The 72,089-nt window shown below is 43.7% G+C and overlaps 1 protein-coding gene across 1 annotated transcript; it reads right to left on the bottom strand.

Moving 5' to 3' along the window:
* Positions 1 to 44,614: 44,614 nt before the first annotated feature.
* Positions 44,615 to 51,831, bottom strand: LOC135564911 (NLR family CARD domain-containing protein 3-like). The gene is made up of 9 exons (XM_065010998.1): positions 51,812 to 51,831; positions 51,489 to 51,605; positions 51,149 to 51,233; positions 50,791 to 51,019; positions 47,577 to 49,368; positions 47,119 to 47,292; positions 45,818 to 45,991; positions 45,563 to 45,609; positions 44,615 to 45,185 (listed from the first exon to the last, which is right to left on the bottom strand). The coding sequence occupies exons 1-9, from the start codon at positions 51,829 to 51,831 to the stop codon at positions 44,653 to 44,655; spliced, it is 3,171 nt and encodes a 1,056-aa protein (XP_064867070.1). The 3' UTR covers positions 44,615 to 44,652.
* Between the last annotated feature and the right edge of the window lie 20,258 nt (positions 51,832 to 72,089).

Genomic DNA, 72,089 nt, shown 5'->3' with positions numbered 1-72,089 from the left:
CAGTACATTGTTTTCATTGAGGAAATGTACGAGTCTGCTGTTAATGATAATGCAGAGGATTTTCCCAAGGTTACTGTTGACGCATATTCCACGGTAGTTATTGGGGTCAAATTTGTCTCCACTTTTGTGGATTGGGGTGATCAGTCCTTGGTTCCAAATATTGGGGAAGATGCCAGAGCTAAGGATGATGTTATTAAAGAGTTTTAGTATAGCCAATTGGAATTTGTTGTCTGTATATTTGATCATTTCATTGAGGATACCATCGACACCACAGGCCTTTTTGGGTTGGAGGGTTTTTATTTTGTCCTGTAACTCATTCAATGTAATTGGAGAATCCAGTGGGTTCTGGTAGTCTTTAATAGTTGATTCTAAGATCTGTATTTGATCATGTATATGTTTTTGCTCTTTGTTCTTTGTTGTAGAGCCAAAAAGATTGGAGAAGTGGTTTACCCATACATCTCCATTTTGGATAGATAATTCTTCGTGTGGTTGTTTGTTTAGTGTTTTCCAATTTTCCCAGAAGTGGTTAGAGTCTATGGATTCTTCAATTGCATTGAGCTGATTTCTGACGTGCTGTTCCTTCTTTTTCCGTAGTGTATTTCTGTATTGTTTTAGTGATTCACCATAGTGAAGGCGTAGACTCAGGTTTTCCGGGTCTCTATGTTTTTGGTTGGACAGGTTTCTCAATTTCTTTCTTAGATTTTTGCATTCTTCATCAAACCATTTGTCATTGTTGTTAATTTTCTTCGGTTTTCTATTTGAGATTTTTAGGTTTGATAGGGAAGCTGAGAGGTCAAATATACTGTTAAGATTTTCTACTGCCAAGTTTACACCTTCACTATTACAGTGGAACATTTTACCCAGGAAATTGTCTAGAAGGGATTGAATTTGTTGTTGCCTAATTGTTTTTTGGTAGGTTTCCAAACTGCATTCCTTCCATCTATAGCATTTCTTAATGTTACTCAGTTCCTTTGGCTTTGATGCCTCATGATTGAGTATTGCTCTGTATAAGTAGACTGTGATTTTGCTGTGGTCTGATAGGGGTGTCAGTACTGACTGGGAATGCTCTGAGAGACTCTGGGTTGAGGTCAGTGATAAAGTAGTCTACAGTACTGTTGCCAAGAGATGAGCTATATGTGCACCTACCATAGGAGTCCCCTCGAAGCCTACCATTGACTATGTACATACCCAGCGTGCGACAGAGCTGCAGGAGTTGTGACCCGTTTTTGTTGGTTATGTTGTCATAGTTGTGCCTAGGGGGGCATATGTGGGAGGGAATGCTGTCACCTCCAGGCAGGTGTTTGTCCCCCTGTGTGCTGAGGGTGTCAGGTTCTTGTCCGGTTCTGGCATTTAGTTCGCCACAGACTAGTCTCTCTCTCTCTGCACTCTCTCTCTCTCTCTGCACTTTCTCTATCTCTGCACTCTCTCTCTCTCTGCACTCTCTCTCTGCTCTCTCTCTCTGCTCTCTCTCTCTCTCTCTCTCTCTCTGCACTTTCTCTCTGCACTCTCTCTTCTTCTGCACTCTCTCTCTCTCTCTGCACTCTCTCTCTCTCTCTGCACTCTCTCTCTCTCTCTGCACTCTCTCTCTCCCTCTCTTTCTGCACTCTCTCTCTCTCTCTGCACTGCACTCTCTCTCTCTGCACTTCTCTCTCTGCTCTCTCTCTCTGCACTCTCTCTCTGCACTTGCTCTCTGCTCTCTCTCTCTCTCTCTGCACTCTCTCTCTCTCTGCTCTCTCTCTGCTCTCTCTCTCTGCTCTCTCTCTCTGCTCTCTCTCTCTGCTCTCTCTCTCTGCTCTCTCTCTGCTCTCTCTGCTCTCTCTCTGCACTCTCTCTCTCTCTCTCTGCTCTCTCTCTCTCTCTCTCTCTCTCTCTCTCTCTGCTCTCTCTCTGCTCTCTCTCTCTGCTCTCTCTCTCTGCTCTCTCTCTCTTCTCTCAGCTCTTCTCTCTCTCTGCTCTCTCTCTCTTTGGATTACATAGTTTTTCCCCTCATCAATCTACACACAATAACCCAGAATTACAAAGCAAAAACAGTTTATTTTATGTGTGCAATTGTATATTTAAAAAAAACTTAGATATCACATTTACACAAGTATTCAGACCCTTTACTCAGTACTTTGTTGAAGCACCTTTGGCAGTGATTACAACCTTGCGTCTTCTTGGGTATGAGGCTACAAGCTTGGCACACCTGTATTTGGGGAGTTTCTCCCATTCTTCTCTGCAGATCCTCTCAAGCTCTGTCAGGTTGGATGGGGAGCGTCGCTGCACAGCTATTTTCAGGTCTCTCCAGAGATGTTCGATCGGGTTCAAGTCCGGGCTTAGGATCATTGTCCTTCTTGTCCAGTCTGTGTATGCTATACTGGGAGGGTAGAGAGTCAGAACTGATAGATGATCTGGGGCCCTGAGGGGGAGAGAGAGAGAGGGAGGGTAGAGAGTCAGAACATAGGGAAAGAGAGAGAGAGAGGGTAGAGAGTCAAAACAGAGGGAAAGAGAGAGAGAGGGAGGGGAGAGAGTCAGAACAGAGTCAGAACAGAGGGAAAGAGAGAGAGGGAGGGTAGGGAGTCAGAACAGAGGGAAAGAGAGAGAGAGAGAGGGAGGGTAGAGAGTCAAAACAGAGGGAAAGAGAGAGAGAGGGAGGGTAGAGAGTCAGAACAGATGGAAAGAGAGAGAGGGAGGGTAGGGAGTCAGAACAGAGGGAAAGAGAGAGAGAGAGGGAGGGTAGAGAGTCAAAACAGAGGGAAAGAGAGAGAGAGGGAGGGTAGAGAGTCAGAACAGAGTCAGAACAGAGGGAAAGAGAGGGGGAGAGGGAGGGTAGGGAGTCAGAACAGAGGGAAAGAGAGAGAGAGGGAGGGGAGAGAGTCAGAACAGAGGGAAAGAGAGAGAGAGGGAGGGGAGAGAGTCAGAACAGAGGGAAAGAGAGAGAGGGAGGGTAGAGAGTCAGAACATAGGGAAAGAGATAGAGAGAGGGAGGGGAGAGTGTCACAACAGAGGGAAAGATAGAGAGAGGGAGGGTCTGGAGTCAGAACAGAGGGAAAGAGAGAGTGGGAGGGTAGAGAGTCAGAACAGAGGGAAAGAGAGAGAGGGGGAGGGGAGAGAGTCAGAACAGAGTCAGAACAGAGGGAAAGAGAGAGAGGGAGGGTAGGGAGTCAGAGCAGAGGGAAAGAGAGAGAGAGGGAGGGGAGAGAGTCAGAACAGAGGGAAAGAGAGAGAGGGAGGGTAGGGAGTCAGAACAGAGGGAAAGAGAGAGAGAGAGGGAGGGTAGAGAGTCAAAACAGAGGGAAAGAGAGAGAGAGGAGGGTAGAGAGTCAGAACAGAGGGAAAGAGAGAGAGGGAGGGTAGGGAGTCAGAACAGAGGGAAAGAGAGAGAGAGAGGGAGGGTAGAGAGTCAAAACAGAGGGAAAGAGAGAGAGAGGGAGGGTAGAGAGTCAGAACAGAGTCAGAACAGAGGGAAAGAGAGGGGAGAGGGAGGGTAGGGAGTCAGAACAGAGGGAAAGAGAGAGAGAGGGAGGGAGAGAGTCAGAACAGAGGGAAAGAGAGAGAGAGGGAGGGGAGAGAGTCAGAACAGAGGGAAAGAGAGAGAGGGAGGGTAGAGAGTCAGAACAGAGGGAAAGAGAGAGAGGGGGAGGGGAGAGAGTCAGAACAGAGTCAGAACAGAGGGAAAGAGAGAGAGGAGGGTAGGGAGTCAGAGCAGAGGGAAAGAGAGAGAGAGGAGGGAGAGAGTCAGAACAGAGGGAAAGAGAGAGAGGGAGGGTAGGGAGTCAGAACAGAGGGAAAGAGAGAGAGAGGGAGGGGAGAGAGTCAGAACAGAGGGAAAGAGAGAGAGAGGGAGGGGAGAGAGTCAGAACAGAGGGAAAGAGAGAGAGAGGGAGGGGAGAGAGTCAGAACAGAGTCAGAACAGAGGGAAAGAGAGGGGGAGAGGGAGGGTAGGGAGTCAGAACAGAGGGAAAGAGAGAGAGAGGGAGGGAGAGAGTCAGAACAGAGGGAAAGAGAGAGAGAGGGAGGGAGAGAGTCAGAACAGAGGGAAAGAGAGAGAGAGGAGGGGAGAGAGTCAGAACAGAGGGAAAGAGAGAGAGGGAGGGTAGGGAGTCAGAACAGAGGGAAAGAGAGAGAGAGAGGGAGGGTAGAGAGTCAAAACAGAGGGAAAGAGAGAGAGAGGGAGGGTAGAGAGTCAGAACAGAGGGAAAGAGAGAGAGGGGAGGGGAGAGAGTCAGAACAGAGTCAGAACAGAGGGAAAGAGAGAGAGGGAGGGTAGGGAGTCAGAGCAGAGGGAAAGAGAGAGAGAGGGAGGGGAGAGAGTCAGAACAGAGGGAAAGAGAGAGAGGGAGGGTAGGGAGTCAGAACAGAGGGAAAAGAGAGAGAGAGAGGGAGGGTAGAGAGTCAAAACAGAGGGAAAGAGAGAGAGAGGGAGGGTAGAGAGTCAGAACAGAGGGAAAGAGAGAGAGGGAGGGTAGGGAGTCAGAACAGAGGGAAAAGAGAGAGAGAGGGAGGGTAGAGAGTCAAAACAGAGGGAAAGAGAGAGAGAGGGAGGGTAGAGAGTCAGAACAGAGTCAGAACAGAGGGAAAGAGAGGTCGAGAGGGAGGGTAGGGAGTCAGAACAGAGGGAAAGAGAGAGAGAGGGGGAGGGAGAGAGTCAGAACAGAGGGAAAGAGAGAGAGAGGGAGGGTAGAGAGTCAAAACAGAGGGAAAAGAGAGAGAGGGAGGGTAGAGAGTCAGAACAGAGTCAGAACAGAGGGAAAGAGAGGGGGAGAGGGAGGGTAGGGAGTCAGAACAGAGGGAAAGAGAGAGAGGGAGGGGAGAGAGTCAGAACAGAGGGAAAGAGAGAGAGAGGGAGGGAGAGAGTCAGAACAGAGGGAAAGAGAGAGAGGGAGGGTAGAGAGTCAGAACATAGGGAAAGAGATAGAGAGAGGGAGGGGAGAGTGTCACAACAGAGGGAAAGATAGAGAGAGGGAGGGTCTGGAGTCAGAACAGAGGGAAAGAGAGAGTGGGAGGGTAGAGAGTCAGAACAGAGGGAAAGAGAGAGAGGGGGAGGGGAGAGAGTCAGAACAGAGTCAGAACAGAGGGAAAGAGAGAGAGGGAGGGTAGGGAGTCAGAGCAGAGGGAAAGAGAGAGAGAGGGAGGGGAGAGAGTCAGAACAGAGGGAAAGAGAGAGAGGGAGGGTAGGGAGTCAGAACAGAGGAAAAGAGAGAGAGAGGGAGGGTAGAGAGTCAAAACAGAGGGAAAGAGAGAGAGAGGGAGGGTAGAGAGTCAGAACAGAGGGAAAGAGAGAGAGGGAGGGTAGGGAGTCAGAACAGAGGGAAAGAGAGAGAGAGAGGGAGGGTAGAGAGTCAAAACAGAGGGAAAGAGAGAGAGAGGGAGGGTAGAGAGTCAGAACAGAGTCAGAACAGAGGGAAAGAGAGGGGGAGAGGGAGGGTAGGGAGTCAGAACAGAGGGAAAGAGAGAGAGAGGGAGGGGAGAGAGTCAGAACAGAGGGAAAGAGAGAGAGAGGGAGGGGAGAGAGTCAGAACAGAGGGAAAGAGAGAGAGGGAGGGTAGAGAGTCAGAACAGAGGGAAAGAGAGAGAGGGGGAGGGGAGAGAGTCAGAACAGAGTCAGAACAGAGGGAAAGAGAGAGAGGGAGTGTAGGGAGTCAGAGCAGAGGGAAAGAGAGAGAGAGGGAGGGGAGAGAGTCAGAACATAGGGAAAGAGAGAGAGGGAGGGTAGGGAGTCAGAACAGAGGGAAAGAGAGAGAGAGGGAGGGGAGAGAGTCAGAACAGAGGGAAAGAGAGAGAGAGGGAGGGGAGAGAGTCAGAACAGAGGGAAAGAGAGAGAGAGGGAGGGGAGAGAGTCAGAACAGAGTCAGAACAGAGGGAAAGAGAGGGGGAGAGGGAGGGTAGGGAGTCAGAACAGAGGGAAAGAGAGAGAGAGGGAGGGGAGAGAGTCAGAACAGAGGGAAAGAGAGAGAGAGGGAGGGTAGAGAGTCAGAACAGAGGGAAAGAGAGAGAGGGGGAGGGGAGAGAGTCAGAACAGAGTCAGAACAGAGGGAAAGAGAGAGAGGGAGGGTAGGGAGTCAGAGCAGAGGGAAAGAGAGAGAGAGGGAGGGGAGAGAGTCAGAACAGAGGGAAAGAGAGAGAGGGAGGGTAGGGAGTCAGAACAGAGGGAAAGAGAGAGAGAGAGGGAGGGTAGAGAGTCAAAACAGAGGGAAAGAGAGAGAGAGGGAGGGTAGAGAGTCAGAACAGAGGGAAAGAGAGAGAGGGGGAGGGGAGAGAGTCAGAACAGAGTCAGAACAGAGGGAAAGAGAGAGAGGGAGGGTAGGGAGTCAGAGCAGAGGGAAAGAGAGAGAGAGGGAGGGGAGAGAGTCAGAACAGAGGGAAAGAGAGAGAGGGAGGGTAGGGAGTCAGAACAGAGGGAAAGAGAGAGAGAGAGGGAGGGTAGAGAGTCAAAACAGAGGGAAAGAGAGAGAGAGGGAGGGTAGAGAGTCAGAACAGAGGGAAAGAGAGAGAGGGAGGGTAGGGAGTCAGAACAGAGGGAAAGAGAGAGAGAGAGGGAGGGTAGAGAGTCAAAACAGAGGGAAAGAGAGAGAGAGGGAGGGTAGAGAGTCAGAACAGAGTCAGAACAGAGGGAAAGAGAGGTCGAGAGGGAGGGTAGGGAGTCAGAACAGAGGGAAAGAGAGAGAGAGGTAGGGGAGAGAGTCAGAACAGAGGGAAAGAGAGAGAGAGGGAGGGGAGAGAGTCAGAACAGAGGGAAAGAGAGAGAGGGAGGGTAGAGAGTCAGAACATAGGGAAAGAGATAGAGAGAGGGAGGGGAGAGTGTCACAACAGAGGGAAAGATAGAGAGAGGGAGGGTCTGGAGTCAGAACAGAGGGAAAGAGAGAGTGGGAGGGTAGAGAGTCAGAACAGAGGGAAAGAGAGAGAGGGGGAGGGGAGAGAGTCAGAACAGAGTCAGAACAGAGGGAAAGAGAGAGAGGGAGGGTAGGGAGTCAGAACAGAGGGAAAGAGAGAGAGAGGGAGGGGAGAGAGTCAGAACAGAGTCAGAACAGAGGGAAAGAGAGAGAGGGAGGGTAGGGAGTCAGAGCAGAGGGAAAGAGAGAGAGAGGGAGGGGAGAGAGTCAGAACAGAGGGAAAGAGAGAGAGAGGGAGGGGAGAGAGTCAGAACAGAGGGAGAGAGAGAGGGAGGGAGGGTAGAGAGTCAGAACAGAGGGCAAGAGAGAGGGTAGAGAGTCAGAACAGAGGGAAAGAGAGAGGATGGATTGGAGAGAGAGGAAGTTGGAAGTGTGGAAGTTGCTTTATATTTGGTAATTGGGGGCCTTTGAGCCCTGATGGGCTGGGTGACATCAGTGACTCTCTGAGAGATATGAGCTGCTGAGGAGGGAGAGCAAGAGAGAGGGAGAGAAAGAGAGGGAGGGAGGGAGAGAGGGAGAGATTAGTCAGCAGAAATTATTCAGGACGACATTTGTCTTTAAATTTACTTCTTTGTTTCGGTCTTTCCCCACGAGGGGTAGGTATTTCTCCCATGGTGTGTGTATTGATTTCAGTCCCCTTCTCATTAACTAGATGCTGACAGTGACCAGAGATGGCTAGATTGAGCTAGAGGGGTGTGTATGCGTGTGCGTTAGAGTTAACCTCCGAAAAGAATGATACACAGCCCTGATTCCATTTTCTGCTTTGTGTTTCAATTAGGTCTTAGTGGAATAGAGGCATGTGATTCATGAACCATTACTGCAGTTGGAAAACGTCAGAAAGAGAGAAAGAAGGAAAGGAAGCATTCCGTTCTGAACTGCTTCAAGGTCAGAAGTTGGTCATGATGTTTCTCTGAAACAGTAAAGACTAAAGTTGGTCATAATGTTTCTCTGAAACACAGAACACTAAAGTTGTTCATGATGTTTCTCTTAAACACAGAACACTAATGTTGGTCATGATGTTTTTCTAAAACAGTAAAGACTAAAGTTGGTCATGATGTTTCTCTGAAACACAGAACACTAAAGTTGGTCATGATGTTTCTCTAAAACACAGAACACTAAAGTTGGTCATGATGTTTCTCTTAAACACAGAACACTAAAGTTGGTCATGATGTTTCTCTAAAACAGTAAAGTCTAAAGTTGGTCATGATGTTTCTCTAAAACACTGAACACTAAAGTTGGTCATGATGTTTCTCTAAAACAGTAAAGTCTAAAGTTGGTCATGATGTTTCTCTAAAACACTGAACACTAAAGTTGGTCATGATGTTTCTCTAAAACACAGAACACTAAAGTTGGTCATGATGTTTATCTGAAACACAGAAGTCTAAAGTTGGTCATGATGTTTCTCTGAAACAGTAAAGACTAAAGTTGGTCATGATGTTTCTCTGAAACAGTAAAGACTAAAGTTGGTCATGATGTTTCTCTGAAACACAGAACACTAAAGTTGGTCATGATGTTTCTCTGAAACACAGAACACTAAAGCCGGTCATGATGTTTCTCTGAAACACAGAAGTCTAAAGTTGGTCATGATGTTTCTCTGAAACAGTAAAGACTAAAGTTGGTCATGATGTTTCTCTGAAACACAGAACACTAAAGTTGGTGATGATGTTTCTCTAAAACACAGAACACTAAAGTTGGTCATGATGTTTCTCTAAAACACAGAACACTAAAGTTGGTCATGATGTTTCTCTGAAACACAGAAGTCTAAAGTTGGTCATGATGTTTCTCTGAAACAATAAAGACTAAAGTTGGTCATGATGTTTCTCTGAAACAGTAAAGACTAAAGTTGGTCATGATGTTTCTCTGAAACACAGAACACTAAAGTTGGTCATGATGTTTCTCTGAAACACAGAACACTAAAGTTGGTCATGATGTTTTTCTAAAACAGTAAAGACTAAAGTTGGCCATGATGTTTCTCTAAAACACAGAACACTAAAGTTGGTCATGATGTTTCTCTAAAACACAGAACACTAAAGTTGGTCATGATGTTTCTCTAAAACACAGAACACTAAAGTTGGTCATAAGCAGAGGTGTAGCAGAGCCAAAGTACAGTTGTGTATTTCAACAAGCTGTTCCTCTGTCACATACCGAATAGCCGATACCATGAATGTCCTTTTCCAAAAAAAGACTCAGCTACATAGATGCTGCCACTGGCAAGATGAAGATGTTGGACCATATTGCAGATGTTCTCTTTGCACAAAGGATGCTAAACAATGGAGAGTTGGAAAGTATCCAGTCTATAGGAGGTACTCGTGACAAGGCCCGGGCCCTGATTGACACTTCCAGAAGTAAGGGAGATGTTACTAGTAATAGCTTGATGGCAACATGGGACAATCACCCTGGATCATCCTCAGTAGGTGGTAATGTCATGTCACCTAAGGAAATAGTCTCCATCACCCTGGATCATCCTCAGTAGTTAATGGTAATGTTATGTCACCTAAGGAAATAGTCTCTATCACCCTGGATCATCCTCAGTAGTTAATGGTAATGTTATGTCACCTAAGGAAATAGTCTCTATCACCCTGGATCATCCTCAGTAGTTAATGGTAATGTCATGTCACCTAAGGAAATAGTCTCTATCACCCTGGATCATCCTCAGTAGTTAATGGTAATGTTATGTCACCTAAGGAAATAGTCTCCATCACCCTGGATCATCCTCAGTAGGTGGTAATGTTATGTCACCTAAGGAAATAGTCTCCATCACCCTGGATCATCCTCAGTAGGTGGTAATGTTATGTCACCTAAGGAAATAGTCTACATTTTTGGACAACATAACCCGTGATGATATTGAGAAGATGAAGTTTGTTATGAGCGAGATATAGATCACGCATCGACACCGCATCAGTCCTCTGGACCTGCAATATGTGACAGATAGAACCGGGTCAGCAGATGTTATGGCATTATGGAGCTGCAGCACTGGCAGGGTTGAACACCCTGCTCAAGATAATCAATATGTGACAGATAGAACCGGGTTAGTAGATATTATGGCATTATGGAGCTGTAGCACTGGCAGGGTTCAACACCCTGCTCAAGATAATCAATATGTGACAGATAGAACCGGGTTAGCAGATGTTATGGCATTACGGAGCTGCAGCACTGGCAGGGTTGAACACCCTGCTCAAGATAATCAATATGTGACAGATAGAACCGGGTTAGTAGATATTATGGCATTATGGAGCTGCAGCACTGGCAGGGTTCAACACCCTGCTCAAGAAAATCAATATGTGACAGATAGAACCGGGTCAGCAGATGTTATGGCATTATGGAGCTGTAGCACTGGCAGGGTTAAACACCCTGCTCAAGAAAATCAATATGTGACAGATAGAACCGGGTTAGTAGATGTTATGGCATTATGGAGCTGTAGCAAGGGCAGGGTTAAATACCCTGCTCAAGAAAATCAATATGTGACAGATAGAACCGGGTCAGCAGATGTTATGGCATTACGGAGCTGCAGCACTGGCAGGGTTGAACACCCTGCTCAAGATAATCAATATGTGACAGATAGAACCGGGTTAGTAGATATTATGGCATTATGGAGCTGCAGCACTGGCAGGGTTGAACACCCTGCTCAAGAAAATCGGTCGCGATGACCTGGTGAAGAGAGTCAAAGACAGTGACTGAACTCACACCTCAAGTCAGCTACAACCTGTGGCCTTCGCTACACGCGGTTATCAATAAACATCAAGGTGCTGTGACAGAGAAGGTGTTGAATGTCCTTCACTACACGCGGTTATCAATAAACATCAAGGTGCTGTGACAGAGAAGGTGTTGAATGTCCTTCACTACACGCGGTTATCAATAAACATCTAGGTGCCGTGACAGAGAAGGTGTTGAATGTCCTTCGCTACACGCGGTTATCAATAAACATCAAGGTGCCGTGACAGAGAAGGTGTTGAATGTCCTTCGCTACACGCGGTTATCAATAAACATCAAGGTGCCGTGACAGAGAAGGTGTTGAATGTCCTTCACTACACGCGGTTATCAATAAACATCTAGGTGCCGTGACAGAGAAGATGTTGAATGTCCTTCGCTACACGCGGTTATCAATAAACATCTAGGTGCCGTGACAGAGAAGGTGTTGAATGTCCTTCGCTACACGCGGTTATCAATAAACATCAAGGTGCTGTGACAGAGAAGGTGTTGAATGTCCTTCACTACACGCGGTTATCAATAAACATCAAGGTGCCGTGACAGAGAAGGTGTTGAATGTCCTTCGCTACACGCGGTTATCAATAAACATCTAGGTGCCGTGACAGAGAAGGTGTTGAATGTCCTTCGCTACACGCGGTATCAATAAACATCTAGGTGCCGTGACAGAGAAGGTGTTGAATGTCCTTCGCTACACGCGGTTATCAATAAACATCAAGGTGCTGTGACAGAGAAGGTGTTGAATGTCCTTCACTACATGGGGTTATCAATAAACATCAAGGTGCCGTGACAGAGAAGGTGTTGAATGTCCTTTGCGACCTTGACAGAGGACAGTTGAAAAGATGCATATGGACATTGAAACTACCAAGCAGCACGGCTGAGCTTATCAGAAACATACCTGACCTTGTAAAAGTGCTGAAGGATCATACCTGACCTTGTAAAAGTGTTGAAGGAACATACCTGACCTTGTAAAAGTGTTGAAGGAACATACCTGACCTTGTAAAAGTGCTGAAGGAACATACCTGACCTTGTAAAAGTGTTGAATGAACATAACTGACCTTGTAAAAGTGCTGAAGGATCATACCTGACCTTGTAAAAGTGCTGAAGGATCATACCTGACCTTGTAAAAGTGCTGAAGGAACATACCTGACCTTGTAAAAGTGCTGAAGAATCATACCTGACCTTGTAAAAGTGCTGAAGGATCATGTGGAACACGATCAGTTACCTGGATACCATTTACAAAACACTGAGGGAAATGAACAAAAACAGACCAGTTGACCAGTTGAAAACATATCTGGCCTCAGTCCCTAGGATATGTAGTCAATGATAAACTGTTTTAACTACACTGAACAGTATTAGTTCTATAAATGTACCACTGTAAACATGTCTCTATGGAGCTGCAGCTGATATGTACCACTGCAACATGTCTCTATTGAGCTGCAGCTGATATGTACCACTGCAACATGTCTCTATTGAGCTGCAGCTGATATGTACCACTGCAACATGTCTCTATTGAGCTGCAGCTGATATATACCACTGCAACATGTCTCTATTGAGCTGCAGCTGATATGGACCACTGCTTTGTGATATACTGCTCAATAAACCCCAGTGACAACAATGTATAATGTGTCTCTACACACACACACACATACACACGCACACACACACACACACACTGAACACACACACACACATACACACACACACACACAGGCACACACACATACACACACTGAACACACACACACACAAACACACATGCACACACAAACACACATTCACACACACTGAACACACACTCACACACACCCACCCACACACACACACACACAAATGTAGTAGGATTATGGTGTTATTCCTGGTTGTTTCAGTTACTCAGTGGCAGTAGTAGGATTATGGTGTTATTCCTGGTTGTTTCAGTTACTCAGTGACAGTAGTAGGATTATGGTGTTATTCCTGGTTGTTTCAGTTACTCAGTGACAGTAGTAGGATTATGGTGTTATTCCTGGTTGTTTCAGTTACTCAGTGACAGTAGTAGGATTATGGTGTTATTCCTGGTTGTTTCAGTTACTCAGTGGCAGTAGTAGGATTATGGTGTTATTCCTGGTTGTTTCAGTTACTCAGTGACAGTAGTAGGATTATGGTGTTTTTGCTGCACTTTCCTGATATCTTGATACTGTTTTAATAGACCTGGGACCATTTATTTGTCAGAGTCATCAGTATCACTTACCATCATTTAAATGTGTAACCGGTAGACACTGTCCAATGTCCCCATGCAGGACGCCTTCATTGTGTCTGTTCACATTATCACTTACCATCATTTAAATGTGTAACCGGTAGACACTGTCCAATGTCCCCATGCAGGACGCCTTCATTGTGTCTGTTCACATTATCACTTACCATCATTTAAATGTGTAACCGGTAGACACTGTCCAATGTTCCCATGCAGGTCACCTTCATTGTGTCTGTTCACATTATCACTTACCATCATTTAAATGTGTAACCGGTAGACACTCTCCAATGTTCCCATGCAGGTCACCTTCATTGTGTCTGTTCACACCGAAAATGTGCTGGATGAACATACATGCCTTATATATAAGGTTACCTTGTTTACACCAGATCGTGTTTGGTTACCATGGCAACAGGGCCAAAGACAATCGGTTACTAACAGTTCCCACCTTAGACTCTCAAAAAGAAAAGCTTGTTATTCTGTAGTTGACATAGCTAATAGAAGGACCTATCTGGTGTGGATGTTTGATCACCATGGAGATAGCAGTAGCTGGGTGAATCATTCACACTTGGACAGTCTGAGCTTCATTGACATAACAGCTGTTGGAACCCCCCAGGCGTTGGATGTTCCCAGCCCCATATACATAACAGCTGTTGGAACCCCCCAGGCGTTGGATGTTCCGAGCCCCATATACATAACAGCTGTTGGAACCCCCCAGGCGTTGGATGTTCTGAGTCCCATATACACAACAGCTGTTGGAACCCCCCAGGCGTTGGATGTTCTGAGTCCCATATACACAACAGCTGTTGGAACCCCCAGGCGTTGGATGTTCTGAGTCCCATATATACAGCTGTTGGAACAGCTGTTGGATGTTCTGAGCCCCATATACACAACAGCTGGAACCCCCAGGCGTTGGATGTTCCCAGTCCCATATACATAACAGCTGTTGGAACCCCCAGGCGTTGGATGTTCTGAGCCCCATATACACAACAGCTGTTGGAACCCCACAACAGCTGTTGGATGTTCTGAGCCCCATATACACAACAGCTGTTGGAACCCCCAGGCGTTGGATGTTCTGAGCCCCATATACATAACAGCTGTTGGAACCCCCAGGCGTTGGATGTTCTGAGTCCCATATACACAACAGCTGTTGGAACCCCCCAGGCGTTGGATGTTCTGAGTCCCATATACACAACAGCTGTTGGAACCCCCCAGGCGTTGGATGTTCTGAGCCCCATATACACAACAGCTGTTGGAACCCCCCAGGCGTTGGATGTTCTGAGTCCCATATACACAACAGCTGTTGGAACCCCCCAGGCGTTGGATGTTCTGAGCCCCATATACATAACAGCTGTTGGATGTTCTGAGCCCCATATACATGGAACAGCTGTTGGATGTTCTGAGCCCCATATACATAACAGCTGTTGGATGTTCCCAGCCCCATATACATAACAGCTGTTGGATGTTCCCAGCCCCATATACATAACAGCTGTTGGATGTTCCCAGCCCCATATACATAACAGCTGTTGGATGTTCCCAGCCCCATATACACAACAGCTGTTGGATGTTCCCAGCCCCATATACATAACAGCTGTTGGATGTTCCCAGCCCCATATACACAACAGCTGTTGGATGTTCCCAGCCCCATATACATAACAGCTGTTGGATGTTCCCAGTCCCATATACATAACAGCTGTTGGATGTTCCCAGTCCCATATACATAACAGCTGTTGGATGTTCCCAGTCCCATATACATAACAGCTGTTGGATGTTCCCAGCCCCATATACATAACAGCTGTTGGACGATCTACCTTGCTCTGGATGTTTGGAGATAACATTAGATAACATGGAGATGACATTAGATAACATGGAGATAACATTAGATAACATGGAGATGACATTAGATAACATGGAGATGACATTAGATAACATGGAGATGACATTAGATAACATTAGATAACATGGAGATAACATTAGGTGGGTGAGTCATCTGTACTTGCAAAGTGTGAGTTTCATCTGCATAACAGCGGATGGAAGACCCAGCCCGGAGGTGTCAGCTCTGTTTGGATTCTATGAGCAATGTTAGATGAACAGTGATTGGACGACTCAGGAGTTATTACGATTCAAGGTTATGTGCATAACATCGGAATGGACAATTCAGCAGTGGTTGGATATATCGGAAGCCCGTAGAAACAGTAGTGGTTGGATAATCGGAAGATAACATGGAGAAACAGTAGTGGTTGGACCTATCGAAGCCCGTAGAAACAGCAGTGCTTGGACCTATGGGAAGCCTGGAGAAACAGTAGTGGTTGGACCTATTGGAAGCCCATAGAAACAGCAGTGGTTGGACCTATCGGAAGCCCGTAGAAACAGCAGTGGTTGGACCTATCGGAAGCCCATAGAAACAGCAGTGGTTGGACTTATCGGAAGCCCATAGAAACAGCAATGGTTGGACCTATCGGAAGCCCGTAGAAACAGTAGTGGTTGGACCTATCGGAAGCCCATAGAAACAGCAGTGGTTGGACCTATCGGAAGCCAGTACAAACAGTAGTGGTTGGACCTATCGGAAGCCCATAGAAACAGCAGTGGTTGGACCTATCGGAAGCCAGTACAAACAGTAGTGGTTGGACCTATCGGAAGCCAGTACAAACAGCAGTGGTTGGACCTATCGGAAGCCAGTACAAACAGTTGTGGTTGGACCTATCGGAAGCCTGTAGAAACAGTAGTGGTTGGACGTATCGGAAGCCCATAGAAACAGCAGTGGTTAGATACACAACCCACAGTGAGACATTGAAACTAGGTCACCTCAGGTTGACACCTAAGCAGTAAAACAAGAAAGATACATATTGTCTACCTGATGACACATTGTGGTGATTACTTCAAACGGCCTTGAAGCTTTTAGGAAGAGCCTCAGCCACTATATAAGATTAGTTACACAGACAGTGCTAATTTCAGTGTATATTTGCAGCTGAACCATGAAGATGGTCCAGTGCTAGTGTGAAGTGCTTTACAAAACAACAAGAATTAGAAACAAAAGATAGAATGTCACATGACGTTTATTTAACATACAATAACAGAGGCGAATGGTACTACCAACATCACAATATGGGCCTAAGAGTTGAGGAATATACACAGTTGAGGGAATCTACACCCTCATACAGCAGAGAAGGTGACATGAAAGAGCCTCTAATGACAGGCTGTATAACACAGAGGGCCGCAACACATATCAACACACATCAACACACATCAACACACATCAACACACATCAACACACATCAACACACATCAACACACATCAACACACATCAACACACATCAACACACATCAACACATATCAACACACATCAACACACATCAACACACATCAACACACATCAACACACATCAACACACATCAACACACATCAACACACATCAACACACATCAACACACATCAACACACATCAACACACATCAACACACATCAACACACATCAACACACATCAACACACATCAACACACATCAACACACATCAACACACATCAACACACATCAACACACATCAACACCACAACATACAGCAGAGAAGGTGACATGAAAGAGCCTCTAATGACAGGCTGTATAACACAGAGGACCACAACACATATCAACACACATCAACACACATCAACACCACAACATACAGCAGAGAAGGTGACATGAAAGAGTCTCTAATGACAGGCTGTATAACACAGAAGACCGCAACACATATCAACACCACCTTCTGGTTCCACACAATGTACCTGTGTACCCTAGACAGCCCCAACCCTTTGACTTAAGATGTAGGTCTGACAAAAACAGGTTACAACAAGTTAGTCATTACATAGGACTGTCACCGAAGACCAAGGGTTACAATGGACCGCCAACTCGGTACAACAAACGGCCACAAAACGTTTGTCCTGCTCCTACTACAGCAGAGGTGAAACGCTGTATACCTCCAGAATGGATACTGCAACCCTGCGAAGGACAACCTGCTAAAAAACAATGCAAGACTGGTGAGAGACACGGACATCATGACAATGTCAGCAGCCGGTCCCAGCCCACCAGGGGCAGCAGTCGGTCCCAGCCCACCAGGGGTAGCAGTCGGTCCCAGCCCATCAGGGGCAGCAGCCGGTCCCAGCCCACCAGGGGCAGCAGTCGGTCCCAGCCCACCAGGGGCAGCAGTCGGTCCCAGCCTACCAGGGGTAGCAGTCGGTCCCAGCCCACCAGGGGCAGCAGCCGGTCCCAGCCCACCAGGGGTAGCAGTCGGTCCCAGCCCACCAGGGGTAGCAGCCGGTCCCAGCCCACCAGGGGTAGCAGTCGGTCCCAGCCCACCAGGGGTAGCAGCCGGTCCCAGCCCACCAGGGGTAGCAGTCGGTCCCAGCCCACCAGGGGCAGCAGCCGGTCCCAGCCCACCAGGGGCAGCAGCCGGTCCCAGCCCACCAGGGGCAGCAGCCGGTCCCAGCCCACCAGGGGCAGCAGCCGGTCCCAGCCCACCAGGGGCAGCAGCCGGTCCCAGCCCACCAGGGGCAGCAGTCGGTCCCAGCCCACCAGGGGCAGCAGCCGGTCCCAGCCCACCAGGGGCAGCAGCCGGTCCCAGCCCACCAGGGGCAGCAGCCGGTCCCAGCCCACCAGGGGCAGCAGCCGGTCCCAGCCCACCAGGGGCAGCCGGTCCCAGCCCACCAGGGGCAGCAGCCGGTCCCAGCCCACCAGGGGCAGCAGTCGGTCCCAGCCCACCAGGGGTAGCAGTCGGTCCCAGCCCACCAGGGGCAGCAGCCGGTCCCAGCCCACCAGGGGCAGCAGCCGGTCCCAGCCCACCAGGGGCAGCAGTCGGTCCCAGCCCACCAGGGGCAGCAGTCGGTCCCAGCCCACCAGGGGCAGCAGTCGGTCCCAGCCCACCAGGGGCAGCAGCCGGTCCCAGCCCACCAGGGGCAGCAGTCGGTCCCAGCCCACCAGGGGCAGCAGCCGGTCCCAGCCCACCAGGGGCAGCAGCCGGTCCCAGCCCACCAGGGGTAGCAGTCGGTCCCAGCCCACCAGGGGCAGCAGCCGGTCCCAGCCCACCAGGGGCAGCAGCCGGTCCCAGCCCACCAGGGCAGCAGCCGGTCCCAGCCCACCAGGGGCAGCAGCCGGTCCCAGCCCACCAGGGGCAGCAGCCGGTCCCAGCCCACCAGGGGCTGCTACCCCTGGTGGGCTGGGACCGGCTGCTGCCCCTGGTGGGCTGGGACCGGCTGCTGCCCCTGGTAGGCTGGGACCGGCTGCTACCCCTGGAGGCTATATACAGGGGGTACCGGTACAGAGTCAATGTGGAGGCTATATACAGGGGGTACCGGTACAGAGTCAATGTGGAGGCTATATACAGGGTGTTACAGTACAGAGTCATAGTGGAGGCTATATACATGGTGTTACGGTACAGAGTCAATGTGGAGGCAATATACAGGGGGTACCGGTACAGAGTCAGTGTGGAGGCTATATACAGGGGGTACCGGTACAGAGTCATTGTGGAGGCTATATACAGGGGGTACCGGTACAGAGTCAATGTGGAGGCTATATACAGGGGGTACCGGTACAGAGACAATGTGGAGGCTATATACAGGGGGTACCAGTACAGAGTCAATGTGCAGGCTATATACAGGGGGTACCAGTACAGAGTCAATGTGCAGGCTATATACAGGGGGTACCAGTACAGAGTCAATGTGCAGGCTATATACAGGGGGTACCAGTACAGAGTCAATGTGGAGGCTATATACAGGGTGTTACGGTACAGAGTCAATGTGGAGACTATATACAGGAGGGTATCGGTACAGAGTCAATGTGGAGGCTATATACAGGGGGTACCGGTACAGAGTCATAGTGGAGGCTATATACAGGGTGTTACGGTACAGAGTCATAGTGGAGGCTATATACAGGGTGTTACGGTACAGAGTCATAGTGGAGGCTACCACTGGTAGATACAGGGTGTTACGGTACAGAGTCAACGGGATGAGATCAATATCCTTCCAGGATACCCCGGCCAGGTCGATTAGATATATACAGATATATACAGGGTCAATGTGGAGGCTATATACAGGGTATTACGGTACAGAGTCAATGCACCTTCTCTCCTCCCTCCCTCTTCATCTCTCCTCCTCTTCCCTCCATCTTCTCCTCCATCCACCTTCCCTCCTCCCTCTTCTTCTCTCCTCCTCCTCTGTTTAAAGAGCAACACTGCCACCTACTGTGCATCAACTTTTTTCTCCTTCCTCCTCTTCCTCTACATCCACATATGTTTACTTCTTCTTCTCCTTCCTCCTCTTCCTCTACATCCACATATGTTTACTTCTTCTCCTTCCTCCTCTTCCTCTACATCCACATATGTTTACTTCTTCTCCTTCCTCCTCTTCCTCTACATCCACATGTTTACTTCTCCTTCTCCTTCCTCCTCTTCCTCTACATCCACATATGTTTACTTCTACTTCCTCCTCTTCCTCTACATCCACATATGTTTACTTCTTCTTCTCCTTCCTCCTCTTCCTCTACATCCACATATGTTTACTTCTCCTTCTCCTTCCTCCTCTTCCTCTACATCCACATGTGTTTACTTCTTCTTCTCCTTCCTCCTCTTCCTCTACATCCACATATGTTTACTACTTCTTCTCCTTCTTCCTCTTCCTCTACATCCACATATGTTTACTTCTCCTTCCTCCTCTTCCTCTACATCCACATATGTTTACTTCTACTTCCTCCTCTTCCTCTACATCCACATATGTTTACTACTTCTTCTCCTTCTTCCTCTTCCTCTACATCCACATGTTTACTTCTTCTTCTCCTTCCTCCACTTCCTCTACATCCACATATGTTTACTTCTCCTTCTCCTTCCTCTTCCTCTACATCCACATATGTTTACTTCTTCTCCCTCATCTTCCTCTCCCTTCATCCATCCATCCTTCTCCTACTTCATTCCTCTCCCTGTGGGTGGTGGATGGGGGGGGGGGGGGGGGTAACCCCATAACTCTGGACCAGAAGGTTGATCACAGTGGTAGAGACAGAGGGTGGTGGATGGGGGGGTAACGCCATGACTCTGGACCAGGAGGTTGATCCCAGTGGTAGAGAAAGAGGGTGGTGGATGGGGGGGTAACCCCATGACTCTGGACCAGGAGGTTGATCCCAGTGGTAGAGACAGAGGGTGGTGGATGGGGGGGTAACGCCATGACTCTGGACCAGGAGGTTGATCCCAGTGGTTCTCAATCAGAGGCAGGTGTTAGTCATTGTCTCTGATTGGGAACCGTATTTAGGTAGCCTGTTTTGTGTTGGGTTTTGTGGGTGGTTGTTTCCTGTCTTTGTGTTTTCTGCACCAGATAGGACTGTTTTGGTTTTGCCACGTTTATTGTTTTGTAGTTTGTTCATGTTAAGTGTCTCTTATTAAAGAACCATGAACTTCAACCACGCTGTGTTTTGGTCCACCTCTCCTTCACAGGAAGAAAGCAGTTACAGAACCACCCACCACAACAGGACCTAGGCAGAAGCAGCAGCAGCAACATCAGCAAGAGAAGCAGAATCTGGACTATACGACTTGGGAAGAGATAGACAGGTGGGCGGTCGACCCAGGGAGAGTGCCGGAGCCCGCCTGGGATTCGCTGGAGCAGTACGAGGAGGGTTATAGGAGAATGGAGTTGGAGAAACGAGCACGGCGGCGCGGTAGGAAGCCCGAGAGTCAGCCCCTAAAATGTATTGGGTGGGGGGGGCACACAGGAAGTGTGGTGAAGCCAGGTAGGAGACCTGCGCCAACTTCCTGTGCTTACCGGAGGGCGAGAGAGACCGGGCAGGCACCGTGTTATGCTGTGGAGTTAACATTGTGTTAACACAGGCTTGGCCAACTATCATCACAACACATTGTGTTAACACAGGCTGGGCCAACTATCATCACAACACATTGTGTTAACACAGGCTGGGCAAACTATCATCACAACACATTGTGTTAACACAGGCTTGGCCAACTATCATCACAACAGGCTTTTTCCAACTATCATCACAACACATTGTGTTAACACAGGCTTGGCCAACTATCATCACAACACATTGTGTTAACATAGGCTTGGGCAATTACAGGCTTGGCCAACTATCATCACAACACATTGTGGTAAACACAGGCTGGGCCAACTATCATCACTACACATTGTGTTAACACAGGCTTGGCCAACTATCGTCACAACACATTGTGTTAACACAGGCTGGGCCAACTATCATCACAACACATTGTGTTAACACAGGCTTGGCCAACTATCATCACAACACAATGTGTTAACACAGGCTTGGCCAACTATCATCACAACAGGCTTGGCCAACTATCATCACAACACATTGTGTTAACACAGGCTTGGCCAACTATCATCACAACACATTGTGTTAACACAGGCTTGGCCAACTATCGTCACAACATATTGTGTTAACACAGGCTGGGCCAACTATCATCACAACACATTGTGTTAACATAGGCTTGGGCAAGTACAGGCTTGGCCAACTATCGTCACAACACATTGTGTTAACACAGGCTTGGCCAACTATCATCACAACACATTGTGTTAACACAGGCTGGGCCAACTATCATCACAACACATTGTGTTAACACAGGCTTGGCCAACTATCATCACAACACAATGTGTTAACACAGGCTTGGCCAACTATCATCACAACAGGCTTGGCCAACTATCATCACAACACATTGTGTTAACACAGGCTTGGCCAACTATCATCACAACACATTGTGTTAACACAGGCTTGGCCAACTATCGTCACAACATATTGTGTTAACACAGGCTGGGCCAACTATCATCACAACACATTGTGTTAACATAGGCTTGGGCAAGTACAGGCTTGGCCAACTATCGTCACAACACATTGTGTTAACACAGGCTTGGCCAACTATCATCACAACACATTGTGTTAACACAGGCTGGGCCAACTATCATCACAACACATTGTGTTAACATAGGCTGGGCCACCTATCATCACAAACAATGTTAACACAGGCTGGGCCAACTATCATCACAACACATTGTGTTAACACAGGCTTGGCCAACTATCATCACAACACATTGTGTTAACACAGGCTTGGCCAACTATCATCACAACACATTGTGTTAACACAGGCTTGGCCAACTATCATCACAACACATTCAGTTAACATAGGCTTGGGCAATTACAGGCTTGGCCAACTATCGTCACAACACATTGTGTTAACACAGGCTTGGCCAACTATCATCACAACACATTGTGTTAACACAGGCTTGGCCAACTATCATCACAACACATTGTGTTAACACAGGCTTGGCCAACTATCGTCACAACACATTGTGTTAACATAGGCTTGGGAAAGTACAGGCTTGGCCAACTATCGTCACAACACATTGTGTTAACACAGGCTTGGCCAACTATCATCACAACACATTGTGTTAACACAGGCTTGGCCAACTATCATCACAACACATTGTGTTAACACAGGCGTGACCAACTATCATCACAACACATTGTGTTAACACAGGCTGGGCCAACTATGATCACATCACATTGTGTTAACACAGGCTGGGCCAACTATCATCACAACACATTGTGTTAACACAGGCTTGGCCAACTATCATCACAACACATTGTGTTAACACAGGCTTGGCCAACTATCATCACAACAGGCTTGGCCAACTATCATCACAACACATTGTGTTAACACAGGCTTGGCCAACTATCATCACAACAGGCTGGGCCAACTATCATCACAACACATTGTGTTAACACAGGCTTGGCCAACTATCGTCACAACACATTGTGTTAACACATGCTGGGCCAACTATCATCACATCACATTGTGTTAACACAGGCTGGGCCAACTATCATCACAACACATTGTGTTAACACATGCTGGGCCAACTATCATCACATCACATTGTGTTAACACAGGCTGGGCCAACTATCATCACAACACATTGTGTTAACACAGGCTTGGCCAACTATCATCACAACACATTGTGTTAACACAGGCTTGGCCAACTATCATCACAACACATTGTGTTAACACAGGCTTGGCCAACTATCATCACAACACATTGTGTTAACATAGGCTGGGCCAACTATCATCACAACACATTGTGTTAACACAGGCTTGGCCAACTATCATCACAACACATTGTGTTAACACAGGCTTGGCCAACTATCATCACAACACATTGTGTTAACACAGGCTTGGCCAACTATCATCACAACACATTGTGTTAACACAGGCTTGGCCAACTATCATCACAACACATTGTGTTAACACAGGCGTGACCAACTATCATCACAACACATTGTGTTAACACAGGCTTGGCCAACTATCATCACAACACATTGTGTTAACATAGGCTTTGCCAACTATCATCACAACACATTGTGTTAACACAGGCTTGGCCAACTATCATCACAACACATTGTGTTAACACAGGCTTGGCCAACTATCGTCACAACACATTGTGTTAACACAGGCTGGGCCAACTATCATCACAACACATTGTGTTAACATAGGCTTGGGCAAGTACAGGCTTGGCCAACTATCGTCACAACACATTGTGTTAACACAGGCTTGGCCAACTATCATCACAACACATTGTGTTAACACAGGCTGGGCCAACTATCATCACAACACATTGTGTTAACATAGGCTTGGGCAAGTACAGGCTGGGCCAACTATCATCACAACACATTGTGTTAACACAGGCTGGGCCAACTATCATCACAACACATTGTGTTAACATAGGCTTGGGCAAGTACAGGCTGGGCCAACTATCATCACAACACATTGTGTTAACATAGGCTGGGCCACCTATCATCACAACACATTATGTTAACACAGGCTTGGCCAACTATCATCACAACACATTGTGTTAACACAGGCTTGGCCAACTATCATCACAACACATTGTGTTAACACAGGCTTGGCCAACTATCATCACAACACATTGTGTTAACACATGCTGGGCCAACTATCATCACAACAGGCTGGGCCAACTATCATCACAACACATTGTGTTAACACAGGCTTGGCCAACTATCGTCACAACACATTGTGTTAACACATGCTGGGCCAACTATCATCACATCACATTGTGTTAACACAGGCTGGGCCAACTATCATCACAACACATTGTGTTAACACATGCTGGGCCAACTATCATCACAACACATTGTGTTAACACAGGCTTGGCCAACTATCATCACAACAGGCTGGGCCAACTATCATCACAACACATTGTGTTAACACAGGCTTGGCCAACTATCGTCACAACACATTGTGTTAACACATGCTGGGCCAACTATCATCACATCACATTGTGTTAACACAGGCTGGGCCAACTATCATCACAACACATTGTGTTAACACAGGCTGGGCCAACTATCATCACAACACATTGTGTTAACATAGGCTTGGGCAAGTACAGGCTTGGCCAACTATCGTCACAACACATTGTGTTAACACAGGCTTGGCCAACTATCATCACAACACATTGTGTTAACACAGGCTGGGCCAACTATCATCACAACACATTGTGTTAACATAGGCTTGGGCAAGTACAGGCTGGGCCAACTATCATCACAACACATTGTGTTAACACAGGCTGGGCCAACTATCATCACAACACATTGTGTTAACATAGGCTTGGGCAAGTACAGGCTGGGCCAACTATCATCACAACACATTGTGTTAACATAGGCTGGGCCACCTATCATCACAACACATTATGTTAACACAGGCTTGGCCAACTATCATCACAACACATTGTGTTAACACAGGCTTGGCCAACTATCATCACAACACATTGTGTTAACACAGGCTTGGCCAACTATCATCACAACACATTGTGTTAACACAGGCTTGGCCAATTATCATCACAACACATTCAGTTAACATAGGCTTGGGCAATTACAGGCTTGGCCAACTATCGTCACAACACATTGTGTTAACACAGGCTTGGCCAACTATCATCACAACACATTGTGTTAACACAGGCTTGGCCAACTATCATCACAACACATTGTGTTAACACAGGCTTGGCCAACTATCGTCACAACACATTGTGTTAACATAGGCTTGGGAAAGTACAGGCTTGGCCAACTATCATCACAACACATTGTGTTAACACAGGCTTGGCCAACTATCATCACAACACATTGTGTTAACACAGGCTTGGCCAACTATCATCACAACACATTGTGTTAACACAGGCGTGACCAACTATCATCACAACACATTGTGTTAACACAGGCTGGGCCATCTATCATCACATCACTTTGTGTTAACACAGGCTGGGCCAACTATCATCACAACACATTGTGTTAACACAGGCTTGGCCAACTATCATCACAACACATTGTGTTAACACAGGCTTGGCCAACTATCATCACAACAGGCTGGGCCAACTATCATCACAACACATTGTGTTAACACAGGCTTGGCCAACTATCGTCACAACACATTGTGTTAACACATGCTGGGCCAACTATCATCACATCACATTGTGTTAACACAGGCTGGGCCAACTATCATCACAACACATTGTGTTAACACATGCTGGGCCAACTATCATCACAACACATTGTGTTAACACAGGCTTGGCCAACTATCATCACAACAGGCTGGGCCAACTATCATCACAACACATTGTGTTAACACAGGCTTGGCCAACTATCGTCACAACACATTGTGTTAACACATGCTGGGCCAACTATCATCACATCACATTGTGTTAACACAGGCTGGGCCAACTATCATCACAACACATTGTGTTAACACAGGCTGGGCCAACTATCATCACAACACATTGTGTTGTTGGGCAAGTACAGGCTTGGCCAACTATCGTCACAACACATTGTGTTAACACAGGCTTGGCCAACTATCATCACAACACATTGTGTTAACACAGGCTGGGCCAACTATCATCACAACACATTGTGTTAACATAGGCTTGGGCAAGTACAGGCTGGGCCAACTATCATCACAACACATTGTGTTAACACAGGCTGGGCCAACTATCATCACAACACATTGTGTTAACATAGGCTTGGGCAAGTACAGGCTGGGCCAACTATCATCACAACACATTGTGTTAACATAGGCTGGGCCACCTATCATCACAACACATTATGTTAACACAGGCTTGGCCAACTATCATCACAACACATTGTGTTAACACAGGCTTGGCCAACTATCATCACAACACATTGTGTTAACACAGGCTTGGCCAACTATCATCACAACACATTGTGTTAACACAGGCTTGGCCAACTATCGTCACAACACATTGTGTTAACACAGGCTGGGCCAACTATCATCACAACACATTGTGTTAACATAGGCTTGGGCAAGTACAGGCTTGGCCAACTATCATCACAACACATTGTGTTAACACAGGCTTGGCCAACTATCATCACAACACATTGTGTTAACACAGGCTGGGCCAACTATCATCACAACACATTGTGTTAACATAGGCTTGGGCAAGTACAGGCTGGGCCAACTATCATCACAACACATTGTGTTAACACAGGCTGGGCCAACTATCATCACAACACATTGTGTTAACATAGGCTTGGGCAAGTACAGGCTGGGCCAACTATCATCACAACACATTGTGTTAACATAGGCTGGGCCACCTATCATCACAACACATTATGTTAACACAGGCTTGGCCAACTATCATCACAACACATTGTGTTAACACAGGCTTGGCCAACTATCATCACAACACATTGTGTTAACACAGGCTTGGCCAACTATCATCACAACACATTGTGTTAACACATGCTGGGCCAACTATCATCACAACAGGCTGGGCCAACTATCATCACAACACATTGTGTTAACACAGGCTTGGCCAACTATCGTCACAACACATTGTGTTAACACATGCTGGGCCAACTATCATCACATCACATTGTGTTAACACAGGCTGGGCCAACTATCATCACAACACATTGTGTTAACACATGCTGGGCCAACTATCATCACAACACATTGTGTTAACACAGGCTTGGCCAACTATCATCACAACAGGCTGGGCATCACAACACTATCATCACAACACATTGTGTTAACACAGGCTTGGCCAACTATCGTCACAACACATTGTGTTAACACATGCTGGGCCAACTATCATCACATCACATTGTGTTAACACAGGCTGGGCCAACTATCGTCACAACACATTGTGTTAACACAGGCTGGGCCAACTATCATCACAACACATTGTGTTAACATAGGCTTGGGCAAGTACAGGCTTGGCCAACTATCGTCACAACACATTGTGTTAACACAGGCTTGGCCAACTATCATCACAACACATTGTGTTAACACAGGCTGGGCCAACTATCATCACAACACATTGTGTTAACATAGGCTTGGGCAAGTACAGGCTGGGCCAACTATCATCACAACACATTGTGTTAACACAGGCTGGGCCAACTATCATCACAACACATTGTGTTAACATAGGCTTGGGCAAGTACAGGCTGGGCCAACTATCATCACAACACATTGTGTTAACATAGGCTGGGCCAACTATCATCACAACACATTGTGTTAACACAGGCTTGGCCAACTATCATCACAACACATTGTGTTAACACAGGCTTGGCCAACTATCATCACAACACATTGTGTTAACACAGGCTTGGCCAACTATCATCACAACACATTTGGCCAATTATCATCACAACACATTCAGTTAACATAGGCTTGGGCAATTACAGGCTTGGCCAACTATCGTCACAACACATTGTGTTAACACAGGCTTGGCCAACTATCATCACAACACATTGTGTTAACACAGGCTTGGCCAACTATCATCACAACACATTGTGTTAACACAGGCATTGTGTTAACATAGGCTTGGGAAAGTACAGGCCAACTATCATCACAACACATTGTGTTAACACAGGCTTGGCCAACTATCATCACAACACATTGTGTTAACACAGGCTTGGCCAACTATCATCACAACACATTGTGTTAACACAGGCGTGACCAACTATCATCACAACACATTGTGTTAACACAGGCTGGGCCATCTATCATCACATCACATTGTGTTAACACAGGCTGGGCCAACTATCATCACAACACATTGTGTTAACACAGGCTTGGCCAACTATCATCACAACACATTGTGTTTGGCCAACTATCATCACAACACATTGTGTTAACACAGGCTTGGCCAACTATCATCACAACACATTGTGTTCACAACAGGCTGGGCCAACTATCATCACAACACATTGTGTTAACACAGGCTTGGCCAACTATCATCACAACACATTGTGTTAACACAGGCTGGGCCAACTATATCATCACATCACATTGTGTTGCTGGGTTAACACAGGCTGGGCCAACTATCATCACAACACATTGTGTTAACACATGCTGGGCCAACTATCATCACAACACATTGTGTTAACACAGGCTTGGCCAACTATCATCACAACAGGCTGGGCCAACTATCATCACAACACATTGTGTTAACACAGGCTTGGCCAACTATCGTCACAACACATTGTGTTAACACATGCTGGGCCAACTATCATCACATCACATTGTGTTAACACAGGCTGGGCCAACTATCGTCACAACACATTGTGTTAACACAGGCTGGGCCAACTATCATCACAACACATTGTGTTAACATAGGCTTGGGCAAGTACAGGCTTGGCCAACTATCGTCACAACACATTGTGTTAACACAGGCTTGGCCAACTATCATCACAACACATTGTGTTAACACAGGCTGGGCCAACTATCATCACAACACATTGTGTTAACATAGGCTTGGGCAAGTACAGGCTGGGCCAACTATCATCACAACACATTGTGTTAACACAGGCTGGGCCAACTATCATCACAACACATTGTGTTAACATAGGCTTGGGCAAGTACAGGCTGGGCCAACTATCATCACAACACATTGTGTTAACATAGGCTGGGCCACCTATCATCACAACACATTATGTTAACACAGGCTTGGCCAACTATCATCACAACACATTGTGTTAACACAGGCTTGGCCAACTATCATCACAACACATTGTGTTAACACAGGCTTGGCCAACTATCATCACAACACATTGTGTTAACACAGGCTTGGCCAACTATCATCACAACAGGCTGGGCCAACTATCATCACAACACATTGTGTTAACACAGGCTTGGCCAACTATCGTCACAACACATTGTGTTAACACATGCTGGGCCAACTATCATCACATCACATTGTGTTAACACAGGCTGGGCCAACTATCATCACAACACATTGTGTTAACACATGCTGGGCCAACTATCATCACAACACATTGTGTTAACACAGGCTTGGCCAACTATCATCACAACAGGCTGGGCCAACTATCATCACAACACATTGTGTTAACACAGGCTTGGCCAACTATCATCACAACACATTGTGTTAACACATGCTGGGCCAACTATCATCACATCACATTGTGTTAACACAGGCTGGGCCAACTATCGTCACAACACATTGTGTTAACACAGGCTGGGCCAACTATCATCACAACACATTGTGTTAACACAGGCTTGGCCAACTATCATCACAACACATTGTGTTAACACAGGCTTGGCCAACTATCGTCACAACACATTGTGTTAACATAGGCTTGGGAAAGTACAGGCTTGGCCAACTATCGTCACAACACATTGTGTTAACACAGGCTTGGCCAACTATCATCACAACACATTGTGTTAACACAGGCTTGGCCAACTATCATCACAACACATTGTGTTAACACAGGCGTGACCAACTATCATCACAACACATTGTGTTAACACAGGCTGGGCCAACTATCATCACAACACATTGTGTTAACACATGCTGGGCCAACTATCATCACATCACATTGTGTTAACACAGGCTGGGCCAACTATCATCACAACACATTGTGTTAACACAGGCTTGGCCAACTATCATCACAACACATTGTGTTAACACAGGCTTGGCCAACTATCATCACAACACATTGTGTTAACACAGGCTTGGCCAACTATCATCACAACACATTGTGTTAACATAGGCTGGGCCAACTATCATCACAACACATTGTGTTAACACAGGCTTGGCCAACTATCATGGCCACTATGTGTCACAACACATTGTGTTAACACAGGCTTGGCCAACTATCATCACAACACATTGTGTTAACACAGGCTTGGCCAACTATCGTCACAACACATTGTGTTAACACATGCTGGGCCAACTATCATCACATCACATTGTGTTAACACAGGCTGGGCCAACTATCATCACAACACATTGTGTTAACACATGCTGGGCCAACTATCATCACAACACATTGTGTTAACACAGGCTTGGCCAACTATCATCACAACAGGCTGGGCCAACTATCATCACAACACATTGTGTTAACACAGGCAACACATTGTGTTAACATGCTGGGCCAACTATCATCACATCACATTGTGTTAACACAGGCTGGGCCAACTATCATCACAACACATTGTGTTAACACAGGCTGGGCCAACTATCATCACAACACATTGTGTTAACACAGGCTTGGCCAACTATCATCACAACACATTGTGTTAACATTGTGTTAACAGGCTGGGCCAAATCTATCATCACATCACATTGTGTTAACACAGGCTGGGCCAACTATCGTCACAACACATTGTGTTAACACAGGCTGGGCCAACTATCATCACAACACATTGTGTTAACATAGGCTTGGGCAAGTACAGGCTTGGCCAACTATCGTCACAACACATTGTGTTAACACAGGCTTGGCCAACTATCATCACAACACATTGTGTTAACACAGGCTGGGCCAACTATCATCACAACACATTGTGTTAACATAGGCTTGGGCAAGTACAGGCTGGGCCAACTATCATCACAACACATTGTGTTAACACAGGCTGGGCCAACTATCATCACAACACATTGTGTTAACACAGGCTTGGCCAACTATCATCACAACACATTGTGTTAACACAGGCTTGGCCAACTATCATCACAACACATTGTGTTAACACAGGCTGGGCCATCTATCATCACATCACTTTGTGTTAACACAGGCTGGGCCAACTATCATCACAACAGGCTGGGCCAACTATCATCACAACACATTGTGTTAACACAGGCTTGGCCAACTATCGTCACAACACATTGTGTTAACACATGCTGGGCCAACTATCATCACATCACATTGTGTTAACACAGGCTGGGCCAACTATCGTCACAACACATTGTGTTAACACAGGCTGGGCCAACTATCATCACAACACATTGTGTTAACATAGGCTTGGGCAAGTACAGGCTTGGCCAACTATCGTCACAACACATTGTGTTAACACAGGCTTGGCCAACTATCATCACAACACATTGTGTTAACACAGGCTGGGCCAACTATCATCACAACACATTGTGTTAACATAGGCTTGGGCACATTGTGTTAACAGGCTGGGCCAACTATCATCACAACACATTGTGTTAACACAGGCTGGGCCAACTATCATCACAACACATTGTGTTAACATAGGCTTGGGCAAGTACAGGCTGGCCCAACTATCATCACAACACATTGTGTTAACATAGGCTGGGCCACCTATCATCACAACACATTATGTTAACACAGGCTTGGCCAACTATCATCACAACACATTGTGTTAACACAGGCTTGGCCAACTATCATCACAACACATTGTGTTAACACAGGCTTGGCCAACTATCATCACAACACATTGTGTTAACACAGGCTTGGCCAACTATCATCACAACAGGCTGGGCCAACTATCATCACAACACATTGTGTTAACACAGGCTTGGCCAACTATCGTCACAACACATTGTGTTAACACATGCTGGGCCAACTATCATCACATCACATTGTGTTAACACAGGCTGGGCCAACTATCATCACAACACATTGTGTTAACACATGCTGGGCCAACTATCATCACAACACATTGTGTTAACACAGGCTTGGCCAACTATCATCACAACAGGCTGGGCCAACTATCATCACAACACATTGTGTTAACACAGGCTTGGCCAACTATCATCACAACACATTGTGTTAACACATGCTGGGCCAACTATCATCACATCACATTGTGTTAACACAGGCTGGGCCAACTATCGTCACAACACATTGTGTTAACACAGGCTGGGCCAACTATCATCACAACACATTGTGTTAACACAGGCTTGGCCAACTATCATCACAACACATTGTGTTAACACAGGCTTGGCCAACTATCGTCACAACACATTGTGTTAACATAGGCTTGGGAAAGTACAGGCTTGGCCAACTATCGTCACAACACATTGTGTTAACACAGGCTTGGCCAACTATCATCACAACACATTGTGTTAACACAGGCTTGGCCAACTATCATCACAACACATTGTGTTAACACAGGCGTGACCAACTATCATCACAACACATTGTGTTAACACAGGCTGGGCCATCTATCATCACATCACTTTGTGTTAACACAGGCTGGGCCAACTATCATCACAACACATTGTGTTAACACAGGCTTGGCCAACTATCATCACAACACATTGTGTTAACACAGGCTTGGCCAACTATCATCACAACAGGCTGGGCCAACTATCATCACAACACATTGTGTTAACACAGGCTTGGCCAACTATCGTCACAACACATTGTGTTAACACAGGCTTGGCCAACTATCATCACAACACATTGTGTTAACACAGGCTGGGCCAACTATCATCACAACACATTGTGTTAACACAGGCTGGGCCAACTATCATCACAACACATTGGCCAACTATCATCACAACACATTGTGTTAACACAGGCTTGGCCAACTATCATCACAACACATTGTGTTAACACAGGCTTGGCCAACTATCATCACAACACATTGTGTTAACACAGGCTTGGCCAACTATCATCACAACACATTGTGTTAACACAGGCTTGGCCAATCATCACAACACATTGTGTTAACATAGGCTGGGCCAACTATCATCACAACACATTGTGTTAACATACAGGTACAGGCTTGGCCAACTATCATCACAACACATTGTGTTAACACAGGCTTGGCCAACTATCATCACAACACATTGTGTTAACACAGGCTTGGCCAACTATCGTCACAACACATTGTGTTAACACATGCTGGGCCAACTATCATCACATCACATTGTGTTAACACAGGCTGGGCCAACTATCATCACAACACATTGTGTTAACACAGGCTGGGCCAACTATCATCACAACACATTGTGTTAACACAGGCTTGGCCAACTATCATCACAACAGGCTGGGCCAACTATCATCACAACACATTGTGTTAACACAGGCTTGGCCAACTATCATCACAACACATTGTGTTAACACAGGCTGGGCCAACTATCATCACAACACATTGTGTTAACATAGGCTTGGGCAAGTACAGGCTGGGCCAACTATCATCACAACACATTGTGTTAACACAGGCTGGGCCAACTATCATCACAACACATTGTGTTAACACAGGCTATCATCACAACACATTGTGTTAACATAGGCTTGGGCAAGTACAGGCTGGGCCAACTATCATCACAACACATTGTGTTAACATAGGCTGGGCCAACTATCATCACAACACATTATGTTAACACAGGCTTGGCCAACTATCATCACAACACATTGTGTTAACACAGGCTTGGGCCAACAACTATCATCACAACACATTGTGTTAACACAGGCTTGGCCAACTATCATCACAACACATTGTGTTAACACAGGCTTGGCCAACTATCATCACAACAGGCTGGGCCAACTATCATCACAACACATTGTGTTAACACAGGCTTGGCCAACTATCGTCACAACACATTGTGTTAACACAGGCTGGGCCAACTATCATCACATCACATTGTGTTAACACAGGCTGGGCCAACTATCATCACAACACATTGTGTTAACACATGCTGGGCCAACTATCATCACAACACATTGTGTTAACACAGGCTTGGCCAACTATCATCACAACAGGCTGGGCCAACTATCATCACAACACATTGTGTTAACACAGGCTTGGCCAACTATCATCACAACACATTGTGTTAACACATGCTGGGCCAACTATCATCACATCACATTGTGTTAACACAGGCTGGGCCAACTATCGTCACAACACATTGTGTTAACACAGGCTGGGCCAACTATCATCACAACACATTGTGTTAACACAGGCTGGGCCAACTATCATCACAAACACATTGTGTTAACACAGGCTGGGCCAACTATCATCACAACACATTGTGTTAACATAGGCTTGGGCCAACTATATCAGGCTTGGCCAACATCAGGCTCAACTATCATCACAACACATTGTGTTAACACAGGCTTGGCCAACTATCATCACAACACATTGTGTTAACACAGGCTGGGCCAACTATCATCACAACACATTGTGTTAACATACATTGGGCAAGTACAGGCTGGGCCAACTATCATCACAACACATTGTGTTAACACAGGCTGGGCCAACTATCATCACAACACATTGTGTTAACATAGGCTTGGGCAATTGTGTTACAGGCAGGCCAACTATCATCACAACACATTGTGTTAAACAGGCTTGGCCAACTATCATCACAACACATTGTGTTAACACAGGCTGGGCCAACTATCATCACAACACATTGTGTTAACACAGGCTTGGCCAACTATCATCACAACACATTTGTTAACACAGGCTTGGCCAACTATCAACAACAGGCTGGGCCAACTATCATCACAACACATTGTGTTAACACAGGCTTGGCCAACTATCATCACAACACATTGTGTTAACATTGTGTTAACATAGGCTTGGGCAAGTACAGGCTTGGCCAACTATCGTCACAACACATTGTGTTAACACAGGCTTGGCCAACTATCATCACAACACATTGTGTTAACACAGGCTGGGCCAACTATCATCACAACACATTGTGTTAACACAGGCGTGACCAACTTCATCACAACACATTGTGTTAACACAGGCTGGGCCAACTATCATCACAACACATTGTGTTAACAACACAGGCTGGGCCAACTATCATCACAACACATTGTGTTAACATAACACAGGCTTGGCCAACTATCATCACAACACATTGTGTTAACACAGGCTGGGCCAACTATCATCACAACACATTGTGTTAACACAGGCTTGGCCAACTATCATCACAACACATTGTGTTAACACAGGCTTGGCCAACTATCATCACAACACATTGTGTTAACACAGGCTTGGCCAACTATCATCACAACACATTGTGTTAACACAGGCTTGGCCAACTATCATCACAACAGGCTGGGCCAACTATCATCACAACACATTGTGTTAACACAGGCTTGGCCAACTATCGTCACAACACATTGTGTTAACACATGCTGGGCCAACTATCATCACATCACATTGTGTTAACACAGGCTGGGCCAACTATCATCACAACACATTGTGTTAACACATGCTGGGCCAACTATCATCACAACACATTGTGTTAACACAGGCTTGGCCAACTATCATCACAACAGGCTGGGCCAACTATCATCACAACACATTGTGTTAACACAGGCTTGGCCAACTATCATCACAACACATTGTGTTAACACATGCTGGGCCAACTATCATCACATCACATTGTGTTAACACAGGCTGGGCCAACTATCGTCACAACACATTGTGTTAACACAGGCTGGGCCAACTATCATCACAACACATTGTGTTAACACAGGCTTGGCCAACTATCATCACAACACATTGTGTTAACACAGGCTGGGCCAACTATCATCACAACACATTTGTGTTAAAGGCTTGGCCAACTATCATCACAACACATTGTGTTAACACAGGCTTGGCCAACTATCATCACAACACATTGTGTTAACACAGGCTGGGCCAACTATCATCACAACACAGGCAGGCTGGGCCAACTATCATCACAACACATTGTGTTAACACAGGCTGGGCCAACTATCATCACAACACATTGTGTTAACATAGGCTTGGGCAAGTACAGGCTGGGCCAACTATCATCACAACACATTGTGTTAACACAGGCTGGGCCAACTATCATCACAACACATTGTGTTAACATAGGCAGTTAAGTACAGGCTGGGCCAACTATCATCACAACACATTGTGTTAACACAGGCTTGGCCAACTATCATCACAACACATTGTGTTAACACAGGCTGGCCAACTATCATCACAACACATTGTGTTAACACAGGCTTGGGCTATCATACAGGCTGGGCCAACTATCATCACAACACATTGTGTTAACACAGGCTGGGCCAACTATCATCACAACACATTGTGTTAACATAGGCAACTATCATCACAACACATTGCTGGGCCAACACATCATCACAACACATTGTGTTAACACAGGCTGGGCCAACTATCATCACAACACATTGTGTTAACACAGGCTGGGCCAACTATCATCACAACACATTGTGTTAACACAGGCTGGCCAACTATCATCACAACACATTGTGTTAACACAGGCTGGGCCAACTATCATCACAACACATTGTGTTAACACAGGCTTGGCCAACTATCATCACAACAGGCTGGGCCACTATCAGTCACAACACACTGTGTTAACACAGGCTTGGGCCAACTATCATCACAACACATTGTGTTAACACAGGCTTGGCCAACTATCATCACAACACATTGTGTTAACACAGGCTGGGCCAACTATCATCACAACACATTGTGTTAACACAGGCTTGGCCAACTATCGTCACAACACATTGTGTTAACAACACATTGTGTTAACACAGGCTGGGCCAACTATCATCACAACACATTGTGTTAACACAGGCTTGGCCAACTATCATCACAACACATTGTGTTAACACAGGCTTGGCCAACTATCATCACAACACATTGTGTTAACACAGGTTAACACAGGCGTGACCAACTATCATCACAACACATTGTGTTAACACAGGCTGGGCCATCTATCATCACATCACTTTGTTGTTAACACAGGCTGGGCCAACTATCATCACAACACATTGTGTTAACACAGGCTTGGCCAACTATCATCACAACACATTGTGTTAACACAGGCTTGGCCAACTATCATCACAACAGGCTGGGCCAACTATCATCACAACACATTGTGTTAACACAGGCTTGGCCAACTATCGTCACAACACATTGTGTTAACACATGCTGGGCCAACTATCATCACATCACATTGTGTTAACACAGGCTGGGCCAACTATCATCACAACACATTGTGTTAACACATGCTGGGCCAACTATCATCACAACACATTGTGTTAACACAGGCTTGGCCAACTATCATCACAACAGGCTGGGCCAACTATCATCACAACACATTGTGTTAACACAGGCTTGGCCAACTATCGTCACAACACATTGTGTTAACACATGCTGGGCCAACTATCATCACATCACATTGTGTTAACACAGGCTGGGCCAACTATCGTCACAACACATTGTGTTAACACAGGCTGGGCCAACTATCATCACAACACATTGTGTTAACATAGGCAACTGGGCAACACATTGTGTTACAGGCTTGGCCAACTATCGTCACAACACATTGTGTTAACACAGGCTTGGCCAACTATCATCACAACACATTGTGTTAACACAGGCTGGGCCCTATCATCACTGTTCATCACAACACATTGTGTTAACATAGGCTTGGGCAAGTACAGGCTGGGCCAACTATCATCACAACACATTGTGTTAACACAGGCTGGGCCAACTATCATCACAACACATTGTGTTAACATAGGCTTGGGCAAGTACAGGCTGGGCCAACTATCATCACAACACATTGTGTTAACATAGGCTGGGCCACCTATCATCACAACACATTATGTTAACACAGGCTTGGCCAACTATCATCACAACACATTGTGTTAACACAGGCTTGGCCAACTATCATCACAACACATTGTGTTAACACAGGCTTGGCCAACTATCATCACAACACATTGTGTTAACACAGGCTTGGCCAACTATCATCACAACAGGCTGGGCCAACTATCATCACAACACATTGTGTTAACACAGGCTTGGCCAACTATCGTCACAACACATTGTGTTAACACATGCTGGGCCAACTATCATCACATCACATTGTGTTAACACAGGCTGGGCCAACTATCATCACAACACATTGTGTTAACACATGCTGGGCCAACTATCATCACAACACATTGTGTTAACACAGGCTTGGCCAACTATCATCACAACAGGCTGGGCCAACTATCATCACAACACATTGTGTTAACACAGGCTTGGCCAACTATCATCACAACACATTGTGTTAACACAGGCTGGGCCAACTATCATCACATCACATTGTGTTAACACAGGCTGGGCCAACTATCGTCACAACACATTGTGTTAACACAGGCTGGGCCAACTATCATCACAACACATTGTGTTAAGGCACAGGTTAACACAGGCTTGGCCAACTATCATCACAACACATTGTGTTAACACAGGCTTGGCCAACTCATCATTGTGTTCACAACACATTGTGTTAAACATAGGCTTCATCACAACACATTGTGTTAACACAGGCTTGGCCAACTATCGTCACAACACATTGTGTTAACACAGGCTTGGCCAAATCTATCATCACAACACATTGTGTTAACACAGGCTTGGCCAACTATCATCACAACACATTGTGTTAACACAGGCTTGACCAACTATCATCACAACACATTGTGTTAACACAGGCTGGCCAACTATCATCACATCACTTTGTGTTAACACAGGCTGGGCCAACTATCATCACAACACATTGTGTTAACACAGGCTTGGCCAACTATCATCACAACACATTGTGTTAACACAGGCTTGGCCAACTATCATCACAACAGGCTGGGCCAACTATCATCACAACACATTGTGTTAACACAGGCTTGGCCAACTATCATCACAACACATTGTGTTAACACATGCTGGGCCAACTATCATGGGCCAACATCACATCACAACACATTGTGTTAACACAGGCTGGGCCAACTATCATCACAACACATTGTGTTAACACAGGCTGGGCCAACTATCATCACAACACATTGTGTTAACACAGGTTTGCTGGGCCAACTATCATCACAACACATTGTGTTAACACAGGCTTACAGGCAAGTACAGGCACCACCTATCACACACACATTGTGTTAACACAGGCTGGGCTATCGTCACAACACATTGTGTTAACACAGGCTTGGCCAACTATCATCACAACACATTGTGTTAACACAGGCTGGGCCAACTATCATCACAACACATTGTGTTAACATAGGCTTGGGCAAGTACAGGCTGGGCCACACATTGTGTTATCTATCATCACAACACATTGTGTTAACATAGGCTGGGCCACCATTGTGTTAACACATCATCACAACACATTGTGTTAACACAGGCTGGGCCAACTATCATCACAACACTGTGGCCAACTATCATCACAACACATTGTGTTAACACAGGCTTGGCCAACTATCATCACATCACATTGTGTTAAACAGGCTTGGCCAACTATCATCACAACAGGCTTGGCCAACTATCAGCACAACACATTGTGTTAACACAGGCTGGGCCAACTATCATCACAACACATTGTGTTAACACAGGCGTGACCAACTACAGTGGGGCAAAAAAGTATTTAGTCAGCCACCAATTGTGCAAGTTCTCCCACTTAAAAGATGCGAGAGGCCTGTAATTTTCATCATAGGTACACTTCAACTATGACAGACAAAATGAGGGAAAAAAATCCAGAAAATCACATTTTTTTTAATTAATTTATTTGCAAATTATGCTGGAAATAATTATTTGGTCAATAACAAAAGTTTACACAGGAACTCATATCTCTCACAGAGTCACTATTCCACTAAGACCTCATTGAAACACAAAGCAGAAAATGGAATCAGAGCTGTGTGTCATTCTTATCTAAAGTCCTGTTAACTCTCTCACAAAAACACACATGTAAAAACGCTTGCACACACACCACACACACACACACACACACACACCCCTCTAGCTCAATCTAGCCATCTCTGGTCACTGTCAGTAGCTAGTTAATGAGAAGGGGACTAAAATCAATATACACACCTTGGGAGGAATTCCTGATTACCTAGCCCTCGTGTCTGTCTGTCTGTCTGTCTGTCTGTCTGTCTGTCTGTCTGTCTGTCTGTCTGTCTGTCTGTCTGTCCTCAGTGGGGAAAGAGAGAAATGAAGAAGTACATTTAAAGACGAATGTCATCCTGAATCATTTCTGCTGACTAATCTCTCCCTCCTTCTCTCTCTCTTGCTCTCCCTCCTCAGCAGCTCATATCTCTCAGAGTCACTGATGTCACCCAGCCCATCAGGGCTCAAAGGCCCCCCAATTACCAAACATAAAGCAACTTCCACACATCCTCCCTCTCTCTTTCCCTCTGTTCTGACTCTCTACCCTCCCTCTCTCTCTGTGATATCTATTTTTTTTTTTAAATAAACATTTTCACACAAAGTGAACAGTTTTTGCTTTGTATTTCTGGGTTATTGTGTGTAGATTGATGAAACAATTTAATTAATTTTAGAATAAGGCTGTAAAGTAACAAAATGTGGAAAAAGTCAAGGGGTCTGAATAGTTTCTGAATGTTACTGCATATCAGTATATTAGTCTCTCTCTCTCTCTCTCTCTCTGCAGTGATGTTCTTTTCATCACTTCTGGTTGAACACTGCAATCAAGTGGTGATTGTCCAAACTGCACCCTGTTCAGATATAAAAAGAGAGCGATAGAAAGAGAGCAGAGAGTGTGGGAGAGAGAGAACAGAGAGAAGAGATCAGAGAGAGCAGCAGAGCAGAGGGAGAGAGAGAGAGAGCAGCAGAGAAGAGAACAGAGGAGAGAGAAGAGAACAGAGAGAGAGCAGAGAACAGAGAGAGAGCAGAGAACAGAGAGAGAGCAGAGAACAGAGAGAGAGCAGAGAGAGAGCAAAGAGAGCAGAGAGTGTGGGAGAGAGAGAACAGAGAGAGCAGAGAGAGAGCAAAGAGAGCAGAGAGTGGGAGAGAGAGAACAGAGAGAGCAGCAGAGCAGAGGGAGAGAGAGCAGAGAGAAGAGAGAGAAGAGAGAGCAGAGAGAGCAGAGAGAGAGAGCAGAGAGAGCAGAGAGAAGAGAGAGCAGAGAGAGCAGAGGGAGAGAGAGCAGAGAGCAGAGAGAGAGAGCAGAGAGAGCAGAGAGAGCGAAAGAGATATCTCTGTTGCTATAGTGACCCTGCATTTACATTACATTACATTTACATTTAAGTCATTTAGCAGACGCTCTTATCCAGAGCGACTTACAAATTGGTGCATTCACCTTATGACCTCCAGTGGAACAGTAGTGCATCTAAATCTTTTCAGGGGGAGGGGGGGTGAGAGGGATTACTTTATCCTATCCTAGGTATTCCTTAAAGAGGTGGGGTTTCAGGTGTCTCCGGAAGGTGGTGATTGACTCCGCTGTCCTGGCGTCGTGAGGGAGTTTGTTCCACCATTGGGGGGCCAGAGCAGCGAACAGTTTTGACTGGGCTGAGCGGGAACTGTACTTCCTCAGTGGTAGGGAGGCGAGCAGGCCAGAGGTGGATGAACGCAGTGCCCTTGTTTGGGTGTAGGGCCTGATCAGAGCCTGGAGGTACTGAGGTGCCGTTCCCTCACAGCTCCGTAGGCAAGCACCATGGTCTTGTAGCGGATGCGAGCTTCAACTGGAAGCCAGTGGAGGGAGCGGAGGAGCGGGGTGACGTGAGAGAACTTGGGAAGGTTGAACACCAGACGGGCTGCGGCGTTCTGGATGAGTTGTAGGGTTTAATGGCACAGGCAGGGAGCCCAGCCAACAGCGAGTTGCAGTAATCCAGACGGGAGATGACAAGTGCCTGGATTAGGACCTGCGCCGCTTCCTGTGTGAGACAGGGTCGTACTCTGCGGATGTTGTAGAGCATGAACCTACAGGAACGGGCCACCGCCTTGATGTTAGTTGAGAACGACAGGGTGTTGTCCAGGATCACGCCAAGGTTCTTAGCGCTCTGGGAGGAGGACACAATGGAGTTGTCAACCGTGATGGCGAGATCATGGAACGGGCAGTCCTTCCCGGGAGGAAGAGCAGCTCCGTCTTGCCGAGGTTCAGCTTGAGGTGGTGATCCGTCATCCACACGGATATGTCTGCCAGACATGCAGAGATGCGATTCGCCACCTGGTCATCAGAAGGGGAAAGGAGAAGATTAATTGTGTGTCGTCTGCATAGCAATGATAGGAGAGACCATGTGAGGTTATGACAGAGCCAAGTGACTTGGTGTATAGCGAGAATAGGAGAGGGCCTAGAACAGAGCCCTGGGGGACACCAGTGGTGAGAGCACGTGGTGTGGAGACGGATTCTCGCCACGCCACCTGGTAGGAGCGACCTGTCAGGTAGGACGCAATCCAAGCGTGGGCCGCGCCGGAGATGCCCAACTCGGAGAGGGTGGAGAGGAGGATCTGATGGTTCACAGTATCGAAGGCAGCCGATAGGTCTAGAAGGATGAGAGCAGAGGAGAGAGAGTTAGCTTTAGCAGTGCGGAGCGCCTCCGTGATACAGAGAAGAGCAGTCTCAGTTGAATGACTAGTCTTGAAACCTGACTGATTTGGATCAAGAAGGTCATTCTGAGAGAGATAGCGGGAGAGCTGGCCAAGGACGGCACGTTCAAGAGTTTTGGAGAGAAAAGAAAGAAGGGATACTGGTCTGTAGTTGTTGACATCGGAGGGATCGAGTGTAGGTTTTTTCAGAAGGGGTGCAACTCTCGCTCTCTTGAAGACGGAAGGGACGTAGCCAGCGGTCAGGGATGAGTTGATGAGCGAGGTGAGGTAAGGGAGGAGGTCTCCGGAAATGGTCTGGAGAAGAGAGGAGGGGATAGGGTCAAGCGGGCAGGTTGTAGGGCGGCCGGCCGTCACAAGACGCGAGATTTCATCTGGAGAGAGAGGGAGAAAGAGGTCAGAGCACAGGGTAGGGCAGTGTGAGCAGAACCAGCGGTGTCGTTTGACTTAGCAAACGAGGATCGGATGTCGTCGACCTTCTTTTCAAAATGGTTGACGAAGTCATCTGCAGAGAGGAGGAGGGGGAGGGGAGGAGGATTCAGGAGGGAGGAGAAGGTTGCAAAGAGCTTCCTAGGGTTAGAGGCAGATGCTTGGAATTTAGAGTGGTAGAAAGTGGCTTTAGCAGCAGAGAGAGAAGAGGAAAATGTAGAGAGGAGGGAGTGAAAGGATGTCAGGTCCGCAGGGAGGCGAGTTTTCCTCCATTTCCGCTCGGCTGCCCGGAGCCCTGTTCTGTGAGCTCGCAATGAGTCGTCGAGCCACGGAGCGGGAGGGGAGGACCGAGCCGGCCTGGAGGATAGGGGACATAGAGAGTCAAAGGATGCAGAAAGGGAGGAGAGGAGGGTTGAGGAGGTAGAATCAAGAGCAGAGAGAGAGCAGAGAGCAGGCTGAGAGAGCAGAGAACAGAGAGAGAGCAGAGAGCAGGCTGAGAGAGCAGAGAACAGAGAGAGAGCAGAGAGCAGGCTGAGAGAGCAGAGAACAGAGAGAGAGCAGGCTGAGAGAGCAGATAGAGCAGAGCGAGAGAGCAGAGAGAGCAGAGAGTGCGAGCAGAAAGAGGGAGAGAGCAGAGAACAGAGAGAGCAGAGGGAGAGAGAACTCTGTTGCTATAGTGACCCTGCATCACAACACTCTGCTGCTATAGTGACCCTGCATCACAACACTCTGTTGCTATGGTAACCCTGCATTACAACACTCTGTTGTACTAATTGTACAATTTGTTTAATTCTATTCCACATATTTAATTGTTTTGTATTTCATTTCATATTTGTTTCATGTTTCAACCAGTCGCAGGTTAACATCAACCTGACAGAGGAAACATAAAATCAATAAACAAACTGTTTTCACATTTAACAGGCCTTTTCTTGTTTCAAGTATGTTTTATTATGAAAAGTACAATATATCCTTGTATACTTGTACAACTATGGAGCGTATGTCCATATATAATTATATATAATTGTATAATTAGTTTTTCAACATAAAAGACAACACATGATCACATTGTATTTTAACAGTGTTGTTGTAAGAGGTCCTCACAACTATAGAAAGACGTGCATGTCTGTGTCCAGAGTGTGTGTGTGTGTGTCCACTGTGTGTGTGTGTGTGTGTCCACTGTGTGTGTGTGTGTGTGTTTGTTTGTCCAGTGTGTGTGTCCAGTGTGTGTGTCCAGCAGGTGTGTGTCCAGTGTGTGTGTCCAGTGTGTGTTTGTTTGTCCAGTGTGTGTGTGTGTGTGTGTGTGTGTGTGTGTGTGTGTGTATGAGTCCAGTGTGTGTGTGTGAGTCTGAGTCCAGTGTGTGTTTGTTTGTCCAGTGTGTGTCCAGTGTGAGTGTGTGTGTCCAGTGTGTGTCCAGCAGGTGTGTGTGTGTCTTTGTCCAGTGTGTGTGTGTGTGTGTTTGTCCAGTGTGTGTGTGTGTGTCTTTGCCCAGTGTGTGTGTGTGTCTGAGTCCAGTGTGTGTGATTGTCCAGCAGTGTGTGTGTGTGTGTGTGTGTTTCCAGTGTGTGTGTCTTTGTCCAGTGTGTGTGTGTGTGTCTGAGTCCAGTGTGTGTGTTTGTCCAGCAGGTGTGTGTGTGTGTTTGTCCAGTGTGTGTGTCTTTGTCCAGTGTGTGTGTGTGTGTCTGAGTCCAGTGTGTGTGTGTGTGTGTTTGTCCAGTGTGTGTTTGTTTGTCCAGTGTGTGTGTGTGTGTGTATGAGTCCAGTGTGTGTATGTGTGTGTGTGTGTCTCACTGACAGAGAGACACTGAGTCGCCATCCCACCTCACCCTAAACCCTGGATAGAGGGGCTCAGTGAATGTGGAGGTGAATGTGATCAGGTGGGTCAGTGTGTCAGAGGAGGCTCTATAGAAGGACAGAGTGCCGGCTGGCCAGTCCAGATACACTCCTACTCTGTGGGGGCTGGAGGAGGGGACGTCTATGATAGTGGGATTATTATTGTTCCAGGCAGTGTAACTGTAGTCAGAGCAGAACAGACTCCAGGACTTGTCATTGTATCCAAGCCAACAGTCATTAACCCTTCCTCTCCTACTGATTCCTTTATATGTCACTCCTATATCAGCCCCTCTCCCACTACACTCTACCTCCCAGTAACAGCGACCAGTCAGACCCTCTCTACACAGCACCTGTCCACAGTCCTCAAATCTCTCTGGGTGATCAGGATACGGCTGCTCCTCTGACCTCAGTGTCACCTTTCTGTTCTCCTCAGACAGAGAGAGGAGTCTGTTTACTGTGTTTATGTCCAGTGTGAGATCACAGACATCTGATGGATGAAACCAGACACAATATTAGAAATCATCATCATTCACATTAGAATGTTAACTCACTTTCCACTAATTCATTTAATGTAGATGTTTCTAGGTATCAAAAGGAGAAGTTAAGGTAACTTGAGACTTGTTGAATGATCATATGTTATACTGTATGTTAATATAAAACACACTTATTCACATTAATTACACACACACACACACACACACACACACAAAGCAACTCTTTGTAAACTTTGGTGTCCCTGATTTCTGCTTCTGTAGAACTACAGCTGATATTTAATATGACCAAGTCAGTAATGATGGTGGTCTTTGACTTAACTTGAATTAAGACTTATTCTTAGTCATATTCTTCACAGCAGTCAACACTCACATTTTCTAAGTCCAGGTTTCATTCTGTTCTCTCCACCATGTTCCACACTGTAGCGGTAAGCAGAAGAACAGACAGTCATTGAGGGATACACCTGAACTCACACACACACACACACACACACACACACACACTGGACACAAACACACAAATTTAATTTGAATTAATTTGTCCAAGTGGTGGTAAGAATGTTTGTCTTAACTAGCCTGATAAGTCAAACATGTCTGATATGAACATTGACATAAACCCTCTACATACTTGAGTTTCTCCAGTCTGCAGTGTGGATCCTCCAGTCCAGCAGAGAGCAGTCTGACTCCTGAGTCTCCTGGGTGATTGTAGCTCAGATCCAGCTCTCTCAGGTGTGAGGGGTTTGACCTCAGAGCTGAGACCAGAGAAGCACAGCCTTCCTCTGTGACAAGACAGCCTGACAGCCTGCAAAGAGTCAAATCATAGTAATCAAATAGTCAAAAGTAGAAGAATTTGGTCCCATATTATTTGAACAATGACTACATCAAGACTGTGACTGATGATTGAGAAAGATCATGAATGAATCATGAATAATAATGAGTGAGAGAGATACAGATACAGTTGCTACAACAAAACATGCTAACCTCTCACCATTACCAATAACAGAGACAGCAAAACATGCTAACCTCTCACCATTACCAATAACAGAGGCTACAACAAAACATGCTAACCTCTCACCATTACCAATAACAGAGACAACAACAAAACATGTTAACCTCTCACCATTACCAATAACAGAGGCTACAACAAAACATACTAACCTCTCACCATTACCAATAACAGAGGCTATAACAAAACATGCTAACCTCTCACCATTACCAATAACAGAGACTACAAAAAAGCATGCTAACCTCTCACCATTACCAATAACAGAGTATACAACAAAACATGATAACCTCTCACCATTACCAATAACAGAGGCTACAACAAAACATGTTAACCTCTCACCATTACCAATAACAGAGACTACAAAAAAGCATGCTAACCTCTCACCATTACCAATAACAGAGGCTACAACAAAACATGATAACCTCTCACCATTACCAATAACAGAGACTACAAAAAAGCATGCTAACCTCTCACCATTACCAATAACAGAGGCTACAACAAAACATGATAACCTCTCACCATTACCAATAACAGAGGCTACAACAAAACATGCTAACCTCTCACCATTACCAATAACAGAGGCTACAACAAAACATGTTAACCTCTCACCATTACCAATAACAGAGTAGATGAGCATTTATACTGATATTTGTGCCTCTATAACTTTGTTATTCATCATTCTTCACTATTGATATCTAAACGGTAAAATATATATGAATTCCCTCAAATAAAAAGTGACATTTTGTACTGTCACCTAATATGAAACATTCTATCTCAAATCCAAAATGCTGGAGCAAAGCACCACATTTAAAACTGTAAGCTTCACTGTCCAAACACATATGGTGTGGACTATGTGTGTCTGGTAAACACATGTGGATCTGGTGAACAGTTATCACTTGTTGACCAACTACAGGAATACTGACCTCAGAGTCTCCAGTTTACAGTGGGGATTCCCCAGTCCAGCAGAGAGCAGCTTCACTCCTGAATCCTTCAGGTCATTGTTACTCAGATCCAGCTCTCTCAGGTGTGAGGGGTTTGACCTCAGAGCTGAGACCAGAGAAGCACAGCCTTCCTCTGTGACTCCACAGTCTGACAGCCTGACAAAGAGATCATCATGACTTCACAAACACACTGTTAATTTAACACCAGTAGTGTAGAAGGACAATGGTAGATGCATTTGGTTTATTCTCGCAAACAACATATAGATTCATCTACCGTCTCCTAGAATTGTATGGTCATATTGTTATACTAATGTGAAAATCAATGAATTTATTCAGTATGTTATTCAATATAATATTATATACATATTATAATATATTTTTCTCTAAACTGAATATTTCTTCCTGATGATTAGTTCTTATATGTCATTTTATTTACTCACAGAACAGCTCTGGAGGCTTTGACCACTGGCAGCAGCCTCAGAAGACCTTCCTCTGATCTGGAGTATTTCTTCAGGTCAAACACATCCAGCTCCTTTTCTGAAGTCAGCAACACAAAGACCAGAGCTGACCACTGTGCAGGTGACAGTTTGGGTCTAGAGAGACTTCCTGATCTCAGGTAGCTTTGGATCTCCTCCACTAGAGAATGGTCATTCAGTTCATTCAGACAGTGGAACAGATTGATGCTCCTCTCTGGAGAGAGATCCTCCCTGATCTTCTCCTTGATGTACTTGACTGTTTCTTCATGGCTCTGTGAGCTGCTTCTTGTTTTTGTCAGTAGACCTTGTAAGTGCTTCTGATTGGACTCCAGTGAGAGGCCCAGAAGGAAGCGGAGGAAAAGGTCCAGGTTTCCCGTCTCACTTTGTAAGGCTTTATCCACAGCACTCTTATAGAAAGTAACTTTACGCCTTTGTTTGATCCTCACAGAAAATATCCTGGACGTTGATTGCAGTTTTTCCATTAGATTCTCATTGTTGTTGATGAATGAGAGGAACACATATACAGCAGCCAGAAACTCCTGAATGCTCAGATGAACAAAGCAGTACACCTTGTCCTGGTACAGCCCATCTTCCTCTTTAAAGAGCTGTGTGCACAATCCTGAGTACACTGAGGCTTCATTGACATCAATGCCAGACTCTTTCAGGTCTTCTTCATAGAAAATCAGATTGCCCTTCACAAGCTGTTGAAAAGCCAGTTTTCCCAGTGACAGAATGCTCTCTTTATTCCAGTGTGGACCTGTCTCTTCTTTCCCAAGATACTTTTCATTCTTCTGTTTGGTATGAAACACCACAAGGTGTGTGTACATCTCAGTCAGAGTCTTGGGCATCTCTTCTCTCTTATGTTTCAGCATGTGTTCAAGGACTATTGCAGAAATCCAACAGAAGACTGGAATGTGGCACATGATGTGGAGGCTCCTTGATGTCTTTATGTGTGAGATGATTCTGCTGGCCAGGTCCTCATCCCTGAATCTCTTCCTGAAGTACTCCTCCTTCTGCGGGTCATTGAACCCTCGTACCTCTGTCACCTGGTCAACACACCCTGAAGGGATCTTATTGGCTGCTGCAGGTCGGGTAGTTATCCAGAGGAGAGCAGAGGGAAGCAGATTTCCCTTGATGAGATTTGTCAGCAGAACATCTACTGAGGTTGACTCTGTGACGTCACAACAGATCTTGTTCTTCTGGAAGTCTAGGGGCAGTCGGCACTCATCCAGACCATCAAAGATGAACAGAACTTTGTACTTGTTGTAGTTGGAGATTCCTGATTGTTTGGTTTCCATTGAGAAGTGATTAAGAAGTTCAATGAAAGTGTGTTTGTCCTCTTTCATCAAATTCAGCTCCCGAAAAGGGAATGAAAATACAAATTGGACATCCTGATTTGCTTTTCCTTCAGCCCAGTCCAGAATGAACTTCTGCACAGAGACTGTTTTTCCAATGCCAGCGACTCCCTTTGTCAGCACAGTTCTGATAGGTTTGTCTTGTCCAGTTAAGGGTTTGAAGATGTCGTTACATTTGATTGCAGTCTCTGGTCTTGCTTGTTTCCTGGTTGTTGTCTCAATCTGTCTCAGCTCATGTTCATTATTGACCTCTCCTGTTCCACCCTCTGTGATGTAGAGCTCTGTGTAGATCTTATTGAGAAGTGTTGGGTTTCCTTGTTTAGCGATCCCCTCAAATACACATTGAAACTTCTTCTTTAGATTAGATTTGAGTTCACGTTGGCAAATCACAGCAAGCTCATCTGAATGAAGAAATAACACAGAGGATATTAATATTATGTCTGTTTTAATGCCTACAGTATTGTAGGACTGTTATAAAGTTGTAAATTATAATAATTTATTCTCTTAACTGACTGTATAAATGTTTTCATAATGCATTACGGACTGGTGTGACTGATTATATTATTATTGGTATTATTGATGGTATTATTAACCTGTTGCTTCTACCCTCTACTTTTTTGAACATTCTGTTAAAAATCGCGCAACATTTCAGCGCCCTGCTACTCATGCCAGGAATATAGTATATGCATTTGCTTAGTCTGTGTGGATAGAAAACACTCAGACGTTTATAAAACTGGTTAAATCACTGCTGTGGCTTTACCAGAACGGCATTTACATCGAAAAGCACAGGAAAAACTGATCACTGAAAATGGGAAAATATATCCATGCGCTACTTGAACCCATTGATAAAGGTGAACCACAATTAATTGACTGAGGTTGCAGTACCTACAGCTTCCACACGGTGTCTAGAGTCTTGTCATTTCCTTCGAAGTTTTTTCTTGGTCAAACACATGCAGGGCACCGTATTTCCTCAGGTCTAGGACCGGATATTTTCGTTGAGTTTCTAGCCTGACATTTTTCCAGACGGACAGCTAATGATCTTTACATCGCCTCCTGATGAATTTTATCGCTTATTAACGTTTACTAATACCTAAAGTTGCATTACAAACGTATTTCGAAGTGTTTTGTGAAAGTTTAGGTCTGTTTGATGACTCTCGCCGACTTTTTGAATTTTAAAAAATGACGTTACGTTTTGAAACAATGTTTTTTTCGTTTATCACACAGTCTACATATAACGATATCTAGGCTTTATATGGGCCGATTTAATCGAAATAAAGACCCAATAGTGTTTATGGGACATCTAGGAGTGCCAACAAAGAAGATGGTGAAAGGTAATGAATGTTTTCTATTTTATTGTGCGGTTTGTGTAACGCTAGAAATGCTAATTATTTTGTTTATGTCCCCATGGTCTTTTGGGGTGTTACATGCTATCAGATAATAGCTTCTCATGCTTTCGCCGAAAAGCATTTTAAAAATCTGACTTGTTGCCTGGATTCACAACGAGTGTAGCTTTAATTCGATACCCTGCATGTGTATTTTAATGAACGTTTGAGTTTTAACTAATACTATTAGCATTTAGCGTAGCGCATTTGCATTTCCAGAGCTCTAGTTGGGACGCAAGCGTCCCGAGTAGAAGCAAGAGGTTGTTGTCTCTCTCTAAATTAGTCACCACAACACATCCCTGCTGCTACTTGATGAGGTCACTAGGTGTTGTGTTAAGGCTGCTACAATATCATTGAGTTACACAGCTACTTTAGCTGTACTTTAGCTACATCCTTTAAATGTTATAAAACATCATTCAACATGAGGCAGACAGATCTTACATTTCTCCAGTGTGTCAGCAAGCTCCTTCTGGTTCATTTTCCTCAGGATGTGCAGTGTGATCTTCAGAGCCCCCTCTCTGGCACTGCTCTCCTGCTGCTCATCTTCAGCATCCACCACTTCCTTGTCCTGCTTCTGACTCTCAAAGCCTTCTGGGAGTTCTGGACTAAGAATCCTCTTGAACATCTTCAGCTCGTTCTTCACAAATGTCATAATTTTTACTTCAAGCATCTGAAATAAATAAAGTAAATAAGTTAAGCAAGAGAATAAATGCTTTCTCATTAACACATTAATGAATGATTGACAGATCAACTTTACTTGAGGTAAACAAAAACAAATGTACATAACAGGACCACATACACTGAATATGGAGGCCAGGTCTGTTTGATGACTCTGGGATGACTGACCACTGAGAATCTCTGACGCTGATCTCCCCTGTTGGTTTCTGTGGACAAAACATGAGATACACACACACACACACACACACACACACACACACACACACACACACACACACACACACACACACACAGGGAGGGAATGTTCTGTTTGTTTAATATTGTTTTAGGACTATGAAGATGGACAAAATGATTAGCCTGTGGTTAATGAAAACAACAACAATAAATGGGAAAATGGGAGAGGAGAAATGACTAGACAGTGTTGTTTAACTCACTGACCATGACCCATGAGTTCTTCTTACCTTTGTTCAGTAGAAAAGTCTCCCTCTCTAAAGGTTAGAGGAGGATCCATAGACCAGTCACTCTTCATGGACACACAGCTGGGAACAGGGGAGGCTGGTCTCTCCTGCTTGATTGGTCTTCAACACAACAGAGACAAACATTACATCTCTCATCTACTCTGAGCTCAGATGGGGAAACATAAGAAGAGTTTCACAAATAGAACTGACTTCCAGACGTTAGTTAACGCGCGCGAGCAGTGTGTCATTTTTAATAACGAAATTAATTTAGCGACGCGAGCGTTGTAGTCAGTCTGTCAGCCCCGCTAAAAGGCTGGTGTCGTTACTCTGCCTCCTCCGGGGGCATGTTGAGGTACATTTACTAACCGGGAGGGTTGAATTATGTAATTTATTGGAGGGCTGGAAGACGCACTCTCGAGGTTGTTTACTCACAATATCAGATATTAAGATGATTTTTATAATGAATGTATACTGAGGTTGAGGTTCTGACTAGTGATTATTTACCCGGGGTTCAATACCTGCTATTGAGGCGCCCTGAAAATAATATTCAAAAGTTTGGTCCTTGGACACAGAGGTTTAAACACTAAAGTTACCATCCATCTAGTGAAGAGAGGAGAACCAGACAGAGGTAGCCAGCATCCGTTAACGAGAGAGGGAGAAGCCTCACCGGGATTTAACAGGTGGAAGAAACAACCGGGGAGCTCCATCGGTCCACAAGAAATGCAGACAGCCGGTGATGATGTAGTGGTAGCTATGGTAACTAGGATGCTGCTGGTAGAGTAGCTAGCTAGTTTACCGAGCTGTACCGACTAGCTAGGATAACTAGGATGCTGCTGGTAGAGTAGCTAGCTAGCTTACCGAGCTGTACCGACTAGCTAGGATAACTAGGATGCTGCTGGTAGAGTAGCTAGCTGGCTTACCGAGCTGTACCGACTAGCTAGGATAACTAGGATGCTGCTGGTAGAGTAGCTAGCTGGCTTACTGAGCTGTACCGACTAGCTAGGATAACTAGGATGCTGCTGGTAGAGTAGCTAGCTAACTTACCGAGCTGTACCGACTAGCTAGGATAACTAGGATGCTGCTGGTAGAGTAGCTAGCTAACTTACCGAGCTGTACCGACTAGCTAGGATAACTAGGATGCTGCTGGTAGAGTAGCTAGTGTTTAGTAATGGGATATGTAGAAGGGTGAGCCGGTCAAGGATCGATTCAGACAAAGTGGTAAATTGTATGACAAGCGACAGTTTATTCAGAGTGAAGATATCTGGTACAGCGTAATTACGGCTCTTCCGTTAGCTCGCACAGAACAGCAGGAAAAGAGACCGTTAACAATTTACACAATCCTTATATGTGGAACAGAAAGTAGGTTGATTCTAGAAGATCGGATCTTTGGATTGGTTCAGGCTGGGGTGTAGTCTGTAGTCTTCCGCCATTGGCTCAGTTGTCTGTCCGTCATCGTAGAATCCTCTTCGGGCACACAATGTTCGGCTAGAAAGGAGATTATGTGTGTGCGCTGGTTTGGCAGTTAGTGTGTAATGTGGGAGCTATCCTGTAGGGGACCCCACAGGCTTTACTGTGAGTTGTAGCCATGTAATAGCAGTAGGTTGGTCACCTGCATAAGAAATAGCACTTCTTTACACTAGCTAGATTACCGAGCTGTACCGACTAGTTAGCAGGTCGTTCGTCTTTCCCTCGTCTCGATGATGATGAATCCGGTGAACCACAAAATGAAACATAGAGAGTGAAAAGGATCTGGCTACACTCACACTGTCCCTGACCGTAAAGAAAAAAGCTAAAATAAACTTCGGTGTTTCAACACTGTAACAAACTCCATCGTTATTCCCCAAGATCACCTTAGTCCACTCTGCGCGTAACCGGACAATCTCCTTGGCGCCACACCGAACGTGGACGTGGACAGTTCCAGAACGCGGACGCGCGCAGTGCAACACAATCAACTAAACCCAGTCTTTACAGTGGGTTACATTAGTAATATTATTTTTTATTATTATGTAAAACAAACATTCTACGTTTTTTTTCAACCATATGTTGAGATCTGGGTCCATATCGCCAAAGTGTCTCAGAGGAGAAAATTGGTCGTATAAGTGCTGAGAATAAAGACATTTTACACTAATGGGTCTAAATTAAAGCTATGCATGAAGTCTCTAGAGTCCTACCTAGTCGGCAGATATTTAGGACACCTGGTGAGCTGTCCTAAGTAGTTAAGAGTTAACAGCAGGTGTCCTAAGTAGTTAAGAGTTAACAGCAGGTGTCTTGATAATACTATAGAATAATGCAGTTAGTCAGTGGTTTCTGCGCCACATGTAATTGTTTTGGAGCAGATAAAAATAATGTTTTGATATTTGATATGATCAATCCATTAATAATATATGTCTTGTGCTTTTGGCAATGATTTATGTGTAATAATTATGTATAACAAGTGATACCATGTATGTCTCTAAAGCGTTTTGTCTTCATTTTGGCAGATTAACTCAGGCTTATTCCCCAAGATTAACTCAGGTTTTCACCCAGTGGCTAAGGAGTTGGACCTGTGGCCTAAAGGTGGCTGGTTCGAATCCAGGTGGAAAATGTGCTATTTGCTAACTGCTGGGTTGCATGATGTCATTTATTGACGGGCTGGAAGTCGCACTCTGTCTTTTCTATTCTGAGGTTGTTTACTCGTAATATCAGATATTAAGGTGATTTTTTTATAATGCATATAATGCACTCAATCCGATGTCTACGAACGAACATTTCGATGCATATCAAATTACCAAGCAGCCATTTAGAAACAAGTCAAGCTTAATGCTGTATACTCACACTTCCTAACCTCCTATAAAGGGTTCTATATATAGTCTATATATACTGTATACTCAGACACTTCCTAACCTCCTATAAAGGATTCTATATATATTCTATATATACTGTATACTCAGACAGGCTAACCTCCTATAAAGGGTTCTATATATATTCTATATATAATGTATACTCAGACAGGCTAACCTCCTATAAAGGGTTCTATATATATTCTATATATACTGTATACTCACACTTCCTAACCTCCTATAAAGGGTTCTATATATATTCTATATATACTGTATACTCAGACACTTCCTAACCTCCTATAAAGAGTTCTATATATATTATATATATACTGTATACTCACTGTATACTCAGACACTAACCTCCTATAAAGAGTTCTATATATATTCTATATATACTGTATACTCAGACACTTCCTAACCTCCTATAAAGGGTTCTATATATATTCTATATATACTGTATACTCAGACACTTCCTAACCTCCTATAAAGAGTTCTATATATATTCTATATATACTGTATACTCAGACACTTCCTAACCTCCTATAAAGGGTTCTATATATATTATATATATACTGTATACTCAGACAGGCTAACCTCCTATAAAGAGTTCTATATATATTCTATATATACTGTATACTCAGACACTTCCTAACCTCCTATAAAGGGTTCTATATATATTCTATATATACTGTATACTCAGACACTTCCTAACCTCCTATAAAGGGTTCTATATATATTCTATATATACTGTATACTCACACTTCCTAACCTCCTATAAAGGGTTCTATATATATTCTATATATACTGTATACTCAGACACTTCCTGACCTCCTATAAAGGGTTCTATATATAGTCTATATATACTGTATACTCAGACACTTCCTAACCTCCTATAAAGGGTTCTATATATATTCTATATATACTGTATACTCAGACACTTCCTAACCTCCTATAAAGGGTTCTATATATATTATATATATATACTGTATACTCAGACACTTCCTAACCTCCTATAAAGGGTTCTATATAGAACTTCAGTGGTTCTGTATATTGTAGGAAGATAGAACCCTTTTTGGTTTCAACAGGAGTGAAGAGTGTGTTGATATAACGGATATATTGTCAGAATTCAGCTTGTAACAACGATCAGAATAAACACTATAAAGTTTTGCTGCCAACATATTAGATCATAATTAAGAGGCTAAATGATTGTGTCATGCTAACATTTTATAGAGGTGTGTGTGTATGTGCGTGTGTGTGTGTGTGTGTGTGTGTGTGTGTGTGTGTGTGTGTGCGTTTGCTGGTGAGACAACCACATATCAGAGTCTAATATACAGGATACAAACATTCCATTACAGCTATATAGCGTTTTGAAAAACAAAAATTCATGAATTAAAATCTTTTAACAACAATATTTAACAGACAAGGTTCCCCTGAGCAATACTGTCTGATAAATAACACATGTGAAAAAATGGTGGAAACACGTTTTAGAAACAAACAACATTGTAATCTCACCTCTTAGCTTTGGTGTCATGTTCCCCAGAGAGTCTCATTTTAGAGGCAGGGCCCCCCTTCTTTCTCGCTCCAGAGAGACTCATTTTAGAGAACTGTCCCCTAAACAGAGATCCAACATGTTGGTTGTGGTTAACACAGTGACAACTAAACAGAGATCCAACATGTTGGTTGTGGTTAACACAGTGACAACTAACCAGAGATCCAACATGTTGGTTGTGGTTAACACAGTGACAACTAAACAGAGATCCAACATGTTGGTTGTGGTTAACACAGTGACAACTATCCATAATAATAATAATAATAATAATAATAATAATAATAATAATAACAATATAATATATAATAATATTACCAATATAAACATAGTAATATTATTAATAATAATAATGTCTCACTTTCTCTTTTAATAATTTCTCTCATTCTAGTGTGTTGCTTTGTTCAACAGGTATGATATTATTATGCTGTTACTGAATTCAGTTCATAATATTAATGTTAAGAAAAGTCTGTTCAGTGGTTTCATACCAAATTACACAGGAAGCAGGAGCTCATTGTAATTTAGAAAACAACAAATGTTCTGATATTCTGAAAGAACAACATGTTATTGAATGTGACTTTACAATTTATACATGAAAAATATACAAATTGTAAAATAACCTCAATATACGATGTATGAACAACATGTTATTGAATGTGACTTGACTACACCCAGTTAGCTATATGAACAACATGTTATTGAATGTGACTTGACTACACCCAGTTAGCTATATGAACAACATGTTATTGAATGTGACTTGACTACACCCAGTTAGCATGTTATTGAATGAACAACATGTTATTGAATGTGACTTGACTACACCCAGTTAGCTATATGAACAACATGTTATTGAATGTGACTTGACTACACCCAGTTAGCGCCATTTTGTATGATTGAACTGTCACGTAGCTGTCCCAGGTGAAATGGACTGTTACATCTGAGTGTTTTACTGTCATTCACTATACTAAAATAACACCAGACATTGAATTTCTCTACACACTTTACAATAATCCCTGGGAAGATTCTTACCTTGTAGCCTGAATTCACAACCAGAACATGTCAAGTCATTGAGATATTTTCCGTTGCGCTGAGGGAGCACCTTCCTGATGACAAGTGTCTCTGTATCTATGTTCTAGGTTCAGTTGATCTTTGGATGTAATAATATCTGGTCAAAGTCTAGTGACACAACACCATAGTATATCATAACCATAACAGCAGTTGGCCAGTAAAGGCCATGGAATACTATAAAACAGGGTTCGTCAACTAGGTTTGGCTTCGGGACAATTGTTTTCTGAGTTAAAGTCGGTGGGTCAGAACATAATGAACATATAATATTTGCACAGTGAAAAGGTCTACACTACAAATTTAACGACATGTTTAATATATTTGATTAGTACACAATACATTCATTCATTTCATTGACAAAATATAATTTTGATCAGATTTAGTTTATAAAATCACCAATATCTCTATTAAATTATAAGGTTTTGTTTATTTCTCTGTGTGTTGATTGGTGGGTAAAAACAGGTCTATCAAATCAAATCAAATTCATTTATATAGCCCTTCGTACATCAGCTGATATCTCAAAGTGCTGTACAGAAACCCAGCCTAAAACCCCAAACAGCAAACAATGCAGGTGTAAAAGCACGGTGGCTAGGAAAAACTCAAAAAAACTGGTTAAATCACTGCTGTGGCTATAACATAACGTGCGTTTCATCGGAAAGCGCAGGAAAAACTGATCACTGAAAATGGAAAAATATATTGCTGCGCGACTTGAACCCATTGATAAAGGTGAACCACAATTAATGAGGCTGAGGTTGCAGTACCTACAGCTTCCACACGGTGTCTGGAGTCTTGTCATTTGCCTACGATTTGTTTCTTGGTCAAACACATGCAAGGTAGCGCAGTTCTTCAGGTCTAGGACCGGATATTTTGGTTGAGTTTCTAGCCGGACATTTTTCCAGACGGACAGCTATAGAATATACTTCGTCTTGTGATTAATTTGATCGCTTATTAACGTTTACTAATACCTAAAGTTGCATTACAAAAGTATTTCGAAGTGTTTTGTGAAAGTTTATCGCCTACTTTTTGAATTTTAAAAAATGACGTTACGTTATGAAACGCTGTTTTTTTTCCTTGATCACACAGTCTACATATAACGATATCTAGGCTATATATGGACCGATTTAATCGAAAAAAGACCCAATAGTGATTATGGGACATCTAGGAGTGCCAACAAAGAAGATGGTCAAAGGTAATGAATGTTTTCTATTTTATTGTGCGGTTTGTGTAGCGCCGAATATGCTAATTATTTTGTTTACGTCCCCTGCGGGTCTTTTGTGGTGTTACATATGCTATCAGATAATAGCTTCTCATGCTTTTGCCGAAAAGCATTTTAAAAATCTGACTGGTTGCCTGGATTCACAACGAGTGTAGCTTTAATTCAATACCCTGCATGTGTATTTTAATGAACGTTTGAGTTTTAACTAATACTATTAGCATTTAGCGTAGCGCATTTGCATTTCCAGAGCTCTAGATGGGACGCAAGCGTCTCAAGTAGGAGCAAGAGGTTAACCTTGTTGGAACTTTTAAAGAACCGTCAGACCTAGAGTTCCGAAACTTTAGAATCCTGTTCTAGACCTCAGGTCGATAGTGCGTGGTGAGTTACATGGCTCTAGAAGGTTCTCGGACCGAGAAACAGCCTCGTACATTTGCAATGACTTCAATTCATTTTTGCATCACGAAAATGACGACATTTAGAAATGTCCCAGAGTCGCAAGACTAGGTGCATTGCGACCGTCTCGGCCCATATAGACAGACCCCAACGTTTGTCCGATAGCTCATTCAAGGACCCCATAGCAAGTTATGGAAAAAGTGGATTTTCAGCACCAATTAGGGTCTTGCTCGGGCACCAAATGACCTATCAAGCCGAAACTTGGGATTCGGGGACGCCTCAGCTAGGCCTACACATAACATCAGAAATGGACCCGCAGCTAGAACGTAACTATGTGTTTTACGTTTTTTTTTATGGTTTGAACCGAAGGCGTTGTGAATTTTGGGCCAGCTCTGAAGTATGTGATAGTTGGCTACTAAACGAGTTGGAAAAAGTGGGTTTGGTGTCAGTTTGTATCAGTTTGGTGTCAGAATGATATCTAATTGACTGATGGACAGTGACTTGCTGGTGACTCTTGTCCATTTGCAATATGTTTAAACAGTGAGGTACCATCACCAAAGTGACATTCTGAAATCAACCCTAACGAGCGATTGAGATGAACCAGAATCACTGCCCAGCCATCCCGAGTTCATCGGGCCAGTCAATTTCACATTCCTGCAGGATTTTTATAGCATGACAAATTCATGATGGTAAATGCCCATTGAACCCTATTGCAAATGCACAGTGACTTTGCAAAAGTGAGAAAACATAAACAAATGGACATAATGAAATCAACACAATGAGCGATGGAGAAGACCCACTATCAATGGCCGGCCATCCTGTGTTCATCAAGCCAGTCAATTTAGCATTTTTGCAGGATTTTTGAGCATGCCAAATTCGTGATGGTAAATGCCCATTGAAACATATTGCAAATGCACGTGCATTTGCAATATGATTCTATAGTGAAAACAACATCACCAAATGGACATGATGAAATCAACACAACGAGTGATGGAAAGGAACAACTATCACTGCCCGGCCATCCCGAGTTCATCAGGCCAGTCAATTTTGCATGACTGCAGGATTTTTGAGCATGTCAAATTTCTTATGGCATTTGGCCCCCAGAAAAGTGACTTTTGACTTTGACTTTTCACTTCCTATGAAATCATATTGCAAATGGACAAATCATATTCCTTAATGCACAAGTTTAAAAAATTATGATAACAACACATGATTAATTGACATAAAATCGAAACAATTTTGAAAAACGGTCCAGAAAGCACTTTTTACGAGCGTGATAAGTTTTTTTAAAGTTCACATTTTCGACTTCCTATGAAATCATATTGCAAATGGACAAAACATATGCCTTATGCACAAGTAAAAAAAAAAATTAAAAAAACATATGATAATAAAATACGACTAAAGTATGTTGATACAGTTCTTATACGTGTGTAATCGACACAAAATTCGAAAGAATTTCCAAAAAACGGTCCAGAAAGCACTTTTTTAACCTTAATCCTCTTGACTTCCTATGAAATCATATTCCAAATTTAGAAAACATATGCCTTATGCACAAGTCAAAAAATAAATAAATAAATAAATAAAATTATGATGATAAAATTAGACAAAAGTATATTCATACAGTTCTTACACATGTGTAATTGACCAAAAAATCGAAAGAATTTCGAAAAACGGTCCAGAAAGCACTTTTTGGGGGGTGATAAGTTTTTGAAATTTTTTTTGCTTTTGGATGTTGACTTGTGTTGCATTTGCAATATGAAAAACCATGGTGGAGTCCGCTCGCCACCTGTTGGATTTTTAAAGTGTTACAACTGGCATTTGCCATATGGCATTTGCAATCAACTTTACATGAAACGGCGCCGAATAGAGTGGTATTGGACACCGTGTATATGGTTTGTCCAGTGCCAATGACTTCCCATTCATTTTTGTCCATTTCAGGGGGGTATTCCCTAACATGTGTAAAGGATTAGCATTTTAATTGTGATAATTATCACTCTGTAGTGACTTCTCAGCTGACCCCCACTTCCCTTTTGTCCACCAAGCCGCCATGCCGGTTCAGCCCACTAGGGCACATTCTCCTATCACTTCCCTTTTGTCCACCAAGCCGCCATGCCGGTTTAGCCCACTAGGGCACATTCTCATTTCATGGAACCATATTTACTGTTTGTTTATGCATTTCTGTGAATTACTTAGTTATTAATAAACAAATGATTTAAGACAATTGATGATTCATAGTCAATTGATGTATGGATGACTCATAGTGAGTTTGTGCAGATAACCAACAATTTACGACGTTTGGAATGAGACTAACGTGAGGTAAAGTAAATAATTCATTAATTCGAAGACTATTGATCAGATATGAAAATATCTGAAAGTTTATATTGGGAATTTTAACTTTGTAATCTGAATACTTTCCTTGGTGCCCCGACTTCCTCGTTAATTACAGTTACATGATTATTCAGTTTAATAGCGTAATACTAATTACAGAGAATCTTTGATAAAAACTAAGTCTTCAATTTAATGATAGTAAAGACACGAAAACACACACACACACACAGGACAAACACACACACACACACACACACACAGGACACACACACACACACACACACACACACACACACACACACACACACACACACACACACAGGACACACAAACACACACTGGAGACATACACACTGGGCACTTACGTCCACACTTTACACATAAACACACACATACACACTAGACACACACATATACACACACAAACACTGGACACACACTTGTCTTCCTATAATTGTGAGGACCTTGACACAGGACCTTTATGAAATAATAGGCATGCAGGGCACCAGTCTAGTGAGGACCAGTGGTTGCTAAATCAGTTTCTGCATCTCAGGTTCTAGAACAGCTTCTGTCCCAGTTCTATCTGACTGATAAATCCATTTCTGGATCTCAGGTTCTAGAACATCTTCTATCCCAGTTCGATCTGCCTGTTAAATTAGTTTCTGGACCACAGGTTCTAGAACAGCTTCTATCCCAGTTCTATCTGCCTGTTAAATCAGTTTCTGGACCACAGGTTCTAGAACAGCTTCTATCCCAGTTCTATCTGCCTGTTAAATCAGTTTCTGGACCACAGGTTCTAGAACAGCTTCTATCCCAGCTCTATCTGCCTGTTAAATCAGTTTCTGGACCACAGGTTCTAGAACAGCTTCTATCCCAGTTCTATCTGCCTGTTAAATCAGTTTCTGTACCACAGGTTCTAGAACAGCTTCTATCCCAGCTCTATCTGCCTGTTAAATCAGTTTCTGGACCACAGGTTCTAGAACAGCTTCTATCCCAGCTCTATCTGCCTGTTAAATCAGTTTCTGAACCACAGGTTCTAGAACAGCTTCTATCCCAGTTCTATCTGCCTGTTAAATCAGTTTCTGGACCACAGGTTCTAGAACAGCTTCTATCCCAGCTCTATCTGCCTGTTAAATCAGTTTCTGGACCACAGGTTCTAGAACAGCTTCTATCCCAGTTCTATCTGCCTGTTAAATCAGTTTCTGGACCACAGGTTCTAGAACAGCTTCTATCCCAGTTATATCTGCCTGTTAAATCAGTTTCTGGACCACAGGTTCTAGAACAGCTTCTATCCCAGTTCTATCTGCCTGTTAAATCATCAACCTAAACTGTTTTCATCAGACTATTAGAACATGACTGAACCTTTTGGTTCCTTTTCTGATCTTTTACCATTTTTTATGATATATAATAATGTTTGTGTTTGTACCACAGGAGGTTGGTGGGACCTTAATTTGGGAGGACAGGCTTGTAATGGCTGGAGGGGAATAAGTGGAATGGTATCAAACACGTGGTTTCCATGTGTTCCATTTCATCCACTCTGTTCCAGACATTATTATGAGCCGTCCTCCCCTCAGCAGCCTCCTCTGGTATGTACTGTCCTATATGTGAGAGAGCTCCAACAAGGAATTACAATGTATGTATTACTTTTAATACCTGCAAATGGCAAATAAACTACTAGAACTCCTTATGAATGTCTGCAGCCGACTAGACTGTTGGCGTCTGACAGAGGTGAAAATATTACAGGAATATTCTGCAAATGTTGATGAAGACGTCACTCAATCCACCCAAAACAACATGCAGTCTTTCCACAAGACTCCCATGAAGTTATAGTGTGACGTTATGAGTTGACGTTAAAGTAACATTCTCAGAACATACTGCACTTGTTTTATACTGTTTTAGATGGATCCTCTGTTTATCATCTTGTTTTATACTGTTTTAGATGGATCCTCTGTTTATCATCTTGTTTTATACTGTTTTAGATGGATCCTCTGTTTATCATCTTGTTTTATACTGTTTTAGATGGATCCTCTGTTTATCATCTTGTTTTATACTGTTTTAGATGGATCCTCTGTTTATCATCTTGTTTTATACTGTTTTAGATGGATCCTCTGTTTATCATCTTGTTTTATACTGTTTTAGATGGATCCTCTGTTTATCATCTTGTTTTATACTGTTTTAGATGGATCCTCTGTTTATCATCTTGTTTTATACTGTTTTAGAATCCTCTGTTTATCATCTTGTTTAATACTGTTTAAAATACCAATGTTGATCATTTGTTTTATACTGTTTTTATCCTCTGTTGAATAAACAAATAGTACAATTATATATGGACATACGCTCCGTTAAAATACAATGCTGATTTGTCACAGTCTTTTAAGTTGCCATAAAGATCAAATAGGACAATCAACCATGGACACTGCCTGTTCACATACACTGCTGATCATCCAGCCATCATCACCACCGAGCCACTATGTTCATACAAAAACTCTGTGAAAGGTCATACAGGTGCATCATCACCACCCGAGCCACTGCCTGTTCACCCCGCTATCATCCAGAAGGAGAGGTCAGTACAGGTGCTTCATCACCACCCGAGCCACTGCCTGTTCACCCCGCTATCATCCAGAAGGAGAGGTCAGTACAGGTGCATCATCACCACCCGAGCCACTGCCTGTTCACCCCGCTATCATCCAGAAGGTGAGGTCAGTATAGGTGCATCATCACCACCCGAGCCACTGCCTGTTCACCCCGCTATCATCCAGAAGGAGAGGTCAGTACAGGTGCATCAAAGCTGGGACCGAGAGACTGAAAAACAGCTTCTATCTTAAGGCCATCAGACTGTTTATCAGCCACCACTAACATTGAGTGGCTGCTGCCAACATACTGACTCAACTCCAGCCACTTTAATAATGGAAATTGATGGAAAAAAATGCATCACTATGCCACTTAATATAATGTTTACATACCCTACATTACTCATCTCATATATACTGTACTCGATACCATCTACTGCATCTTGCCTATGTCGTTCTGTACCATCACTCATTCATGTATGTTTATGTACATATTCTTTATCCCTTTACACTTGTGTATATAAGGTCATTGTTGTGAAATTGTTAGGTTAGATTACTCGTTGGTAATTACTGCATTGTCGGAACTAGAAGCACAAGAATTTTGCTAAACTCGCATTAACATCTGCTAACCATGTGTATGTGACAAATAAAATGTGATTTTAGTTTATTTAGTTGTACAAGTATACAAGAAGATATTGTATTTTTCATAATAAAACATAATTCAAACAAGAAAAAGCATGTTAATTGTGAAAACAATTAAATTTTTGATTTTACATTGCCTCTGTCAGTTGCAGGTTGATGTTTGTCATGAATCTTGACCTGGAGGCAGAATTGCGTGATTTCCTGCAGATATTTAAAACCTGTTGATGCTAGGGGGCAGCATTTTCACTTGTGGATGAAAGGCGTGCCCAGAGTGAACTGCCTCCTACTCAGTCCAAGATGGGAATATATGCATAATATTATTACTGGTGGATAGAAAACACTCTGAAGTTTCTAAACTGTTTGAATTATGTCTGTGAGTATAACAGAACTCATATGGCAGACAAAAACCTGAGAAGAAATCCAAACAGGAAGTGAGAACTCAATTTAGAAAATGGTGCCATTGGATGTCCACCTTAGATATAGATGAGCATGCACTTCCTAGAGCTTCCACAAGATGTCACCGTCTTTAGATTCTGGTTGTATGATTCTACTATAAAGGTGGGGCTCATAATAGCTCTTTGAGTGGGTGGTCTGGCCGAAAGCCTCGGTCTCGTTATGCGCGGTCACGAGAGAGTGTCCTCCCGTTCCTATGATTTTCTTCAGACAATGAAATTATCCGGTAGGAACCTTATTGCTGATTAATGTTTAAAACATCCTAAATATGGATTGCATACATCATTTGACTTGTTTCTACGACCTGTAACGGAACTTTTTGAGTTTTTGTCTGGAGGAATTACTCGTGCTTTTTGAAGATTGAATGTTGGGCTGAGCAAGCTAACAAGTGGCTAAATTAAGGGCTTTTTGGAACTTTATGGAACAAATCAGTCATTTATTGTCGAACTGGGATTCCTGGAACTGCCTTCTGATGAAGATATTCAAAGGTAAGTGAATATTTATAGTGTTTTTTGTAGCTTCTGTTGACGCCAAAATGGCGGCTATTTCTTTGGGTTCTGAGCGCCGTTCTCAGATTATTATTTTTCCGTACAGTTTGTTTTAAATCTGACACAGCGGTTGCATAGAGGATACATTTATCTTTAATTCTGTGAATAACACTTGTATCTTTTATCAATGTTTATTGTGAGTATTTCTGCAAAATCACCGGATGTTTTGCAATGCGCCAATGTAAACTGAGATTTTATATATATATATATATATATATATATATGCACATTATCGAACAAAACACACAATACATGTATAACATGATGTCCTATGAGTGTCATCTGATGGAGATAATCAAAGGTTAGTGATTCATTTTATCTATATTTATGCTTTTGTGACTGTGAAAAATTGCTGTGTGTGTGTTTTTGAATTTGGTGGTCATCTAACATAAATATATGTTGTGTTTTCACTGTAAAACATTTTAAAAATCGGACACGATGGGTAGATTAACAAGATGTTTATCTTTCATTTGCTGTATTGGACTTGTTAATGTGTGAAAGTTAAATATAAAATTATTTTATTACTTTGTGCCTGTGCCAGTTAGTGACCACTTTACAGAACTGCCTCCAGGGCAAGATTCATGACAATACATGCCAACCTGCCTCCCAGTCATCCCCTCCTTATCTTTACAAGGCTGCAGAACATGCAAGTTAGTGATGTGGGGGTTCTCTAATAACCCTCAGTCCCCAGGTGGGTAGATGGCAGGTTGAATAAAGAGAAGCTAGTGATGTGGGGGTTCTCTCATAACCCTCAGTCCCCAGGTGGGTAGATGGCAGGTTGAATAAAGAGAACCTAGTGATGTGGGGGTTCTCTCATAACCCTCAGTCCCCAGGTGGGTAGATGGCAGGTTGTTAAGGGGATTTTTTTGATCAATAATGACTAATTCTGTATACATTTCAATCAGGACTGACTAATCAGAATACTATTATGTTACTGTATATGTACTAATCAGAATACTATTATGTTACTGTATATGTGCTAATCAGAATACTATTATGTTACTGTATATGTATGAATATTCTTTTTAATCCTAGTACTGAATATAATGTGTGTAAATATAATTAAGAATTAGAACAATGACTGTCTGTACCATGGTAGAAATGAATGAACTTATAGCCAGACTGGCTAGAAGGCTTATCTACACAAGCTGGCCTTGGCTCGGTCATATATTATCTTAATAGGGGAAGACGATGTGAGAACCATACAGCCATTGTACTGGAGCGGAGATGACACGGGCTAAAACTAATGACGTCATTTTCAGTTTATAACCTGTGGTAAAATGTATAATGGACAGTACTCTCGTGAATAAATGCTGCTGATTGACTTTAAGACTGGGCTCTGTCCATTTTATACAAATAGGAGTCATACAAATTCTTATGGATTGACAGAGTGTTTAATTTTAATTGGGTATTAAAACAGAGGAATTTAATTCCTGCAACAATTGGTCCTTCGAACCGGATCTCAAATACCCGTCTCTGCCATCTGAAGGTCGTACGCCGAAAAATCGTGCACGAGTGGGCCGGGTCCCGTTATTTAAGACCTGGCCTCTGAATTGAGGGTGAAAAGACCAGGCCGGTGTACACCCCAGACCGACAGGGACGGTGACTAGATCCAACGAACAATGCTTTTCCCAGTCGGCGGCAAGGTCAGTAGCCTATATTCTCGATTCTGAGGGGATTTGAGTTATTTGATTGATGTTCTTAAATTTTTTGAATTCATCAATAATGGGAGCTTTGCTATTCCCACAGGGTTTTGTATGACCAACATACACTGGGTTTTGTATAACCGATATACACTGGGCAGGTTCGAAAATAACCTGTGGTAATGTGCACTACCGTAAATAAACTAAACTTAATCATGAGAGGCATATTCACCTGAGATTAAGACGGGATATTAAATAGGTGCTGGGGGATAGGACGGTGATCTTGTACAAATACTAGGCGTGGGGAGACAGGAAGGGAATGCTATGTGGACAAGATAACTGGAATGGTCATTTGAATTGTGGGAGTATTGATCATCGTTTCCGATTCAACAAATACTACTGAAATATCCAAATAAGGAGGAGAGGGAACCAAAATCTAAAGGAATGGGATAAAATCTATAGACAAGAGGGTCCATGCGCGAGGGAAGCCTGACAAATAGTGGCGTGAGATAACGATTATTAGCGTTCTTTAAAAGCCCTCTGACACAACCAGAAAATAAGATATTAACTCGGGATTTACAACCACTGGGCTTATAGTTGTATAGGTAAGACCTAATATCTGATTCAACAGTCAAAGTATATTGATAAGATTTCCATAAAAGAGACACACACATAGTCAGACAGAAAAGGAAGAAAAAAAAGGAACTGAAGTGATTTAGTAACGGTAAATTGCAGATTCATAGAAATACACAAACATTAGAAGGTAAAATTAAATATAGAAAGGCATAGATAAGTGTTAAATACCATAGCTAAGTAACGGTAAGGATGTTTAGAAATTCTTCAAAAGAAGTGTCGGAAACTAGCGGGAGATTACCGTTATAAGAGCACAAAGAGAATGGAAGGGAGGCGTCCAAAATCAGACAAAGAACCTGAATGGAAGCTTATATTACTTATATAGCCAGGAAGGGTTTTAAATTAGGACGATTTTCTGGGAATTCCTGGTGTCGAAGTTTTGCGACTACAGACAATTATAATAATATAATTATTGGCGGGGAAACACAATCATTTTAATAGCGGGACACTAAGGTACAGTACTTCAGCTTTGAAACCGATAGACTAAAATTGATTTTAGATTGTAATTCACCTATTTGCATGTTTTGCCTGAAAAAATACGGTCGCCAGTGTTTGTATAAAATATGAACTGAAACGTTAAAATGTGTTTTAGATTGAATTGAAAAAAGAAGTCATTAAAAATAATGGCGAGACAATTTCGATGTAATACACTATTTTGCCCAAACTGATCTGGTGGAATAATGTATTGAGATGGGAGTCGTATTTAAATAAATGTATCATAGAAGAGAAAGTCACCTAAAGTTAAATGTAGGGAATAACGGAGAGATACGATACAATTTCGTGCTATCCGGATGTCATAGCGCTTTATGTATCGACTGACATAAGAGAAATTTAGCACAAAACATGGTACGTTTAAATGTTAGGGTATAGAAAGTTGAGAAGTTTGGTTGGTTTTACTCTGATGATTAGAATTGAAAACTGAACTCAATCTGAATAGGGAATATATATTTTACAGAGGAGGTGGCGTCGTTTTCTGAAAAGATGCTACAGCCAGCAACGGAATTGTTAGACACTCAATGGGGCTATATAGTGCAACGCTTTGGACTATATAATAGGTAAGAATAGTTTAATTGTAAAAAGTTGTGATTGTTTTTCCGAGTATTGATTTTTGGTCACTGTTTTGCCAGTGAATTCGAACAAAATGTAACGTATTCTAAACATTATCTGTTTTCCGTTTTCATTGCGGGGAACAAATAAAATGTCTTATCTTAAAGGGACAGTGCACGGTTATCATTGGTGGTTTGAGTGTATGGCAGTGTATAAAATATTTTGGGACGACAATTTGAAGGTAGACTGAATGAGTTACATGAAATATCGAGAGATTTAAAACAAATGATGTGAAGGGATTATCAGAATTATTAGGTTTCGTTGTTGTAGTAAAAGTTTGGGTAAAGGGGATTTCCCTGTTCCCGGAGACAAGGTATTTTAAAGGGGTACACTCACATATGGATTATTATGAGTTTTAATTAGACAAGTGAATAACGTATTGGGAATAGAGTCGTAATTAAAATGCTAAGTCAAAGACGAGACAGTTATTTAAATCAAAATGAATTCTAAAAAAACAACGAAAAGACAATTACGATTTATGTCCATCGAAATGTTTTATAAAATTAGCGAATTTAGAGATATTGGTTGGTGTTGTATATTATAATTCAAGATTTGAACAGATGTGATATATTAGGTTTGGTTTATCGAACAACAATTATTTACAATTCATTGCCGAGGTTGAGCGCTTATTGATGATGTCCCTCGCAAAGCACTTTTGGTCGCCACTGAAATTATGTTGTGACTGGGGGGGGGCAACGGAGAAAATTGTTAATTCGAGAGTCGCCAGGATAGTCAGGAAAGATGCTAAAAACTAGCAGCTGATGCGCTAGGTGGGCATCATAAGATTTGTGGCGTTTATTTGGATTGGATTAGGCTATTGCTATGCAACATATATTAAATTCATGTTATTGTCAGATAGAATACTGAGGATCCCTGAAGGAAAGAGCTTGTAAAGTGTAGGAAGGATTTCGATATGGTTAGCATTTGTTCAGGCTCTGGTTAACCATTAGGAGGTATATTAAATATTATTAAATTTGACAGGAATATAGGACATCTGTGGTGATTTAGGATTATTGTAAGGATTAAGATAGATTGATTAAGGAAATGTAAGGACTTTAGAGAAAAGCCACTCATAGACATGTTTTTTCTAAAATCAATGATTTTAGATAGTCAAACAGTGAGACGCTTAGTGGTATTTTGAGAGATAGGAGAGAAAGGAATTACTGTTGAAATGGGTAAATATATATATTTAAGAACATATATAAATAGCACAGATACTTCTTAAACTAGATAAGACACTGGACAGAGAATTGATACAGGATTGATATGAATGGATGCCCAAGGGAGGATTGGACATACATGATAATGTCAGAAAATAAGGATAATTTACTAATCCTACCTAAGTCATTATTTAGGGTATATAAGGTTGTTACCTGGGCAGAGCCAGGTATCAAAAAGGGGGGTGGGTAAGTTAGTGGTCTATTGGATAAGAAACTAATAATTTAAAAAAAAGTTTTTAGCTAACAAATAGGCATATAAATTAAAGATATAATCAGCTAAAACATATGAGAAACTAGTTGTTAACCAAGCCTGTATGTCCAGGATTTTATGCATTACAGGTGAACTACAGGTGAAGTCACTCAATCCAGTCCCAGAGGCTTGTTGGGGGGACCATACCAAGGACTCCTGGTGACAGCTAGCTGAAAGAGCTACCCGGATTCATATCACACGGCGGGAGGGTAAGTCACCCCTCTATCGAACAATAAACAGTGTTCGAGAGGAGAACTGGAATTAACAGAATTCCGGAGGCCATCTCTCAAATGAAGTAATCCTACCTGTCCTATCACCCCTGTTTTTGTTCATAGAAGTGAAGGTGTGTCTGGCTCTTGCTAGTGATGTGTTCTCGGGGAGAGGGTGGGGTTTCACATGGAAGCTGTTCGTTTGAGCTGTCTTATCATGGGTGACATATTCCTGATACAGCACGTCCTACTTGAGTATGCGGAGAGTGGTAATTTGACCCATGGTTTAGACGATGAGGATTTTGTTCCAAAATAAGCATAAGAGATCCCTAGATCTGGGTAGACAGGAAGTTAGAGTAGAGGTTGGGAAGGATCTCTCAATGGAATTTTATGTAGACCAAAATGGAGTCTCTAACTACATGGCAGTCTAGGACTCTGAGCCATTATGGCATATATCGGTGCAGGTTCCCATATTGATCGTGGACACAGGTCATAGCTCATTTGGAGAGAGAGGGCTATATGGGGGCTATATGAATCCACTCACCCAGTATGGAAGAAGGTAGAATATAGCGAAGGTGAGAGTTTTTGATTGTAATCAGGAGAGAGGGATGTATTGCATAAAGATACACCTAACCCTTTAAACAAAAATGAAGGAGGATCTAGGGTTGTGGTATGGATATGACCAGGTCTTGGTCGACACCCTAGTATGGTTCTGGGTAGAGGAGTTTAGGCCGGTATGGTAAAGCTGTTCACGAAAGCAGGAATGCCAGATAATGACAGTTGTATTGATTTGCACTATTTATATCCCCAGGTTAAATAAATCAAGACTTCCTCCATTTACAGTGACCGGAGGAGATTATTACCGTGTGGCCTGGTACAGTACTCTTGGGAAATGATGTCAGGGCGAGGTTTTACCGACAGATTGGACAGGATTATGCTCCCTTGTACATTTGGGAATGCCTTTCACACTCATTCAACACCAAGACATGAAGTTTAGCCAAATGGGAAAAAGAGCTACTCCATCCGGGTCTCTTGATGACAAAGTATACATTGATAACATTGTGGTTCCACGGGGGTGCTAGATGAGTTCAAAGCAAGAAATCAGATCCTAGCAGGATTAGAGTCAAGTTTTTCCGGGTGGTCTACTCTCAATAAGAACGTGGACTGGATTAATTATATTTATGATAATCAACAGAGCTTTAACAATTATACCAGAGATGCTATTAAAGGTTTTGCAGAACAGACTGAAGCAACCAGCCTGATGGCTTGGCAGAATATAATTGCATTAGATATGTTATTGGCTGAAAAGGGAGAAGTATGCGTGATTATCGGGACCATGTTTGTGCTTACATCCCAAATAACACAGCTCCGGACGAATCAGTGCCCGAAGCCTCAGATGGTTTGACCACCCTGGCTCACGGGTTGGCAGAAAACTCTGGGGTGGATACTTCTCTGACTAATTGGTTTGATAGTATGTTCGGAAAATGGAAAAATATTATGATCACTGTATTATGGGCTACATTCACCTGTGTGACTGTTTAGTTTTATGGGGCTGTTGTCTAATTCCCTGTGTATGAGGCCTTATTTCCAGGACTCTGGAGAAATCGATGACAATAGATGGTGAGGTACCAGGGATTCCAGGTTCTGACCCGCGGAGTGCTGAATGCATGTCTACAGAACAAGTGGACAAATCTGGATACTTCATTTGCGGGGAATGTATATTTGATGAGACCATTTTTGATGTTTAGGGAGGTTAGGTTGTATCTTGTTTCAATATTAGACTGTTTTTTTAATGAAGATTGTAACGAAAATCCTGATAAGAAGAGTTATGATTCTGATGTAGGCCTAAAAACAGTCATTTCGAATGCAAGTATTTATTTATGTTAGATGGTATTTTGATAACAAGAAATATTTCCAATAAAAATAGAAGTATGCTTTTTAATATTTCAATATAACTACATG

Source organism: Oncorhynchus nerka, linkage group LG26 (genome assembly GCF_034236695.1).
Source record: "Oncorhynchus nerka isolate Pitt River linkage group LG26, Oner_Uvic_2.0, whole genome shotgun sequence".
Lineage (NCBI taxonomy): Eukaryota > Metazoa > Chordata > Actinopteri > Salmoniformes > Salmonidae > Oncorhynchus > Oncorhynchus nerka.
Note: the sequence above shows the minus strand (reverse complement) of the source record. Positions and strands in the feature narration are given on the sequence as shown.

Coding starts and splice junctions, on each gene's coding strand:
- LOC135564911 (XM_065010998.1), bottom strand. CDS start 51,831: ATGCCCCCGGAGGAGGCAGA. Junction 49,369..50,790: donor TGCTGACACACTGGAGAAAT/GTAAGATCTGTC, acceptor TTCTTCATTCAG/ATGAGCTTGCTGTGATTTGC. Junction 45,992..47,118: donor TGTAAACTGGAGACTCTGAG/GTCAGTATTCCT, acceptor GACTCTTTGCAG/GCTGTCAGGCTGTCTTGTCA.